Source organism: Nuphar pumila, chromosome 8, assembly GCF_984573655.1.
Source record: "Nuphar pumila chromosome 8, dmNupPumi1.hap1.1, whole genome shotgun sequence".
In the NCBI taxonomy this organism is placed as follows: domain Eukaryota; kingdom Viridiplantae; phylum Streptophyta; class Magnoliopsida; order Nymphaeales; family Nymphaeaceae; genus Nuphar; species Nuphar pumila.
This window is the reverse complement of record NC_143256.1, coordinates 122,083,907-122,155,995: the sequence shown is the minus strand read 5'-3', so window position 1 is coordinate 122,155,995 and position 72,089 is coordinate 122,083,907. Positions and strand designations below refer to the sequence as shown.

The 72,089-nt window shown below is 38.4% G+C and overlaps 4 protein-coding genes, 1 long non-coding RNA gene and 1 pseudogene across 5 annotated transcripts in view; 2 read left to right on the top strand and 4 right to left on the bottom strand.

The window, feature by feature from the left end:
• LOC149830495 (protein CHUP1, chloroplastic-like) overlaps window positions 1-2,761 on the bottom strand; it is a 2,865-nt gene extending 104 nt beyond the window's left edge. Inside the window, exons 1-4 of the mRNA XM_090015467.1 lie at window positions 2,734-2,761; window positions 2,595-2,683; window positions 1,758-2,498; window positions 1-538 (exon numbers count right to left, since the gene is read on the bottom strand). The exon at window positions 1-538 is cut by the window's left edge and continues 104 nt beyond it. Coding sequence (XP_089871593.1) covers window positions 1-538; window positions 1,758-2,498; window positions 2,595-2,683; window positions 2,734-2,761 — 1,396 coding nt within the window. The remainder of the gene's footprint in view (window positions 539-1,757; window positions 2,499-2,594; window positions 2,684-2,733) is intronic.
• Window positions 2,762-9,759: 6,998 nt separating this feature from the next.
• LOC149830494 (dnaJ protein homolog 2 pseudogene) lies at window positions 9,760-10,214 on the bottom strand (annotated as a pseudogene).
• A 9,542-nt stretch (window positions 10,215-19,756) lies between these two features.
• On the top strand, window positions 19,757-25,679 carry LOC149830493 (uncharacterized). The gene is made up of 4 exons (XR_016433669.1): window positions 19,757-19,882; window positions 24,736-24,821; window positions 24,896-25,121; window positions 25,474-25,679. It is a non-coding gene; the product is annotated as an uncharacterized LOC149830493 (long non-coding RNA).
• Window positions 25,680-27,886: 2,207 nt separating this feature from the next.
• EMB175 (Pentatricopeptide repeat (PPR) superfamily protein) lies at window positions 27,887-30,514 on the bottom strand. The gene has a single exon (XM_090015466.1). The coding sequence runs from the start codon at window positions 30,512-30,514 to the stop codon at window positions 27,887-27,889; it is 2,628 nt and encodes an 875-aa protein (XP_089871592.1).
• Window positions 30,515-41,406: 10,892 nt separating this feature from the next.
• Window positions 41,407-47,023, top strand: LOC149830491 (uncharacterized). Its single transcript, XM_090016554.1, has 2 exons — window positions 41,407-41,997; window positions 46,788-47,023. Exons 1-2 carry the CDS (start codon window positions 41,527-41,529, stop codon window positions 46,791-46,793), a joined length of 477 nt encoding a protein of 158 aa, XP_089872680.1. The 5' UTR covers window positions 41,407-41,526; the 3' UTR covers window positions 46,794-47,023.
• An 11,172-nt stretch (window positions 47,024-58,195) lies between these two features.
• LOC149830490 (uncharacterized) lies at window positions 58,196-60,073 on the bottom strand. The gene is made up of 2 exons (XM_090015465.1): window positions 59,791-60,073; window positions 58,196-58,671 (listed from the first exon to the last, which is right to left on the bottom strand). Exons 1-2 carry the CDS (start codon window positions 60,071-60,073, stop codon window positions 58,196-58,198), a joined length of 759 nt encoding a protein of 252 aa, XP_089871591.1.
• Between the last annotated feature and the right edge of the window lie 12,016 nt (window positions 60,074-72,089).

The window sequence follows — 72,089 nt, the reverse complement described above, 5'->3', positions numbered from 1 at the left end:
GTATTACCCTCACCTCATTGGCACTGTCTATCTGACCACATAATAATACCTTCGCATGAGAATGTGAAGTCCTAGCTTTCACTTTCTCATGTGCTGAGGTGCTGCGCCTGTCTTCGTCATGCACCTTCTTGGTTCTCTCATTGCTGTTCACCCACCCCTTGATCTTATGTAACAACATTGGCCTTGATGTTTTAGTCCTCCTCCTTGATCCCACTTCTCCAGAGGACTCAACCATCTCTGCTGCTGTTGTAGATGTGCAATCAGAATCATAACCTGTAGTACACTTCTTATCATCATCCACTCCAAGCTCTACCACTATCATCTGTCCTTTCTCATGTTTCTTGCTTGAACTCTTTTCTCTAGATCTGTGTTTCTTCTGTAATTCATATTTCAAGCACGCGTTAATCCAGCGCAAATATAACAATTCTTCGATATCTGTTCGCCGATGATTTCGATACATTTCGATCTGCTTGGACAGCTCTGCATTAGCAATCCCCAATCTGTTTGCTTCTTCAATTGCCTTCTCCGTTGCTTCCCTCTGCAAAATTTAAGCATGGTGGTCCAATTATCAGAAACCAATTTAAGAAAAGAAATTTTCCATTTAGAGACCCACGTTTGTCTGATATTTTAAAAAATAACATGTTTTCTTAGAAGACATTTTAGGACCTAACTTTTAAAAACTGTACTATCAAATAGCGACCCGATCAGTTTTTCTTTTTTATTTATAACCAGAAGAAACTGCATCCAGCATGATGACCTGGTTGCACAGGATCAGCCTGTCATGCCTACAGTCGCGGCAGCATAAAACTCTGAAGCTAGGACCCCTACCCCCGGGCCTAAGCTACAGAGACCGGATCAGATGGAGCAACTGAGGTTAATCATGAGTTTGTATGATAAAATTACTTAACTGCCTAGGGAAAACCCAGATTTTCAACTCAAAGGTTAAAAATAATCTTTATACGGATCTTAATCATCGAACTAACTGTAGCTATCAATTTGATATTTTTAGTGAAAAGTTGGTTCTTGAAGTGTCTATTTTGGAAACCATAGAACTCTTTTGGAATGTTAGGCAAAAGATGGGCACCTAAATAAAAGTTTGCCTAAAAATGGTATCATCCAAGACTTAAAAGAAAGCACCAAAAAGTGTAGGGCGACCAAAGTTGTAGATCTGGATAAAAAGAAAAGAAAACAGATCAATGTTACTGTCATCATTCATTCACGTGACGAACATCATCTCAAACACCATTTGTTTTTTCTTTGGTTTTCTCTTATCATTTTTTATGCTTTAGATGCCATTCATCTAGAGCATCAATGATTCTAAAAAACTTGTGAGATCCACCTAGAAGGTAAGCAATATAATGATGGAGGGACCTTGATGGATTACTATCAAGGGTACCCCTGACCTGATCCACTGTTGAAAGAAACAAAACTCATAAAGTCGACTCCATGTAAACGGGATCACAGTGACACAATATTTAAGACAACAAATATCCGCTTACAAATTCTCATGAGCAATTGAAAATTTTCATAATTTGGAAATATTAAATGAGAAAATAATTGCAAAAAATCCATTCAAAAAATAAAAATTAGTTTTTACAAAGAAAATTTGTAAATATTTAAAAAATAAAAATATAAAATGATTACTAGGCAATTTCTTGATTTTTTTTGAAAAAAATGCTGGTTGGGATAAAGTTTCAGACGATTAAGTTTAAAAAAATCAATAAAAATAAAAGCAGATAGGGGCTAATGCAACAAACCTCAGTACTCATGCCTTCAATGATACGATCCATTTTCTTCACCAACTCACTCTTATCATTCACCAACTCCGAGTTGATTCTCTTTAGCTCCTCAATTTCACCATGCAAACCTTCTATGATCTTCTTCATCTCAGCCTCTCTGCTCAAAATCTCAACTTCTCTTGCTCTCTGAGCAGTAACCTGCTGAAGAAGCTTGAGCATTGCTTCCTTCTTTTTTCTCCAGCTCTTCCTGATCTTGCTCCGCGTTTCCTTCATCTTCAATTTTGCGAACTCCATCTCTGCCTTGAGCATCGCACGTTCCGCCGCGAGACCTTCGAGCCAGCGATTTTCGCGTTCGAGAGATTCGATCTTCTTCCCTAATATTTCAATCTGTGTGGCCTTTGCTCCTACTACACTTTGAAGCTCCTTCACTATGGATTCCTGCTCTTTTAGGCCATTGAAGAGGAGCAACTGCCTTTCAAGTTCCTGCTTGCTCTCTTGCAGAGCCATGACCTGGCTCTTGAGAGACTCGATTTCTTGCTCCAATGGATCCGGTTCCTCGAGAACTTGTTCGAGGAGCACACTGTTATTGCTCTGGCCTTCATTTGAGCAGATGGGTTCTTTGATCTCTTCCTGTACATTGGTTATCTCCTCCTGTAAATTGTTTGTCAACTCTTGCAAATTGTCTTTCTCATTGGTTATCTCCTCATGCAAATTGGTTTTCTCCTCTTGCAAATTGGTTTTCCCATTGGTTATCTCCTCCTGAAAATTGGTTTTCTCATTCATGAGTTTATAGCCCATACAGAATTCAAAAATTGAGTGAAAATGCATATTTGAGAAGCACAATCTATAACTTACTTCACTCTTTCCTATTGAATAAGTAATGTGGGAAAGATCAAGATGCTTGTGAATGCTGTAAACTTGATTATCACTGATGCAGGCTATGCCTATAGAGAAGCAAAAGTGACAAATACTAATTGTCAGATATGTTAATTACAATCAAAGTGGTACAGTTTCAATAACATGAGGAATAGGAAAGAATACCTGATTTTGCATGTGCAGATAGGTCAGGCCATCTGCTCCTGCTCTTGGCTTTGTGGTAAGACATGAATCCAGCAAAATGATAATATTGGTTGTTTTCAGGACAAACTCTTTGTAATACCTCTGGCTATTTGGTTCATCCTACAACAACACATGGGGTGACATCTTATACCTTGCAAACAACTTCACCTTGCTGATTCACATAGAGTCTCTCCTCCATCTGCATTATAGGATGCCACAAATCTTATTCTCAGAAAAATCTCTTGATATTTTCAACTTTTTGGTTTTTTTCTAAAAAATCTCAGAAATACATCATAACTTAAAAAACTATAAAATAAATATAAAACCATATTAAGCATTATATATAATAAAAAGTTCACAAAAAGTTACAGTGATGCTTTAACTTGACATTAAAATCAATATTGGCAATATTGGTTACTATGAAGTATGAACTATAACAACCAAGATACGCATATATTAACACCTCTTTCAAAAAGATGTATATGTATTAACACAACAGTTCTTTGAATGAAAAAGAAATTACTCACATGAAATATCTGCACTGTAAAAGGCAACCAAACTTCCAAATTGATTCTGAAAACCAAGATGGTTGAGTTTTGTTAATGGTATTGACCAAGTTGGATACACCTAAAGAATGGAAGGAATTGGGGTGTCTGGTCCATTCTGCTATTGGCTCTCCTCCACGTTTATGAAACTATGGAGGGGCCATGAGATACCCATGAAAATTCTGCGAAAGATTCCGGGTGTTTGATTTGGATCAGTGGGCGTCCACTGAATTGAGAGGGTGGGATGGTTGGTTTTGGGCTCTCCCTGTCATGCAGTGTTGGTCAAGAGATATCTCGGTTGCCCCCCTCTAGTCAATCGCCCAATATTTTAGAGGCTCTGGCGCATATCTTTATAAAGTAAAGTTTTTTAATGATATCCTTGAAATGTGTGTACGTTTCCACGTTGAAAATTGAACAAACTGAGTTGGGATCGAGATAGGGACGTCAATGGGTCGGATTTTATCTGATATGTATCCGAAACCATACCTGATTATAATCGGATGTGAATATGGTTTTAGTTTTTTGCCATAGATATGCATATCCGAATCGGATTACATGTAAAAATGGAAGTTCGTCAAGAAATTTTTGGTCATTAACAATATTTTTTATTATTATTATTATATCTTGTGTCTCATCGAAACACCTAACATTGTGGCCATGGTCAAGTTGAGAACAACTTTCATTCAAGCCGTAGTTCTTTTTCTATCACTAGTTTACTCCGTGCACCTTGTACCGTACATCTTTCTTAGTTTAATACCATTGGTATTGTGTAGAGTATATTCATAAATCTCGTTCTTAGCAAAATAGCTGTGAAACGAAAAAATTTCCAGTATTTTTCAAAATTCTAGTTTTTCTTGGAAAAAAGTTGATAATTAAAAACAAAAACTTATATAGAATTCATATAAAATATAAAATATATAAAAGCTTATCTGCAAAATAAATGTTTTTAGCATGTTAATATCATGGTAAAAATGTGACTTTTTCAAAATAAGAAATACTTGAAAATTATTCTATTTTTTTTATAGAACTTGAAAAATATTCTATTGGTTTTGGGTATATAATATTAGCCTTTTCCCAGTGATATTTGCATGTATGGCATAAAGTACCATCCCATATTTCACGTAATATTGTAGGCACAAGCTTTCACCAACTTTTCTGTTATATTGACTAAAAAAGGAAAACCCTCCACCGACCAACTTTAGCAGCACACCAACCAAACTTACCAGCCCGTGGAAGTTCACCATCTCGTATGATGCCAAACATATAGGGCTGGTTATAAACGAACAGAGCAGCTCGTGACTCAGCTCGATTCGATCGATTCGGCTCATCACGACCTTGTTCGTGATCGGTTCTTATAGTTGGTGAGCCGAGCCACGAGCACCTTGTTTAGTTTAAATGAGTCAAGCCCAAACACAAGGTGTTCAGCTCAGCTCGGCTTGATAATGCTCGTATAGATATATAAATTATATATATTTTTATAAATAATACATATTTTTGTATAATATATAAAAAAAAGAATGCATAAAATATATATATAAATGAAGGATGAAGGAAAAATATATACATAAAATATAGACTATTAAGTGTCATTTATAAAAAGTTATATATATTTTTAAATATAATATATAAAAATATATATACCATGTATAAATAACATAAAATATTTTTACATGAGTCAGCTCATGTTCAGCCCATCTCATTCAGCGATGAGCCAAGCTCGAGATTGGTTCAGCTAAACATGAACACGAGCCGAGCCACGAGCTCAATCCACTATTAAACGAGCTGGGCCTGAACATGCCTGGTTCGGCTAGTTTAATCCACCCACTCTTTCATGCTTAATTAATGTAGTACTTTTGATGGTCATATCTTCCCAAACAAACCTACAAACACCAAGCCGCGATTTTTTTTTTGGTCCTACAATAAAACACATGCAAAGCAACAATATCTCCAATTATTTCATTAGTAAACGGTCCTTTTCCGACGGTGACACTATCTTTACTAGGGGTGGCAATCGGGTCGGGTTGGCGGGTTGGCGTGTCAGCATACCTCAACCCGAACCCGACCCGTTTATTAAACGGGTCGGCTGTGGCAAACACGAACCCGACCCGTTTAATAAACGGGTAACCCGACACGACCCGCCAACCCATTTAATAAATGGGTTGGGTCGGGTATACGGGTTTTCAGGTTCACGGGTCAGGTTGGCGAGTTGGGTTGGCGGGTTGACGGATCGGGTTGGCAGGTAGGCAGGTTGGCGGGTCGGGTTGATGGGTTGACGGGTCGGGTTGGCGGGTTGACGGGTCGGGCAGGCGGGTTGGCGGATCGGGTTGGCGGGTTGACCCACCCGCCTAACCCGTTTATTAAACGGGTCAGCCGGGTTGGCGGGTTGACATACCCCCAACCCGAACCCGACCTGTTTAATAAACGGGTTACGCGGGTCGACCCGTTTATTAAACGGGTTGGCTTAAGCCCAAGTCAGAAATTGCCACCCCTAATTTTTACTGGTTTTTCGGACATTACAGTAGAAATACTGTATATGCAATAAATACATACAGTAGACCCTTGACAGAAGGATCAGTGCGTACCCTCCTTCTGTGGTACACAAAATTAAGCACACTTAAAGCTGGGAAACCTGCCTTGACTGGAGCCACATTGGGTCTTACCCTGAGTAATAGACCTCCAGAAGTATAATTGGCTTCACAATTAGGGCTGGCAAACAAGATGAGCTGCTGCTGAGCTCAGCTCATTTGGCTCACCCGTTAACTCATCTAGATTCATAAGGTGAGCTTGTCTAGCCAATTCACGAGTAGATCAGTGGTTGGCTCAGTCAACTCATGTAGGCTCAACAACGTGGCTCCGTTAGTCTGGTTGGAGCAGCTAGTGCAGGTCACCTTGTGTTGGGACGTTGCAAGTTCAAATCCCAATGGTATACTTGTTTAACTGGTAGGGGTCAGACTAACCCCAGTTTGCCTTTCTAGGCTCATTAAAATTTAAAACACACACACGTACATACACATATAGACACAATCAAATTCTAAGAACAGTTTAAAAACCAATTTTTGGTAGAGAACAAGTCGCATCACCCTCGGCTCATAATGAGCTCAAGTTTGGCTTAGATTGTGACAAGCTTACGAGTAGGGTTGCAAACGGGTCGGATTCAGGAAGGAGATTTTGCAAATTTTGGCTGTTCCGAATCCGAATCCGAATCAATCCAACTCTCCAATGTATTTTGGGATCCGAAATCCGAAATGTTTGCATCCCCGAGCGGCCCATGAAAAAGGGTTTCATCCTTAAACAAGCCGAGCCTTAACAGCTGTTCTTGATTCGTTGGACTCATTTACTAGCCTTCTTCACAATCGCACTCCTGGTAAAGTTTCCAAGCTTTGCCCGTGTCAGTATTGTTAGGCGGTTCAATATAAGGTTGTCAACCGGTCGGGTTTACCCAGAGATGACCCGTACCAAACCCTATAGGATCCGGGTATGGTGATAAATAAGAAGATTCGATTAAGACCCAAGTTTGGACCCGAAAGTAAGTCCGATTAATACATAGAACCAGGTATAGTTTGTGAAATTTTATACCAGACCCCGGCCTGACCTGAGTTCCGATTAAGACCCCCAATTTTTCATTGCAAAAATGATAAAAAATGTTATTTTACTGGGTATGGCACGGGTCTGGTTCATGTAGTTCTTATCAGGTCTGGGTAATCAGGGTCAGATCTGGTTTCACCTGAGTTCGACGACCCGTTGACACCCTTAGTTCGATCATTTACACGAGAAAACTCGTTTAATTAATCAACACGATACCTGTGGATGAACATCCAATTCCTACGTATATATTCTAACAAACTATTTGTTCTCTTTCAAAACACAAGAAACTGTCTTTAAGCAGCCCAATGTGACGTTTGTCCTTACGTCTAAACTCCATGTGCACCTGGTTTTGTCCTCCTTAAGTTTAGCTTAACCATCCGAAATATAAATATTAATAATAAAGACTTACAACATGGTTAATTAATTAATAATCGCCACCGACGTGGTATCCCATGTGTTAAGTAGGGATGGCAGTGGGCCCCGCCCGGCCTCGCCCCGTTTGGACCGGGGATGAAGGGTATGAAACAGGGATGGAGGCGGGGACGAAGGTTAAAATCCATCCCCGTCTGGGGGTGGAGGCGGGGATGGACGTGCACTTTTCCCCGCCCCGATCCCCGTTTGAACCGGGGATGGAGGACATGAAACGGGGATGAAGGCGGGGGTGGAGGATAAAATCCATCCCCGTCAGGGAGGCGGGGGTGGGGGATAAAATCTTGAGGTGGGGCGGGGGGTGGAAACCTTGTCCCCCGCCCCGCCCCACTGTCATCCCTAGTGGTAAGCGGGGTCCTGTGCCAAGCTAAAGGCCCAGGTTCGAATCCTCTGCCACATAGGAGATGTCTGGTAGGGTCTGCCTAACCACAGCTTGTCTTTAAAAAAAGAAAATTAATTAATAATCAAATATTTATTGTGGGCTGCTTTGATATCGATATAGTTTAAGTGCAATGCGGATATCTGTACTTTTTGTATAAAAAAACAAAAATGATACTTAGAGGAACCATCACATGGTATTTCTATATTCATACTAGGGGTGTCAACTGGCCAGGTTTACCCGGATCCAACCCGAATCAAACTCTATAGGGTCCAGGTATGGTGATATATCAGAAGACCCAAGTCCGGACTCAAAGGTCCGATTAATACATAGACCCGACTCGAGTTTTGATTAAAACCCGCAATTTTTCAATATAAAAATGATAAAAAATATGATTTTGCCGGGTTTGGTTCATGTAGTTGTTATTGGGTTCTGGTATGGTTTTTCTTGTAATGAACCAAACCCGATTCATTGACACCCCTAATCTATATACACATGGCCTAGACCAATGTCACAAATATCGTTCTCGGACAAGTATCAGCTAGAGTGAATCATTTAAGAGTATTGAAAAATAAGGTCTTTAGGGAGAAAATCTTTGGGGAAATATCCTTGTAGCAAAATATAAAAATGTCATATAAATAACATGCATTAATATCAAATTTACTGGCCCTATTCACAATCACACTGTTGAGCACTTCTAGGCATTAGCCCTCTTCATGAGGGCTTGAGGAGAAGGTGCTGACTCCTTTGTCCCATCTTCAACTTTCACCAAGTGTGTGGATGCATTTCACTGATGTGGTATGTAAAGGCTTTGGTGTAGGTGACCCCATCTAGAGATTACCCTCTTCGGCGGGATACTTCACTTTTTTTTTTTTCAAGATATCACATTTTCATCATGATATTAATGCAAGCTTTTTTTTTTTTTTTAAATGATGAAGTTTACCGCCAAAGCGGGCAATCTCTGGATGGGGTCACCGACACCAAAGCCTTTATATAGCACATTGCATTAATATCACGATGAAAATGTGATATCTTCAAAAATAAAATAAAATAAAATTTCTTCCCCGGCAATGCATTGGCTTCTAAAAATGTTGTGATAAAGTCATGATGTTTCAAAAAATATATTTTTCTTTTTGGGGTTAGGGCTCACCAACCGTGCATTGGAAGGCCAGTGGTTGGTAAAAATAAAACCCTTGAGGCCCCCCCCTTACCCACCAGAGAGTAACCTAACTTCTACCTTGTGGCAAGGGCATTCCCACTATGAGTTTCGAGCTAGTGACATTCACAAGTCGACGTTACCAGAAGAACAGAGCTCTTAAGGACAAAAATTAAGGGTGTCAACGGGTCAGGTTTGGTTCGGACCCAGGTAAAAACCAGACTTAGATCAGATTTTTGGGTATGGTATTGGGTCTACACCCAGGTCTAATCGGGTCTACCATAAGAGAAACTATACCTGAATCCGATAAGAACAACATGAACCAGACCCGGATTATACTCGACAAAATAATATTTTTATCATTTTTACATTGAAAATTTGTGGGTCTTAATCAGAACTCAGGTCAAGCCTCTATAAAATTTTACAAACTATACCGAGGTCCATGTATTAATCAAACCTTTAGGTCTGGACCTGAGTCTTAATTGGATCTTCTTGACCCTACACTACAAGAAAATGCAGATTAGCGATGGATGCTATCCGTCGTTAAATGTGTTTAGCGACGAATTGATGATGGCTTAGCGACGGACAACGTCTGTCGCATATTTCTGGTCACTAATTAGCGACAGAACTGATCTGTAGAACCTTTCATTGCTAATTTGCGACAGATTAGCGATGAACATGATCTGTCGTGAGTCCATCACTAAATTTGGTTTTGCGACTGATAAATATCCGTCGCTAAATTGGCGAAGGATATTAGTGACGGATAATATCTATCGCTAATCCGTCACATAATTAAAAAAATAAAAAAATTTCCTTGCTCTTTTCTTTCTCTGTTTCAGTAAAATCTTGAATCTGATCGTCTTCGTTTCAGTAAAAAAAATTCTTGCACATTGTCATCAAACCACATAGTGCTTCTGTTAGAGAAAGAGTGTGCTCCACAAAGAGGTCGTCCCCCTTCCTCTTGAACCTCGGATGCTCCTTTTGTTGCAGAATGAACACTATGTCGCCCCTCACTGTGTCTGGTTGTGATCACAGAAGCATCAAATTAGTAAAGTTTCAGACAAAATCAACGAGAACAACCATGAAGATGAAGAAAAAGATGATGAAAATTAACATACTGCTTCATTTGCCTTGCCCAGGAAAGTGATCTTTTGGCCATTCTGCATACCCTTCTCGATGATAACCTCAAGCACCTTCTCTCCCCTGCACTGCGGGCACCGATCCTTGTCGCTGATTATCTCACTGGTCCCTTTACACTCATTGCAGAGCTGCTGCATTTGCTGGATCATGGAAAACCCCAATTGACGGACGACGACCTTCATTCCACTACCTTGGCAACCGCGACATTTCATTGAAGCCCCTGATTTTGATCCTTTTCTGCAGAAAAAAAAAGATGATGACAATGTTAGAAACTCGCTCAAATCCAGAGAAACACACAGAACAGAGGAACCAGCGATGTACTTATATAGGTTTGAGGTGCACGACGCGCTCTGATTGGTAGAATGCTGCCGCACACGGATTGCTAATGTGGCAATCAATATGAATTTTCGACTACAAATTAGCGACGACTTAGCGACGATTTTTCTGTTGTGAATTCGTTGCGGAATTAGCGACGAATTTTAAAACAAAGATTTTTCATCACGAAACCGTCGCTAATTAGCGACGGATTTTGAGACAGAATTTTTCCGTCGCTAATTCTGCAACTAATTCCAATTTTAGGGACGACTAATTTTATCTAGCTAATCCATCACAAATTTCCATCGCTAATTAACATTTTTCTTGTAGTGCTATAGGGTTTGGTCCAGTCAAGTCCGGGTAAACCCTACTCGTTGACACCCCTATCAAAATTTCATCGCTAATCCGTCGCAAAGTTGCGACAGAAGTTTTGTCATAAATTTTCATCGCTAATTAACATTTTTCTTGTAGTGCTATAGGGTTTGGTCTAGTCAAGTCTGGGTAAACCCTACTCGTTGACACCCCTATCAAAATTTCATCGCTAATCCATCGCAAAGTTGCGACAGAAGTTTTTTGTCATAAATTTTCATCGCTAATTAATGTTTTTCTTGTATTAAGAATTAGCGATGGAAAACTGTCGTCGCTAATTCATCGCTAATTAGCGACGGATTTGCAATGAAAAACTTTCCATCGTTAAGTTGTGACGGAGTTTGAGACATAACTTTTTCGTCGCGAATTCATCGCTAAGTAGCGTCAGATTAGCGATGAAAGTTTTTTCGTTGCAAATCTGTCGCTAATTAGCGACGAATTCATGACGGAATTTTTCTCGTCACTAATTCCACAAATCATTCGAATGTTAGCGACGGATAGTTTTTTTTAGCTAATCCATCGCAAATTTGCGAAAAAAAAATCTATCATAAATTTTCGTCGCTAATTAGCATTTTTCTTGTAGTGAAAATGTTACCGATGTTTGTGTGATAAGTTTAAGCCGTTGGTTCAATTGGACCGTGTGCTGGGTACTCTTTTTGGACACCCCCATTGTAAAATGATTCAAGCCGTTGATTGAAGGGTCCAACGCTAGGAATCGTTGCCAACATGTTAGCTCTTATACCCTCGAGAGCATATAAGATCATTTCTCATTCATATTTATGTAATTTTTCATGTTCACTTTGTCAGCTCAATTGAGTTGGAAATTTTGAAATTACTTAATTCAATGCACGTGTCATATGACGCACTGGGTTAATTCTTGGTGCCCAAGAAACCAAACAAATACATGGAGCGGTCTTCTCCTTTAGTCGAAGATCACCATACTTTTTTTAACTAGATAAGAACTTATTTTATTAATGTTGCAAAATTTAATATTACTTCTGGTTTTTGTCTTGCTTCCATATCTAGCAATGAGTTCCTTAATTTTTAATTCTATTTCTGTCAATGATATTTTAATATGACACAATCAATTTGGCATCGTTTTTTTTTTCAATTTTATTGTTCCAGTCAAATTTTTATCAGAAAAAATAAATTAATTAAAAAAAATACAGGAGAAAACCAGAACAAAATATGTAAAAATAAAATAAACTACTTGTTTCCCCATTTATAGCCTATATAAACAGAAAAATTGTGGTATTTCATTTAGATGACAATATTTTGGTATTTGGGCTGTTTAATATGGTTACTAACATATTATTTTTTTTGACATATTTAAAAAAAAAAACAGGACTCTTATGTAACTCTTTTTTGGGCTAAGCCAAGCTGAAAAAGAAAACTCATCATTAATTAGATATTGGCAGCCTTATGTAGGGATGCACAACGAGCCCGTTTAAGCTTGGTTCTAACTTGTTCGAAAAAATAAATGAGCCGAGCTTGAACAAGGGTTCAGGCTCGGTACAGGCAAATGAGCTGAGCTTGAACAGGCAATCCAGCTCGAGTAAGCCCAATTAAGCTTGGCTCGCATAATTATAAAAAAATTAAATTTATATATGTATGTATTTTGCTCATAATGTTATCACAAAGAAGAGTCTTACCTTACCTTAATGGATAAGTCATTGGTCATCTTTAAAAGTGCCATGGGTTCAGATCTCACTGTTTTTCTCTCTTTCAGAAATGCATTTTACATAATTTTTAAAAAGTTTAAAAATATTTTTAAAATAAAAATTTTCAGTACGAGTCGAGCCGAGCTGTGCGTTGGATAGTTTACCTCTCAGCCGTTCATTTCTTGTGCTTTAAATGCCATTCATCTACAAGATAAATCACTGTAAAAATTTTGTGTGACCCATCTGAGAGGTAAACTATTCAGCCGTGGTGTTCCAATGCACCTCTCTAAAGGTGGTAACTCTGACCTGATCCTGTCTCACAAAGAAGTATGTTGTGAAACGTAATTCAAAGCACAATTTTGCAATTTAATGCACTTGATTCCATGCAGACTGGAGCCTGTTATGTCAGGAGAAAAAGTGGTGGTCAAGTTGGCAAACATGGTCGGCACACTCTGCTATTTTCTAGCGTTGAAAAACAGTCTGGTTGTGAAAAACTATGGTCCTAAATCCTTGTTCTACCCATGGTTTTGTGGAAGACAGTGTGAATGACATAGGCTGCAGAGACGTGCAGTTGGTGCAGTTCATGTTGCATATTGTTCATGTTTACCTCATGAATGAGGCTTCTGTACTTTTTTTTTTTTTTACTTTTTATTGCATTTGTTATGTCACGGTATGTGCAGGCTTTGAATTAAAAATTTCAACAGAAAAGTTAGCTGTTAGAAGGATGATGCAATGCCCAAGGGCAACTCAACTGTAATGAGACACTTGTAGATACCGTGAGATTGTATCAATGACTCAAAGCATAGAAATTGTGAGTGTTGGATAAGGACTGACGTCGATGCCAGAGCAGCTCAAGTCATATTATATATAACCGATTATCTCACTTGAGAACCGTGAGGATAGGGGCGGCTTAAGAGAAGTTGAGGCTCTAAGCATATATATATATATATATATATATTGGAGTGCGGGTCTATGCATGTGCAAGGGGTGGACTGGGGCTTACACAACCCCAGTCCCTTCCTCGAGCCTCCTAGTCGAGATGGTCAAACCATATTAGACCTGGCCAGTCTGACCCAGCCCAACCTGGGTCTGTTCTGCTTAGACCTGAGCATAGCAAGCTGCAGCAGGGCGCGCAACACCCTACTGGGTGCTGCTGCTCATGGCAGTACACCACACGGGGCAGGCAGGGGTCCGCTCAGACCTGCTACGACGAACAGCTTGTCTACCACAGCCAAATAAAAAAAATTGTAATGCTAGCGGACTGGCAGACCACCAGCCGGTTGTCTCTCTCGTGGTGAACAGCAAGGTGTTGCACCCTGTTGAGCACAATAGATGCAGCGTGCTGTGTTGAGCAGGCTGGGATCAGGATGCAGCGTAGTTCATAAACAGGTAATGTATATATACATATATGGAAAGATATGTATATATATGTTTTGAAATATATATATATATATATATATATATATATATATATATATATATATGTGTGTGTGTGTGTATGTGAATACATATATATGTCCATATAAAACTAATGTTTGCATGCATATGTGCATTATTCAATGCATTAAGTTGTACACTATTATGATATTTTTTGGAACGTGGTGAAAAATAAGATTCTTTATGGTCTTTTCCATCATTTATGTGATTTAGTGTGCATGAATGTAATATGACATAAGTTGTAATTTTTATCAATTGTGCAAGAAAATATTTATGTATTTTCTCTGAACTTTGCAAAAATGTAATTATGTTTTGCATGAATTTATGTTTGTTTCACATATGAATATCATGACCATAGTCTCAATTATGAATGCATGTTATTAAATGTGTGTGTTTGATAAATTGTATGATTGTGAACATATGTATGGTTAATGGATATGCAAAAGCTCAAAAATGAGAACCTCTATTGTATCATAAGAGCACTTGGGATTGTGTTTGTGTGTCATGCCAATATTGTGTTGTGATGTTGTCCAAAGTGCATCTCTTTGTTTCGCCCACGAGCTGGGTATATGGTCGAATTGGACCAACGAGGTACTCTATCTATGCCCAAGATAATAAAAATGAATAAGTGCATGAACATAAACATAAATTAAGGTCCAATAGGTTTTATATCGAGGCTTGATTTCGGACCTTGTCAGTGTTCTGACACTACAAGTACATTGGATGGGTGATCATAGTGTACCAATAAATAACATTTGACTACCACACTTATGTAGTCAGTGTTTTTTCCATAAAGACAGACATTTTGTATACCCTAATGCAGTATGTGAGCTCTCAAAGCCTTAGTTGCCTAATGAGGCAGGTATAATTAATGTGACGAGTTATAAACTAAAAAGGTCGATGCTCATTTGGTCCTGGTGCTACCTTGGAGAGTGTAGATGGTACAGACTCTGGTGTGCTGGTGGTATATGCTCAAACTTGCTACGAGTGACAATAGCTCGATGGTTCCTCGCCCCAAAGATTTAAGAAACCTGGTCTACCACTTTTGTCCTAGGTGGGTAGGTCCTATAATTTTTGATATATCCTGTAATTTCAGCCTTTAGAGGAGTTCTCTCAAACATTACACTGCCTTCTTTAGGAATCTGTTTCAGATAGTCATTCGGGGTATTAAAACACTTAAGCATAATAAACCCTGAATGGTCTCATTTATCTTGACATAAGAGAACTGCATGTACCCACAAGCGATTAATTGTAGAACATAAATGATGAGTGTACAACTTTATATTATAAATGCAATTGATTTATGTAAATGCACTATGGTTAGCTTTGGAATATACCTTGAGATATGTTGTTATTTTGTCATTAATAAATGTTCAATATTTACTTTTTTATAATACATGCTTTCATTTGTTTTGTAGTAATTCTGTTATTAATGAATGTTTAACATTAATTTTTTTTTAATGCATGCTTTTATATATTGGTGCATTGTTTGTGTGCTTTGGGATAAGTTTCCTATTGAGACTAGTGGAGTCTGACTGGTATTTTGCCAAAAATCTACAAGTTAGGAATTATTATGCAGGAGTCATTGTGCGATGTTGCAGATGTGGTCATGATTTACACAATCTCTAGGGATTCTTCCCACTACTTATTTATTTGAATATTTTACTATTTTATTTGAATAATTTTATTATAATAACCCTTTTAAATCTTTATGTGATGACCCTTTGATTTTATCTATTTTAATCGATGTCATGTTTGGATACTAACACCTGTAACTTGCCCAAGATGTTTGTCATCTCATTTAAATTATTTTCGTTATCCTTACTATTTCAAAAAAAAAAAATATTTTACCAAAACATTTGGTTGAAATTTTGGGGGCGTTACACACAACCTCTTGTACAGTCGAAACAAATGTTGGACTTGGTAAAGTTGTTACAAAATGAATATAACAAGTTGTTTGTTCCATTTTTCTTGTTTATTTTGTCCAATTATGGACAAGCCATCAAACAAGCCCTTATGTCTTGCCAAAGTGGGATGGTGGAACAAGAGAGTCGCATCCCTAGGTATGCAATTCATTTGTGTAAGATACATAACAAAAGTGTATCTTGTTCATTGTGTTGATTGAAAAAACTAAACCATCTTCTTCTTAACTACTCCTCATAGATGTAAAACCTCCATGTATCTTCTCCCTGCTTATCACAGACATTTCTCCTTTGCTTTGGCCTTAAGGCGAGCATTGCATATATATCTCAAATATTAAACTCGTGACGTTTTTCAACTCGAACCAACTTAAATCGACCCACTTTGTATTTCAGAGAAACAATCTATCTTTCAGAGAACGTTTCTTCTCAAACACTCATTAGATCAAGATGATCTTGATGAAAAACTAACATCTTGATTTGCTTTTCTTTTTTGTTGTCTTTTCGAATTTTTGGCACAGACGAAAAAGGCGTAGCCACTCTTGTTCATCTCATGTTTTAGGAACACTGATAGGGATGTATCTTAGTGCCTCTTTGTCATTTTCCAGATAATCAGGTATCGTGGGAAAAAATATTTTTGTCTAGTTTTTTTTGTATTTTTTGTGCTTTTCTGAAATTTTTCATTTTCTGGTTTGAAACATCCTCTGAAAGATAGATTATTCAGTTATTCCAGTCTGCAGAGTATGCTTTTATTTCGATTTTGGAACTCAAAAATAAAAACCATAGAGGGGTTTTCAGTTCTAGCTTAAAACATAAAAGTTATAGGCCTATGTCTCAGTTTTCTAACAACTGTAAAAGCATAAGTTTTTGGAGTTGGATCGAAGAGATACAGATCTGAGAACAATGATTATTATACAAAAAATAGTCACATATTTGGGAGAAATTTCGCATGAGCAAAAAGTAAAAAGGTCTTTTTAAATCTAGATATTTATGATTTTGGACATGAGAAGAATATATAAAATTATAGAATTTTTAGAGAAACACATCAAATTGGCCATACAGTACGGTCATTTTCCATTTAAAAAATCCTAACCTATGCCTAGTGGATAAAATACATAGGACAAGAGAATAGATTGATTCATAACTAATTACTCACTAATAAAATTTATAGTTGACTAATAATCCAAATATCCAACAAAGCTATTAATACAGTCTTGAGCTACCTGCCTCTAGGGCTAGGAAACATGATGAGCAGATTATTGTTTGGCTCAGCTCGTATCGTGAGAAACTTGGCTCAGCTTAGAAATTGAGTTCGATGAGTTGAGCTATGAGCCAAACTATTTATGTAGATGAGTCGAGTACAAACATGGCAAGCTTGGCTCATATAGGCTTCTTTTATATATTTTATATTTATATGTATATGTTCTATACATAATGTATATATCATATATGTTTTATACTTGTATTATACATATATTTTATATATTATAAAACTTTAAAAAATACTTCAAAATGATTTTTTTTAGAAAAATGAGTTAGTTTGTGATTGGCTCATAAAGCTTTGCTCGTAACGTGCTTTGACTCGGCTCAAGCTTATGAGCCAAGCTCGAGCAAGCATACACCCTTAACTAGCTGAACCTGAACAACCTAAGCTAGTCTTGTTCACCAACCCTACCTACCATAGTCCCCTAAATAATGTGATATTTTCAAAAGCCAATAAATGCAAAAAAAACTGATGTTTTCAAAGTGTCAATCATATTTAAAATATCATAATTTGTTAAATGATATTAATGCAAAGCTAACACTTTCTCAAAGCTTTTATATCTTCATATATTTTCTTTATAGTTTATGTATTTTTGTATATTTTTTGAAAAGTTCTACATAGATTTCAATTAATTGTAATTGTAAATCACAATTACCACACTTGTTCAAGTTAGTAAAGCATGAAAAAGTACAAGTTGTGATTGTGATCCTCACTTGAGCATGCTTCTAAACCTAAGAAAGAGAAAGAAGAAAGAAACATCACAACCACTTCTCTTGATCAAGCTATTCAACATGCCTTAGATATTGAAAGGAAAATGAATAAGAAAAATAAAAAGCTTTTAGACATTTTTCTTACCCAAACCAAAGTAGATGAAACCCAGTTTAGACCCAATCCTAACATCTCTCTCTTAAAACCCATTTGAGACCTTTCTCAAGACCCAAATCCAATTCAATAATATTTGGATTCAAACTCATGTCTTGAATCCAAATCTCTTATATTAGATCCTCCTAAACTCGTTGTGGACTCTTATATCCCCATCTCTGAAAACCTTAAAATGGACTTAACCCTGAGCTTGCTAAATCCAATCTCATAACTTTCTATGTCTAATTTCTTACCCAAATCTAAACCCATCCTAAACTCATATTGTCTAACCCAAGTTTGCTTTAAACCTTCAACTTATCTATGTCGAATCAAATTCCTTCAAAGTGCATCCATATTTTGTCTCATCCAACTGCTCTAGATTCGTTTGACTTGTTTCTTTTCGGAGAAATCTCACATAACTTCAGTTAGTTGGGAAAGATTGTTCCTGGTTTTAGTAAGCATGTTGGGGTAGATCTTGCTTGGTTTGTTCAGTTTATAGAGCAGTACCAAGATTTAATTTCATATTGTAGGCTCATAACCTATAAGGTGGAATCAAATTGAAAAAAAAGCGCAAGAGGGATCCAACATTGAGTGCAAGTCTTTTTCAATATGGGGGAAAATGATGCAGGAGCAGACATAGCAGAAGATCAAGGTCCATAGGGATCCATTTATATATTAGATCTTTATTTGTTACTTTGATTTTTTTTAATTTGGATCTCGTATCTTATCCAAAATTTTAGGATAAGTTTTATATCTTTATGAAGTTATTAGTTTGTTTAATTTGAAATTGTGAAAGTTTCATCTATTTATAGAGGATGTATCATTGTAATAGGGAAGTTCATAGAGATATTGAAATCAATTAATTTATAGTTTATCTAGTTTATTTGATGTGCTTTACGATAATTTCATGCAATTTCTTTGAATTTCTAGTTATTTCCTACTTTTCCTAGATAATTCATAATTGGTTAAAATTTTTCTTGTAAACCGCTCATCTGATTTACATCATGAGGGCACTTAGCACTGGCATTTGAGCGGAGTTTCTCAATCCAAACCATATCTGTTTAGGCTGTAATCACACTTTTTAAGATAAAAAAATGCCCACATCCAACCCAAATCCCAAACTGCTTGTGTTGAAGGGTAGGGCTGAAAATGGATTTGGATCGAGCCAGATCATGCTAAATCTGAATCCAAATTTCAAATGCAGGCATGAATCCAAATCTAAATCCAGATCCGAATGATATTCAATGACATGAATCCAAAATTAAATGGTAACACTCGATCCAGTAAAAAAGAACTAAAATCAAGCTTTTTACATGTAAACTTGAAAAAGTGCAAATCATATTTGATCCGAATCTGAAACATAGATCCGATAAAAATCAAAGAGTGATCCAAATCTATTAAGTAGATCCGAATCTAATCCAAACACAGATTCAGATCTTATATTAAAGATCTGTATCCAAAAATATTGTGTAGAATCGATCCGTTTGCACCCCTGGAGTAGGGATGGCAATGGACCGGGGCGGGGCGGGGGACAAGGTTCCACCCCCGCCCCGTCTCAAAATTTGAACCTCCACCCCCTCCTCGGGGATAGATTTTAACCTCCATCCCGGTTTCATGTCCTCTATCCCCGATCCAAACAGGGATGAGACAGGGCGGGGCAAGGCAGGGATCGTGAGCGGGGCGGGGAAAGCGTAAGTCCATCCCCGCACGGGGATGGATTTTAACCTTCATCCCCGGTCCAAACGGGGCGAGGCGGGGCGGAGCTCCGCTTTCCCCCGGTCCACTGCCATCCCTACCCTTGAGGACCGAGCAAGAGACCGCAAAGGGCGAAACAGCCTCTGCTAGAGGAAACCAATCTTTGGATCACTGGTTTTGGAGGGAAACAGAGGGTGCAATACAAAAAGGGTGTGACGGAATTCAGCAGCAAAGGACCATGGCACTCGCCAATAGCGAAGACGAGGTAGAAGAAGAACGAGAAGAAGCTTTTTCTCCCACCCATCACCCCCTACGCCCCTTCCTCTCGGGTTGGTATATGTCATCCACCTTCCTGACGCTTAATTCATGAACTTTTCATCACTTTCTGCCTCTTTCAAATTGTTGGGTCATTGAGTTTCTTGCCTAAATTTGAAGTAACTCTCGTGGGTATGACGAAATCTTGATAGTTCCCCTTTGTAGAATGCATAGTTGCCCTTTATCTACTATGAAGGCCAGAAACATTATTCACTTTCTCTTATTAAGTATTAACAAAATGTGAATTTGTTTGTAAGGTTCGATTTAAGGCAAGTGAGTTACAAAACTTATCACATTCGAGAACTTAGCTGAGTCCTGTAAGTTTGTTGTTTGACCTTTATCCTTTTTCTATTGTTAAGAAAGAATGATACTCTCCAACTAATTGTTTTATGGAATTAATTTGTACATGGTTTCACCCTGTAAGTCTTGAATAAGTGAGAAGCATGTTGCAGTGAGCAAAGAATTTCCTCCGAGCATCTCCCTGTCATTGACAAGCAATAACCTACTTTTCCATTATATTTTGTAATTAACCATTCGCATGCTTGCACCTATAGTCTTGATTATATCAAGAGCAGATTAACATGTTGTACCAACTTGATTGTGAAAAAAAGTGTAAACACATCATGGACTGCTGTCTAATGAAGCTTATACAGTTTTTTCTTATGTCTTGTAAAGAAATAATATTTTGATTGCCAATCAAAAGGAAATAATGATTTAATTATCGCTTATTGCTGAAGCTGTGTTAGCACTCCATCTTAAGACTAGTGATGGCTTAGGAAGCTTTAGTAGCCTAGGGACATAGTCCAGAGCATGAGATGATTTCCTTTTTTTCAGACGATATATATATATATATATATATATATATATATATATATATATATATATATATCAGCCATTTATTTCCGTCATGACATGTATTCAATTTTCTGATTTCAGGCTAAATCTGTTCTACTGTCTATAAGGACAGATCTGTCACACTTGGTGTGTGAACACATCTGGACAGATTTGTCTCTGCAGATTTTTTTTTGGTATGCAGATCTGGTCTAGATTTGTCGATTTTTTTTCGTATGCACGCAAGCAAACCAGGTTTGCCGCAGGCCCAGCATATATATATATATATATATATATATATATATATATATATATGCGTGGGACATACTGCATACTCGGCTACCCCATCAAGGTCTGGTTTTGGACCAGATCTAATCCAAAACCAGACTTGTTGCAAAGTCCCAACTGTCGATTGATGCTTGTTCATAAAACTGGATTTTTAAAACAACCACTAGAATCCGCATGGTTTTTAATTTCTGTGCATGTGAATAAGATCCATATGTTTTTCTGATAACTTGGTTGTATCAGCTAAATGTTCTATTATGTTGGAGTCTTTTATATCCTTATAATGGTTTTGATGGTTTGATTGCGCATGATTATACTCCCATTTCTTCTTCGAGGTTTATTAATTCTGTTTATGGCAATTCTTTGTGTTACAGAATTGGGAGTATAGCTTTAACTGATTATTCATTTCTTATGTTCATTGTGATCTTAAACTAATATTGGGTATTTTATCAGCAAGATAGGTTACTAACTTCTGTTGTAAATCTGTGATGTTATTTTCAGTAACTTTTCTTTTGAAACTTGTGATCCATCAAGATGCTTTTGATGTACATATTTGTTTGTTAGCGTGTCTGACCAAATCCTAGTTCAAAGATTCAAGCCTTACCAAAAGCTGGTTTTGGATTGATGGGCCATGAGTTGCAACTTGTTCTTGATTCAGGATGTTCAGTTGAATATATAAACCACTGGTCTAGGTATGTGTAGCCTAGCATATTGAACTGGAAGCTGGGTTAAGTCCATCATGGATCTACCTAGTTAGTTAGTCAAGAATAATTGTCCAAGTTAATGGCTGACCTCAGTTGAGCCTTAATGGCATCAGCTATAAAGAGTTTGTGTATAACAAAATCATTTTTTTAGAATTAATTCTTTAGTCATTTGAAGAATTAGTCTTTTCTTGTTGCTTATCTTGATTTAGTTGTTATTTCTCCATGAAATAAATGTGTTGGAAGTTCACCAAGCTTAGAAAATTCGTGTACTCTATGTATAGCAGTTTTGCTTAGATTCTTTTTCTTCTTTTTCATTTTAGCAACATGCTGAAATCGTATTTTCCTTTATGTTGTCATGGTTTGGCTGAATTTATATTGTTTCTTAATGTTGTGAGAGGTGTCCAATTTATGATTTTGGTGAGTTGTTATAGGGCAGAACAAGGTTGCAGATTTATGTATTGCATGTTTATACATGAGAAACATGTTGTCAATAGCATGCTAGTGTTGTCCTGTGTATGGGGGCAGTGTAGCTTGGGCTCGGTAGTTATATTTTGTATCTCGAGCATGCCCGAATTGGCAAAGATGTTTATTGGTTATGTAAGCTCATAACATTGAATATCATGTTGGCATAGATGTGCATATCATAAACACGTGAATTCTGAAGTTAGTTGAATGTTGCATCAACATGATCATGTGCATGGTTGCATGTTATGCATGAGATGAATCATGAGCTAGGATGCATGTTGCAAGCATGTGTTCATATGCATATGTAAATCATTTTACATGTACATTCATATTGTGTGTGAATGAAAGTGCATTTGTGGGCATGTTGAATGATTGCATAGTTACATGTTCACTGTGGTTTTTGCATGAGATACATCAGTGGTCCAAATGTGAACCATTGTTGGCCATGTGGGTCATGAGCAGGTGTTGCTCTAAGTCTTGTTTTATGCATTGTAAAAATTCATTTGAAATTTATTGAATTTTTGAATTAATTACACTGTTCAGGCTAAGGTCCCGTGTAGTGCTTTGTATGTTGATTTGCAAAACAATTCTTTTGTAAGGAATTTGACTCTTATTAATAAGATAAAAGAGATAAAACAATATAATTAATGTTGTTCTTCCTGGATGTTCCTTCCATAGTGTAGGAATCCTGGATGGCGGTTTTGGAAAAACCGTGAGAATACTAAAACTCTGTGTGCGATTGTGCCCCTGAACCCGATACGGTGGTTCACCTCCCGGCCACGGTTTTAGAGAGTTTTCCGTCATTTTGTCTGGGTGTGGTATGTAGATATAACTGTTGTTATTGGTATACCAAGAAAGTGACATCAGTAAATGTTGATTTTCCTAGTGTCTTGGTATTCGATGTTGATTTCTAATATTTCGATAGATGGTGTTGATTCCTGATATTGGTAGAGGGTCAAGTGTGAAACATAGTAATAAAATACAAATTGTGTGTTAAGCTACAACTGAGAACATATCTTTAACTTTGAGAATTGTTGTACCCATTTTTAGTATTCGCAGGTTTTAATGAAAAGTGAAACTAAATTTGTGTGCATTTAATAGGAGCATGCATACAAAAGAAAACTCTAATACGAATTTAATAAGTTATTCATACATGTGCATTGATATCATGCATATTTACTGTTTTGCAATTAGTTCATGCATCTTTACTTGTTTTCTTTTCATGTGAGATATAGTTGTTGCATGATAATTGTTATTAAATGCATGAATGATTATTTGGATTATGAGATAGTTGTAGTGTATGTTTCTCTAAAAATATTGCATAAATTTGATTTATACTTTTCTTACCTACTTGGATCTTTAGAGGAATTCGTACGCAAGATCTTTAATTCTGACCCTGTGCCCTTTATGTTTTTCAAAAGACCTGAAGCCCAGTGACGAGGACGTCTGTTATATGAGACTTACGAGGCTTCATGACTACTTTTTGATATTTTGTTTGGGACAGTGTGACTCCATAATTTTGGACAATTATGTGATTATATTCTTAAACTTTAATTATTGATAAATAAAGTTAATTAGTTGATTGTTGGGTTAATGTAAGATCTCTTGTGGTTTGGATTGTATTGTGTTTGTAAGGCCCCGGATCTCTAGGTATGGTTTTCGTAATTGTTTTAAAAATAAATAAATAAATAAATATTTTCACTTTTCAACGGGGATGAGTTGGGGTTGTTACAAGTATTGTCATTGCCCAAATATAGCTATTGGGACGCTCCCAACAACCATATTGGCTCTCCCTTGTGTATATATATGGGTGCTTCTCTTTAGATGGGTATTTCTTTCTCAATCACTCATTCTCTCGATAAGATCCATTATTTTTACGTGTTTGCAACCCATAAGTGGCTTATGTGAATATTCTTTTGTATCGACCCATAAGTGGTCATTGTGTTCTTGTACTCTTGTAAGCCCATAAGAGGCATCTACTTGTATTTTTCTTCTTTTATTACAGCATCTACCTCTCTCCCTCCTATCAAGTTGGTGCTAGAAAGTTTGAAGAAGCAGCATAAGCCAAGGTGGAAGGAATTAGCCATGTTAAATGTCAACTAAAAGTAACATCACTGACATGCATATGCTTCCTGTTTTCCTTATGTTAATGGGTGATCGCTCACCACATGGTCAATGTTATCACTATGTTTTTATTTCTTTTTAATTTATCATTTTGCCTTCTTTCAGAAAAAAAGATGACAAATTGTCATTACCATGCTTTTCAAAAGTAATATTATTGTGTTTTACTGTTATTAGAACAAGTCAATGCGGTAGCAGTAATAGTAGTTGTAGCAGTTGTAGTAAAGTATGGAAAACATCACCAACATTTTTTAACCTTCTTCTACGGTGATGTCCGGCAAGTTTGACACAATAGGATGAACATTGATTTCATTGTTTGTATTAGTAGTGGTGGTAGATAAGTATACTGTTCAGCATAAGAGAAGTTTGCATCCATGTGACAAATGGATGATCAACTTTATGTAATGAAAGCTCAAAGGTTGAATTTAGTTTCTTACCTCTTGAACATTTCCATGATGCAGATTGGTAGTTCTTGTGTCACAAGCTATTGTCTTAATTGCTAATCTCATATCAGATGAACCAAATCTTGCTGAAGAAATTTCAAAAGGTAATGTGACTTTTGTTGTCTGGAATGTTTCTTAATGGAATATAATGAAGAAATGTGACATGGTACCCATGCAGACTGATGGACATTTTGACATTTTTTCCGGATGATTCTGAGGATTCCAATGCTTTCTGGAGTCTATTTGCAAGACTGTTGATCAGAGTTCCAGAACTTGTGAGTCCATCAAGTTTAGGACAGTATGCCTCTCTTTTGGGGGAGAAATCTGTTCATATTGCAGAAGCACTTGAGAATCATCTAGAAGATGCAGACAGCTGTAAGAGTTCAAATGCAAAAACAGCATCTGTATCCTTTCAATCAGGCAGGATTTCTTATATATTGGCTGATATTTCCGTGAATTTTGTAGAACCATCTTTTCCCCCCACATTATTAACACATCCTTTATTGAAACACAAGCACATTATTCAAATTCTCCCTATTAATGGATGTCTCCTTGTAATGAAAAATGAAATATGAGGTATGGTTGATTTTTACATTAAAGCAATGGGACAGTGGATCAGATCAAGACATCAATTTTATCTACAGTGAAACATTCTTGACTCTGGAGAAAAATAAGATGCTTCTGGTACTTTCATTTCTTGATTTCTTTGTGTTGCTTGTCAAACTTCCTGCCTGCTCTTCCTTCACTCTTTCTCAGCTTCTCGGGATCATCGTCATATTAGAAAAATACATGGATGAATGCTTTCAAGATCAGCAAGTTTCAGGTGATCTCATCAAAGCTCACAAGTTGCTTAAAGACTGTTACCAAAGGAACAAATCATGTGGCTGACTCCTCCCTACCACACTTTTTAAATGTACTCTTATGTTGGTATTGATAGTCATTTATTTTCTCTTATATTTTGTCTAACCAGATTTGCTTGAGTAATTTAACAGTTCATCGTGTGTATTTTGTTCATTTAGCTCAAGTTTCAAGTTTCTTTCCATTTTTTTGTTTTTCCATGCATGTGCCTGCAAACATGCATTCTGGGTCATATTATGGTGTGATATTATGGTTCAGTGAAACCTGAGTTTTTAAATTTACTTGGTCCCTGCCACAAGGGGTCTACACACCTAGCTAGGCAGGTCAACTTAATATGTTCAGGCTGAAGGGCATTAAGGGTTCTATACCTGGGATGTGCATTCCTAGTTGCAAGCCTGAAACAGCAGTCTCCTTGACGGGCAAGGGGTGTGGCCTCGAGGTTTTATGCTGTTGGGTATGGCAACCATAGCTCAGCAAGACTTTTCGCTATGGTTGCTTTCCATGACAGCAGGTCTCCCGACCCAATACCGGTTTCCCCGTTTAATAAAAAGAAACATAATCTACATGGCGGACATAAGCAGTTATCATTTTCTTTATTGCTAGTGTTCTAGACAGACTATAATTGCAGATATCTTCCATCACATGCACAACATTCTTCTAGTTTACCCCTGGACAATGTCTATGACTTGGCGTGGACGTCTTTGGAATACAGGAGGTACACAAGAGTACACAAGAATGTTATTTGGTTCCTCGAGTCTCTTTGTGCTTCCAATGATTGGCTAGCAGTATGAACCAGGATTTGCTTAAACAGAGCCACAGACTGAAAAGGACAAAGCAAAAGCTAAAATTCATGTTAGGAAAAGAAGGCAAGAACTGGAAAAACAAATCTTAACCTCTATCCTTATCGATGAAGGCAGATGGAGACTTGCACTCTATGAAGCTCGGTCTGCTGCTTATACTGGATTGCATAAATCTTGTGGTGACTCACATTTTGGTTTGCAGCAGTAATTGAGCCTGAGCCAAGTATACCCACATCAGTAACCTTCAGTTTGTATTGCACCATTATATTATGAAACAGACCAGGGTCACGGCCCAGGTCCGTTCCTAAAGGATCAGGTCTGACCAAATGTGAATGCTCATCATCTTTTTCCAAAGTTTGCATCTTGACTTGGCTCAGATATGCTTTTGATTAGGATCTAAGTCCAACTCAGGTCTCTGACATTAAAAATGATCCAAGTAAAACCCAAGGTCTACAACATTAGAAGAGATAGGTCGGTCTGGAGGCCTGGATACTTGAATGTTGTTGTTCCAAGACAAGCATAGATTATTCTAATAGATAAGATAATATTTATCCTCCAAATGAATTGATCCATTTGCACATTTTCATGCTCAGCTGCACCTCTTTTGTTCACTGTTGTGCTTTCCTTTTTTGCTTTTTTATTTGTGGCCTGTGTTTTGTTTTTGTTAAGCATGGCACCCCACCAACGGTGTGGTGTTGTCCTCCCCTCCCAAAGACCTTAACCAATGTTGCCAGTATGCAGTAAGCTGGCCCAGCTTCGCCTTCTTCCATGGCTAAGAATTCAACGGTGGCCTACAACTTTTCCGTGTTCCACATGGTGGAACAAGCTAGTTATGGATCCCAAACTAGCTTGTCTTATACACCTGTATGAGACATCTGAGTGTATGTTTAGGTAAAGAATCCAAGCTTCCATAGCAAACAGCCACAGGTAATAATTTGAATCCACAATCAACAGCCACTAGAATACTGTTGTGCATACAGATTTAGGGTCAGGGAACAACACAAATATTGTTGGAATAGTATTCTCACAACAGTTCACATATAGAGACCCTTTCAAATGTGAGATGCGATGGACTGCAGAGAAGAACGAGTAGGTTAGTAATAGCAGGGCTGAAAGCAGAAAACAGTTCGCTCTCCACATTAGCTTCAAATAGAGCAGCAAGAGGCACCCTTAAGAATGTCTCAAGGCACATGATTTCAGAAATGTTCAAAGCAAGGAACATGTAGAAAATGAAATGCAACCAAATAGAATGGAGTCCATAAAAAGGATGAAGATATTACCCTTTACAACATCAATTTATTCTGTGCAACTATGACTTTTGGTCATTAAAAATGGAATATACAACACAGCTATCTTTGTGTGTCTGAAACAAAAGTACAGCCAGACTGCAGCTGGTGCAATCAAAACATGTTAGCAACCTAGTAGAAACTTCAACCACTCTAGGTTCCGGTGTTGCTGAACTTTGGCCTAATGTCAATTTCTCAGATTGGTTTATATACAAGAAAAGGACATCACCAACAATCTCTGCATGAGCAATTGCCACCATTGAAATAATGATAACCTGTGGAATCCCTCATATAGATGTCCCTTTGTGTTACTTTGGATGCATACTTCATGAATTCGTGGCAGTCACCACAAAGATGAACATTCTTCACAACTTTAACTGGCTTTCCTGGCTTTGTCATAAGAAGACCATATGTCAAAGCCAGCTTAGAGCTATGATAATACAGAAAGTTCTCTTTCTGATATTCTTCTACTTCATGTAGAACAAAACTTGTATCAGGAACATAGCCAGCCTTTCTACATTCCAGGATCAGTATCTCCAATCCACTATAAATATCCTTGACCTGAAAATGTGATCTATCTCTAGCATAAAAAGAGTGTAATTGGTTCTGGATAATTGTCCAGCTTCGAGCGGGATGCTTTTGCATCCCTTTCTTTCTCATCTCCTCTTTAACCTTTTCAGAGCAATCCCATCTACCAGAAGCAGAATAAAGGTTAGATATCAGTATATATGTAGCAGGGTCTTGCGGTTGCATCGCAAGGAGATGCTGTGCAGCTACCCTTCCTAACCGTGCGTTGTGGTGAAGCCTACAGGCATCTAGCAAAGCTCGCCAACCTGGCACACCTGGCCCATCCGGTATCTGTTTGATGAACTCCTCTGCTTCCCGGAAATGACCCGCATGACCCAAAACATCAATGACGCAACCATAATGCTCATCAGTGGGCTTAATTCCATATTGGTCACTCATTGAATCAAACAAACGTTGGCATCTATCGGCAGAGTTAGAGTAAGTATATCTGAAAGCTGAAAGGGTAGCAATGAATGTTATACCATCTGGCTTCACTCCTGAAATTTCCATTTCTTTGAAAACGTCCAAAGCCAGATGGCCTGACCGGTAAAGATTGTAGCCCATGATCAGAGCATTCCATGATACAATATCATGCTCAGGCATGAGATCAAACATCCTCTTCCCCATATCCATTGAACCACATTTAGAATACATGCTAAGAACAGAATTACCAACCGAAACATCAGCAACTAAACCCATCTTGACGGCATAAGAATGCAGTTGGCTCCCCATCTCTTGAAATCCTAAAGACCCACATACACCTAGAATTGCAGAAATCACATACTCGTCAACATATATATCTCCCTCTTCCACTGTCTTCAGGAATTGGAAAAGGGCTTCGTCAGGCAAACCATTTCGAGCATAACCCGAAATTATCAACGTCCACTCAATTGAAGTTGGATTAGGAGAACCATCAAACAGTTTCCTTGCATCTTCCATTCGCCCGCATTTTGCATACATATCAACGAATGCACCCTCGATATAAGAATCCATCCAAAAACCAGTCTTGGTAGCAAACCCATGGATCTGCTGGCCCTCCACAGCTCCTGATACCAGCGAGCAGGCATTCACAGCACTTGTTAGAGTGAAAGTCGACAGACCTATACCATTCTTCAGCATATCTTCAAACAACTGAAGTGCTTCCAATCCTTCCCCATTCTGCACATAACCAGCCAACAGAGCACTATAAGAAACGGCATTTTTCTCAGGCATCTCATCAAATACACGAACAGCTAATTTGATCAATCCATGCTGGGCATAGCCGGTAAACATTCCAGTCCAAGATACCACATCACGAATGCGCATCATCCCAAACAGATTTTCCAAATCTTTAATCCCGCCACATTTAGTGTAGAAACTGATCAAGGCATTGTTCACCGCAACATTTGACTCTAATCCCGCTCTAAGCGCATGGGCATGAAGCTGCTTGCCTTCATCAACGGAGGACTCACAGGCAGCAGCCGAAACAACACTAGAGAGCGTGTACTGGTCAACCCGGTAACCTCTATCCCGCATCTCCCCCAACATCTCAAACGCTCCCTCGCAACGCGAACCGCTTTCCGAACTCGAAATCACAGTATTATAAGACACGGCATCTCTGTGAGGCATTTCGTCGAACACTTGGTGCGCGCACTCCAAACATCCACATTTGGCATAAACCGCCATCAACGCATTGGGTACATAGACGCATGACATAAACCCCAGCTTCAAGACCAACCCATGAACCTGCATTGCCAATCCTACAGCCAGCAACCGCCCACAAGCGATGAGGACGCCGACGAAGCCGAACTCGTTCGGCTCGAATCCGGCGCCTCTCATCCGAAAGAAAACCTTCACAGCCCTCACCGGCATCCCAAAATTGGCATACCCGCAGATCATGGCCGTCCAAGAGACTAGATTCGGGGAGTCCATCGACTTGAAGACGGAGACCGCATACGGGAGGGAGCCGAGTTTGGTGTACATGGTGATGAGGTTGTTGGCGAGGAGTTGGTGGTCTTGGGGGAGGGTTTTGAGGACGATGGCATGAACGGACTTGCCTCTTCGGATGTCTCCGGCGGCGATGGACCGCTGCAGCAGAGTGCAGTAATGGGCGGCGAGCAACTCGTCGAAATCTGCATGGTGGTGGTGGCTCCGAGTGATGGGTTGGGTCAGGGGAAGGGGTCGGAGGGTGAGGGGCCTCCTTCTGGTTCTGGTGGTGGTGGCGGTCTTGGTCCTTGGAGAAGATGGGGAGGAGGGGAGGGGGAAGAGGGGCAGAGGGGGAGGGAAGGTATTGAGAAGGGCGCGCATGGCTGTCTCCCCTCTTTGGATTAGCCCACATGAGGCTCTTCCATTTGGTTGCTGTTGCTGCCTTCGCTCTGGGTCAGGTTCTTTTGTGGTGTGTCCTATTCCTACGGCTGCAGATGGATCGGATCATGTTAACATTATTTTCGGATATAGATCTTCAGATTTAGACCATAGCCACAATTTTCGTTTTTGAAAACATATTGGCAAAAAAAAAATCTCGTCATATTTCTACAAAACTAGTTTTTCTTTCAAAAAATATTGAGAAAATATTGGTAGATATAAAATCATACAATATATAAACTTAAATGAAAACATAAACAATATAAGTAAACGTTTCAAAAGTATAGAATTTTTTTTTTCACCAACGGGGAATTTGGTTGTCTGGTAGGAACAGCTAGTGCACGTCACCTTGTGTTGGGACATTGCAGGTTCAAAAACCAATGACATAGCTGTATAATTTGCAGGAGTCTGCCCAACCCCACTTAGGGATGGCAGTGGGGCGGGGCGGGGCGGGGGACAAGGTTTCCACCCCCGCCCCGCCTCTGCGGCGGGGATGGATTTTATCCTCCACCCCCGCCTTCATCCCCGTTTCATGTCCTCCGTCCCCGCCCCGTCCCCGTCCCCGGCCCCGCCCCGTCCCTGTCCCCGTCCCCGTCCCCGTCCCCGTCCCCGTTTGTCAAATTGCATCCCTACTTAGAAATCATTCGCGTTAATATTTCAGTTAATGATAAATGAATTCATCCACATGAAAAACAAGATCTCCCCGCCTTCATAGCCCAGACAAAAATTATATTTTACTTGTGCCTAGTAAACTAATACATAACATTCATGGATCATGCTCTAGAAGATATTGAATGGACTCAGTTCCTCATCCTCCAATTTTTTCTGAACTGGAGAATATTATTTAATAATTAGAAAAATGAATATGCAAATAAGTTGATCTGAAATGTTAAAAAAAATTAAGCCAAATCAAACAACCATTATAAATGAAAAAATTAACCTATTGAAACCTGCTTTATAATCACAGAAAAATGTGTCCACTATATGAGAAGATTTGACAGCACAAGCAAAACCACAGAGTGCAACACAAATTTAAAACATGAAGGTCCAGAAAGAAAGCAGGATGGAAATATTGCCCTTATGCTTCTTCAGAATGTCAAGCAAAACCCTAGTCCAGTAGCCACGATAACTTAGATTACCAAGATCGGAGAGTGGTCTCTCAGGTGTCCCAACCTTACCTTCTTTTTTTGATAGTTCATACGCTGACAAACAAACAATGCATCAGCCATGTCAAAAGTTGTTTTTAAGATCTCAGAAGATGTCAAACAATGCATCAGCCATGGAAGGAGGGAGAGATCGTGTCGGCCAACGGTGGTCGGTGTCGGCAAACGGTGGTCGGCGTCGGCCAACGGTGGTCAGCGACGGCCAACGGTGGTCGGCGATGGCCCAGCTCCAATGATAATGCGGATGGGGAAGGGGAAGAGGCGACGGCCCGGCTCGGCGGCTCCAGGGTTAGGAAATTAGGGAAGGGAGTTAGGGTTAGTAAACATGTAGAAAAATATAAAGGGTTGGGGGCGGGGATGGGGCGGGGCGGGGCCGGGCCGGGGATGGGCCGGGGGTGGGGCGGGGATGGGCCGGGGCGGGGCGGGGGAACGTGCCAGTCCATCCCCGCCTCCACCCCCGGACGGGGATGGATTTTAACCTTCGTCCCCGCCTCCATCCCCGTTTCATACCCTCCATCCCCGGTCCAAACGGGGCGAGGCGGGGCGGGGCCCCGCTTTCCCCCGATCCACTGCCATCCCTAACCCCACTTGCCTTTAAAAAAAACACTCATTTAATTTTTTTAAATAAATGATATTTTAAAAAATATCATCTTCTTTAGAGTATAATATCAGGGATTTAGAGTATAATATTAGGGATTAAAAATGTAACAATAAGATCATGATATTTCAAAATAGCGGCAACATTAGTAAACATGATTTAGGCTTATAGGGTGGGACTCTTTTTGGGTTCAAATTCAAGTCAATGACAAAGGTTCCATCCCAAGTTGGACTAGTTCATGGTGTGCGGGTGTCTCACTGGTAAGCTCCAAAGGCTTGGGTGTGGGTGACACCCATTTTGGCAAAAATCAGACACTTGATGAATAGTTCATCGGTGATGATCATGTGGCAGTTCTCGTGCATGATTATCATTAAGGACAATGTCAACTTAGACAGGAAAGCATGTTTCGGATTATCAAGTTTTTCACCTTTTGTTACTTAATGTAAATATCTATTTGCTTTCTTTTAAGTACTTGTAATGGCCATTGGCCTAAGAACCTCGTGAATTCAGGGTTTCTTTGTAACTTTGTTAATAAAAGTTCTTGCATTCTTGACTTCTTCTATTTTCTTGCTTCATCATTCTTTTAGTCCTTTCTCCGAGATAATTTCATAAAGCACATACCAAAAAAACAAAATAATGAAGATATTGCATGGCATTCCTTCCCGAGTTGATAAATACTTAACACAAGCAAAAGTGGAAAGAAAGAAAAACATGTGGCATATCATTAAAGAAATCGACGAATGCATGTAGGGAACAAATACGACCAATAAGTCAATTCACAGGTATGAGGCAAGAAAATAAAAAAACTCATGAAGGGAGACCACAATGTTTAACATGGTATTGCTACAAATAAGGATGGCATTGATGCAGAAGATAAAGATGTCAATATGGATCCAACCATATCAACTAAAGATAGGAGCAGCACAAAATCATGATACAGTTGCAGAAAATCAAGGAAAATCTCATGATAATGGAAAACTGCAAAAATTCAGGAAACAATCCTCTCCATTTGGAAAATACTCTCTAAATGCTCATGTATAAATTAATCTTCAGTGATTCAATAAAATACGAGAGTGAGTTTGTTGGAGACGTGGATGTAGGTCACTGACAAACCGAACCACAACCACCTATATTTGTGTCATCTGTTCCCTTCCTGTTCATTGCATTTTCTTGCAATTTGTTCCTTTCTTGTTCATTGCATTATCTTGCATGGTATCAAAATCATAAGCAAGGTTCTTCTTGAAATCTATCTCTAGCATTACTTCTTGTCATTATGGCTCAACCAATGTTGGATCCATTAATACAACCATGGGTGTCTCTTCTTCTCTTCTGCAAGGTCCAAGCAATTTGCAACACTTCCTGACAGTCAAGTTAATAGCAGAAAATTATCTTATATGAGAATCACAATTTACTCACATTCTCATCTCCTATGATTTGATGGGCTTCATTGATAGGAGTAAACCTATCCCACCAAAATTTAAGGAAGGAACAAGTAAAGTTAGCTAAGATTATATCGACTAGTTGAGAAAAGACCAGTTATTACTGAGTTGGATTAAATCATCTCTCTCAAAATCGATTCACACACAAATTATTGGTCTTAAAGTCCTCTATTGATGTATGGAATACTCTCAAACAAGCCTATGTTGTCAACTTCAAGATCTGTAAAGGGATCAAAATCTATGGATGAGTATATTAATCAAGCAAAGACTATAGCCCACCAATTATCCATAGCTTCAAAATCGGTGGATGAAGATCTTATACTTCAAATTCTCAAAGGATTACCTATTGAATATCTGGCCTTCAGAACCAGTATTGAGACCCGCAAAGAACCTATCTCTTTAACAGATCTTCATGGTCTTCTCTTCATGCAGGAAGCAAACTTCAAAGAAGTTGAACATTTAGTTGAACAAATTGCTCCTGCCACCCATGCTGTGACCAAGTTCAATGACAACAAATACTCTAATTATCGAGGAAGAGGAGGAAGGAATTTCAACTCAAATAGAGGAAGATGAGGAAGAAGAAATGATTTCTTTAACAATAGAGAACGATATGTCTGTCAAATTTGTGATAATCTAGGCCATGTAGCCAAGAGCTGCTACACCTATGTGAATCTCCTCAAAGATAAAGATTCAAATCCTCATGTTGCCTCTGGAAACACCAAGAACTCAAATGTTGGAGATGATAATTGGTACCAAAATTCAGGTGCCATGCATCATATCATGAACAACATCAACAATCTTTCAATTCATGCACCATATCAGGGAGGTGACAATCTTAAAATTGGAGATGGATCAGGTTTGAGAATCTCTAACATTGGATCTTCTAAAATTGCTTCAAATTTACAGTTAAATAGTATTTTGCATGTTTCAAAAATTACCAAAAATCTTTTATCTATGCAACGGTTTTCAAGAGATAATAATGTGTATTTTGAATTTCATCCTGATGAATGTTTTATTAAGGATCATGCGACAGGAAGAATTCTATGCAAAGGAGTCAGCAATGAAGGTCTATACAAAGTAAAGCTTGGAGGTGACAATAAAGTTGCATATCACAACAATAAGGTTGACTCCATTAGAGATTAGCACAAACGTCTTGGTCACTCTGCTTTTGGCATAGTTAGGCATGTTTTAAATAATTTACAGCTTTCTTATGATGATGTTTTCTTGAATCAGGTTTGTAAGTCCTGTCAAAAAAGCAAGAGTCATAAGCTACCTTTTCAATCAGCTGTTAGTAAGGTTCAGAAACTTCTTAAAATAATATATTCAGATTTATGGGGGCCATGCTCCTATAGCTAGTACCAATGACTATAAATATTATATAGTGTTCATTGATGCTTTTTCAAAATACATATGACTATACTTGCTTAAAAATAAATCTGATGCACTTCAAGTATTCAAAACTTTCAAAGAACTTGCTGAAAATCTCACTAGACTTAAGATAAAGTGCTTCCACTCAGATTGGGGAGGTGAGTTTCAAAGTCTTAAACAATTTTTAATTGAGAAAATGATAGAGCACAGAGTATCATGTCCTCACACTCTCGAGCAAAATGGAGCAGCTAAAAGACGTCATCGCCACATAGTTGAAACTGGTCTTGCTCTTATGGCTGAAGCAAAGGTTCCAACCAAGTTTTAGACATATGCTTTTTGCACCGTTGTATATCTCATCAATCAGATCCCAACAAAAGTTCTGAAATTCAAGACTCCAATGGAAAAATTGTTTAAAAGGCTGTCAGATTATGGTTTTCTAAAGATCTTCAGATGTGAGTGTTACCCTTGTCTTCGAGCACATCAAAAGCATAAACTAGACTTTCGGTCAGAAAAATGTGTTTTCTTAGGATATGCTCCACAACACAAGGGTTACTATTGCATGATTCTTCAAAGTGGAAAAATTTTTATTTCTCGACACGTGGTGTTCAATGAAAAACATTTTTCCTTTATGAAAAAATATGCCTCTGAAAATCAACATACCACTAATAGAAACATTTCAACCTCTGAAAAACATAATCATGATACATATGTTCCCATTCCTTTTATTGATAACACTCCCACCAATCAGCCAAATGAGCCATTAAATACAAATGACTTTACTTCTGAACCTATTGAACCTAGTCAAGAGTCAATCCCACCTACAAGAGTAGGTCATATGACTACATGTTCTCAAGTAAGAAGCCTAAAAGCCCAATAGCCTCTACCAAGATTTTCAAACTTTTATGACCACCAAACATCCAATTCTATCAACGTTCCTCACCTCTATTACTCAAGAAACTGAATTCACCTGTTTTGAAGAGGCATATAATAATATTAATTAAAGGGATGTTATGAGAAATAAATATGATGCTTTGATGAAAAATAGTACATGGCAGTTAGTTCCCATAGACCCAACAAAACACATTGTTGGGTGTAAATGGGTCTTCAAAATCAAGAGGAAGGGTTATTGGACTTTGGAAATGTATAAAGCAAGGTTAGTAGCAAAACGATATAGTCAAGTTAAGGTATCGACTACACAGAGACATTCAGTCCAATGGTGCAGCCTACTACAATTTGAATGATCCTCACTATTGCTATCAGTAACAAATGGATATTGCATCAATTGGATGTACGAAATGTCTTTCTACATGGATACATCTCTGAGGAGGTATATATGTCTCAAACCTCAGGTTTTGAAAATTTCAAATTCTCAAATTATGTTTGCAAACTTCAGAAGGTTTTATATGAACTTAAACAAGCTTCAAGAGCTTGGTTTGCCAGGTTGAGCTCTTTTCTTCTAAACTTGGGGTTTATTGAAGCAAGAACTGATACATCTTTATTCATTCGCAAGGATGACATTACTCTATATGTATTAATGTATGTTGATGATATAATTGTTACATATTCAAGCTCTTATTCACACATTTAGACAGGAATTTGCCATAAAAGATCTAGGAGCTTTGCACTACTTCTTAGGAATTGAGGCAAAATGTGTTGGTGGTAATTTAGTTCTCTCTCAACAAAAATATATTATGGACATTCTAAAATGAATTATAATGGATGGAGCCAAACCCATTGCCATGCCTATGGCAAACACATCTCTTTTCATTAACTCTGGTTTGAAATTTCATGATCCATCTCTCTATCGGAGTGTTGTTGGCTCACTTTAATATGCAACCATAACACAATCAGACATATCATATGTTGTAAACAAGGTGTGTCAATTTATGCATGAACCTTCACTGGAGTGTTGTTAAAAGAATCTTGCGTTATTTAAAGCATACTTTGAATCTCGGGTTAGTTATCAAACCAACTTCAAAATTTTACATTTCAGCTTACAATGATGCTGATTGAGCCAGGTGCCCAGATGATAGAAGGTCTACTAGTGGATATGCCTTTTATCTCGGTTCAAGTCTTGTCACATGGAGCTCAAGGAAGCAGGTTGTAGTGTCTCGATCCAATACTGAATTAGAGTACAGATCCCTTGCTAATACAATAGCTAAAATTTTATAGATACAATATTTACTAAAGGAATTGGGCATTTCTGAATCAAGAAATCCGACATTATGGTGTGACAATATTGGTGCATCTCATTTTGTTGCTCGTCCTGTTTATCATAGTTGGTACAAACACATTGAAATCGATCTTCATTTTGTTAGAGAAAAGCTTGCCAAAGGAGATCTTCATGTCAAGTATATTTCTTCCAGAGATCAGATTGCTGATATATTGACTAAGCCTTTGACCTAACAACTATTCTATCACATTCTTCCCAAGCTCAATCTTGACCAGGTCACGATGAGCTTGAGGGAGGATATTGGAGAAAATAATCTACTACAAATAAGGATAGCATTGTTGCAGAAGATAAAGATGTCAATATGGATCCAGCCATATCAACTAAAGATAGTAGCAATACCAAATCAGCAACACAAAATCATGATATAGTTGTAGGAAATCAAGGAAAATCTCAAGATAATGGAAAAACTGAAAAACTTCAGGAAACAATCATCTCCATTTGGAAAATACTTTCTAAATGCTCATGTATAAATTAACCTTCTCTGATTCAATAAAATATGAGAGTGTGGGTTTGTTGGAGCCGTAGATGTAGGTCACTGACAGACTCAACCACGTATATCTGTGTCATATGTTACCTTCATGTTCATTGCATTTTCTTGCAATATGTTCCTTTCATGTTCATTGCATTATCAGTTCATTGCATTATCTTGCACATGGTTCAGACTATTCAGAATTACCTATCCATAATGTCTCTATCTCCTTCACACCTTAAAGTGAGATAGAGACTTATTTATTTATAGAAGAAGAGAGACATTGAGTATTACAATTAGTTTGGGAGTCTCTCTCATCGAGAGAGGTTTCTACATTTAACTTGGACTCCTTAATCTGTTTCTCTTCTTTCAAGGACTTCTTGTAGAGATGAATTGTTGTTGCACCTGGAGACCACACGTCCACATTGGAGACATCTTTCTTGGCTTGGCCATCCATCTTAGGAGAATCCTTCTTGGCATGGTCTTTTTTGACCGACTTGTTGGACACTGCATTATGGATCTTCATCTTGCTCTTGATTCAAATGTTGGATCTGAATAAAGTTAAATTTTGCTTGCTCCTGAATCCAAACTGCCATATCAAAAAACCAAATTCAGAACTCACATCTGCCATATCAAACTGAAATAAAACGATAGTCCAATGTATAAGAAAAAGGAAAATACCTTCATCTCAATCACCCAGATGCTGCTCCATCTCCTCTAATCTATTATGTATGAATATCATGATAACATGCATTGCGTGTATATATACATACAAGACCATATAGCAACATGCATATAGGGAGAGAGAGAGAAAGAGAAGGGGGAAATCGAAGAGGCAATGACATTAGAACGTTTGAAGGATTTTTTTATGAATACACTAATAGGGTATATATATATATATAATTCAGAAAATGAAAACCTTCTCAATGAAAAATCCTCACAAACCTCCCCAATGCACGTTTTATTAGATTTTTTATAGTTTTTTCAAAATTTTGACCATATAGATGTGATCTATATGCTTGTTTTTATAGGAATCAGTTCTTTGAGCATTTCATTTTATGCATAGATATGTTTTTATAAGTTTCAAAATCAATGATGTACAATTTTCATAAAATTTTGAGGCTCTAAATGTCATTTTTTTCTATCCAAAATTTATGATCCACGTTTTTCATTTATAGTAAATCAATCATGCTGAACACATATGTATGGTCAGAATTTTTAAAAAAAATATAAAAAAATACCAATTATACACACACACACACGAAAGGGGGTATCATGAAACCCTTTTTCGTCGGACGAAAGTCAGATGTGCGGCGCAATGCCGTGCATCCTTTTTCTCATTTTTTTAGACTTTTAGAGGCGGTTTTGAACCGCCGCTAAAAGTAGCATTTTTGCACAAATTTTTTTTACGCTGCTGCACAAAACAATCCGGTTTAGCTTCGGAATTTTTTTGGTGTATGACGATACACCCTACTATATTTATATATATCAAGCAAAAATTATAGACAAGCTACTCACCAGCAACAACCATCGTTGAGAGAGAGAGAGAGAGCGCTGATCAGGCACCATTGGTTGAGAGAGAGAGAGAGAGAGACTAAGAAAAACAATAAATTAACTTAAACCAAAAGAAAATTATTGGCTGCAAACCGGGCTTCCGTTACCTTAAATTTGAGCGTATTGTTGAATGCCCCATGCATCCGACACGGGGCCTTGCATCACGAGTCATTCTGTTTTCAAAAAAATTGACTTTTAGGGCGCCTCAGTTTCGAACCGCCGCTAAAAAGCGTTAAAAGCGCTAAAACTGTCCAATTTATATCGGACAGTTTATGAGTTTGATATTACGCTCATCTCCCTCTTATACATATATATATATATATATATTGAACAAAAATTGGCTATGTTTGAGACTGTGCTTCATGGTACAAGAGGTACAAGAGATCCCTGTCTAGTAGGTATATGGTGCAAGCGTGTTTTGAATTAATATGAAGATTTTATTAAAAAATAATTATTATTTAATAGCTTGATTTCTTCAACAAATCTATTCCTTCATTTTGGAACGTTAGATCAGATTCATCTATAAATCAACTTCCCTAAACCTCAACAGGTTGACCAGAAAAACTCATAAATTTCCAAAAAAGACCTTACCTTTCTGGGAAATTATCTAATGACTTTTATTGGCGTAAAGTAATATAACTGACCTTTCATTCTTTTCTTGCTTAAAAGAGAGACAGATAAAAAACAGTAACAATTGAGAGAGCAAAAGCGACCGATAGAGTAAGCGAGAGAGTGGTAAAGATTAAATTCAATAAGAAGCTGCCATTCAAGAGAGGGTGGTGTATGTTCCCCCTGGAACACGGGCCGCGTGTTCAGGGGTCCGAATGAGTGCCGCGTGGCACTCATTCGGCTGGTTATGTACGAAGGAAGATCTTCCGTACACAACCAGCCGAATGAGTGCCATGTGGCACTCATTCGGACACCTGAACACGTGGCCCCGTGTTCAGGAGGTAACATACAACCTGCTCGGGCCATTCAAGGGATGACTATAGACCAAGGGAAAACGGGCTCCGTCTCGCCCCCGTTTGGACTGGGGATGGAAGACATGGAACGGGGGTGGAGGTTAAAATCCCCGTTTGGACTGGGGACTTAGTTCTCCAGAAGGGGATGGTCCGTAACTTTTTTCATTAAGCTTTGTTAGGGTCTTCTAAAAATCATTCTTTAAAGTTTTTTCTTTTTCTTTGAACCGTTAGATGGGTTTGCCATTGCTTATTTACTAAGAAATAAGCTTGCTTTCAAATTAATTTGATGTGAACATATAAATATTTCATTATTAAATTTTAATTTAATTGATTTTTTTTTTACTTCTTTTTTTGTCTGAGCATAAAAAATCTTAATCAAATACACGTTCTCTTGAGTAAACAAGGATAAACATATTTAATGGTTCACATCAAGCAAAAAAATACTTAAAAGTATAATTCTTTTTTTTTGTGACAGAGAAAGCTGAGGTTAGGCAGATCCTACCAGTTATACAACAGTATCTTTGTGGTTCGAACTTGCAACGTCCCAACACAAGGTGACGTGCACTAACTGCTACTGCCAGACAAAAGGAATTAACAGTATAATACTTAGAGGATAGTAATCGCACCCAACGGAAAAAAAGAAAAAACAATTCTCAAATGTATCGTGCCAGTTGGGAAGATGAGAGATATTTTAGAGAAAAAAAATTAAATTTCCAAGACCACCAACCAGCCAATTACGTAATTTTCTTGTGCCACTCAAAAAGGTGAAAAGATTAGGTGCAATATGATTGCACAAATCTTTGTGCATTAAGCACCTGATCACCCTCGATCTTGGGGACAAACCTGTCAGGTGTGAAATCCGAAACCTGATGAAGGGTGATAAGGTGCTTAATGCACAAATTTTTGTGCAATCATATTGTACCCGATCGGGACTGCTCAAAAAGTCAATAAATTATACAGAAAAATAAAACCTCTCTCTCTCTCTCTCTCTCTCTCTCTGGAAATTCCGCTGCTTGTATAAAACAATAGGAAACTGGGGATCAGTTTCCTCTCCTTTAGGGTCAATCCTAATCCCTTCCACCTACCAACTACTGCACAGAAATATCCACTCCCTTAAATAGGCATTCCTCCTTGGAGAAGGGTGACTCTGAAGTCGCCTTGTCAGAGAAATGTCAAGTGGGCACCTCCAATTTCTATTGATCTCTGCCTTGTTCCTCTCCCTCTCTGCAATCTCATCCTCATTGACGACTTCCGTACAAGACCTTCTTCCCAAGTATGGCCTCCCCAAGGGGTTGATGCCCGATTCCGTGAAGAGCTACTCTCTCTCGGACGATGGGACCTTCGAGATCGAGTTGCAGAGGCCCTGCTACGTCCAGTTCGAGGATCTCGTCTATTACGAGAGGAAGATCAAGGGGAAGCTCTCGTACGGCGCCATCTCCGACCTCTCCGGCATCCAAGCCAAGAAGCTGTTCATATGGGTGAGTGTCACCGGAATGAAGATGTACCCACCTGATTATATCGGGTTCGAGGTCGGCCCTCTATCCGAAAAGCTCCCCGTCGCGCAGTTCCAGACCGTTCCCACCTGCAAGAACAGGGGATGTGCTCACGAAGAGGAAGGACCGGCCACCACCGTAGCCGAGGTTCTCTCTCTCTCTCTCTCTCTCTCTCTCTCTCTCTCTCTCTCTCTCTCTCTCTCTCTCTCTCTCTCTAGATTATGATGTCATTCAATCAAGGAAAGATCACCAACTTCTATATTTTTTTTGTTCCGGAGGCAAATTTATGCTGAATTGTTCTTCACCCGCCGGACAGATTTCTCCGGCCCTGTTCAATTCTTTGCTCAATCCTTTTTATTTATAGATTGGTCCACTTGTTCTATTTTGTCGCTTTTGTTTGCAAGTTTCTACTTTGGCTACTTTCTGTGATTACAGAACTCGGGGTGTATCAATATGGGGCTTGGCGGTTATGTTGGTAATGCATTAGTCTTCTGATTTTTGTACAACTCTAGTGCTTGGTTAATTGTTTTTTTGAAGAATAAGAAAAGACCATCGATAATTGGAAGAATTGTTCATTGATGATAGGAAGAAAAAATCATCGATAATAGGTCTCTAATATGGTGTGTGGTTAATCGTCTGGATGATTAAGTAGTGGATGACCAATATTTTGTTGTGTTCTCATCAAGGTTCACTCACTGTTGGTGCTTTTGAAGACTATCATTTCAGGTATCCAATTCGTGATAGGAGTGTTTGCCAAGTATTTCTCTTCTTTGTCTCTCACAAAAGGATCGATGCTTTTAGTTTAAGCTGTGCGTGTCTTGATTCTTTCTTAGAAATTTTCTCTTTCCTAAGAGCTATTTGACTAGTTTTTTCTTGGAGTACTGATGTTGCATTCCCCAATCATAAAGATGTAGGCTGCAAAGTGTGAAAGGCTCTATCTTTAAGTTATTGTAACAATTCATGGAATTTTTTTAGTGTTAGCTGTTTATGGTATGTTGAGAGATAGTAGCTGTTAGCTCTGCACATATGGTATGTTGAGAGATAGTAGCTGTTAGCTCTGCACACAATTTGATGACCCCATAAATGTGATTACTTGTCACGCTTATAATAGAACAATCAGCAAAATGCATTTAAGGATATTCAAGAAAGAACCAGAAACCTGGACCAGCGAGTCATTCTTGCTATAGATGGCTTGTTTCTTTCCATTATTCCTAGATGCAAAATATAAAGTTATTTCCAAGATTAGCACTTTGGTTCTTATTCACGTGCACATTTCTGTTCGAGTAATTTTTTGTTATGAACTCTTTGAAAGAAAACATGACATTTGCTTCCCCAAGTCAATGGAACAACAGATCTGCCAACGTGATTTTCATGTTATACTGCCAACTAGTTTATGTGGACTGGATCATAAGTCGTAACAACCAGGTTTTCTGAAATCAGAGAACCCATTTTTTTGTCTTGTGCGTGTGTGTGTTAGAGTCACCTATGACCTATCCACCTGCAACGCATGCCCCGATGGCAGTATATTGGTGGAAGAAATTTTTTATTTGAGTTTCGTTCTGGTCATGGTGGAAACCAATAAAAAAATGGTTTTTTTGTTTAGGGTGTCTGTGTTTTCCCTTATGGATATGGTAATTATAAAAAAACGGATTGTGAACAATTGCTTTTATGATCTTGAAAACTGATGGTAAATTTCTTCCTTCACTTTAACTTCAATATGCATTTTGGATGATCTAGGGTAATGGTGAAAAAAATTTGTAGTGAATTTGGTACATGCAGACCTGAAATCAGTGCATGTTTATCAGTTTACTTGTAGTTTCTTCATGATGAGTGCTGAGAGAAGAGCGACTTTCACTATGTTGTCAATAATCTCGGTGTACAATCCATAGAGGAAGATCTGGTGGTGGGCAATGAATATGATATTATGGTAATTGATTGAGCTTGGTCTCGGTTGGCTCAACTTCTGCTTTGGCCATGTCTGGACTGACCCTTTTTTTTTGCTCTAAAATGGTTAGGATATAATGTAGCCCAACTGAAATATGTAGGCTTTTGGGTCATATTTTAAATTTAGTGGCCAAATAATTTATCAAATATAAATTTAGGACAGCTGGATTCAGATTTGATTCAAACCTGAAACAAATCTAGTGTTATTTGATTGTAGTTTTGTTAATACATGAAACATTTTCTCATGGGATGAATTAAACCTTGGACAGTGGATCATGCCTTCTCTCATGTGGTCCATCGGTTTCCTACTAAATAAACCTTGTAGATCACATCTGCAGGAAAACTGAAAAAATGGCATTTTGATTCTTTATGTCAGCACGTTAACAAATCTGATGTTCGCAAGGCTTGAGGTATGTACATATGTAGGTATGTATCATAGTCACCAATATTATTCTCGGCAAGGTTTTTCTCGGAAGTGTTTTTCAAAAAGTTGTTTTTCTTGAAAAAATATTGGAAGTTTTAAAAAATTAAAAAAAAAAAATATATATATATATATATATATATATATATATATATATATATATATATAAAGAATAATAAAAAAAGATAAAGACATAATAGGTTTTATAGTATTTTTCTTGCGAAATTATAAAGGAACAATTAGAAAAGTTTTTAAAATATAAAAGAAAAAATATATACTTAAAATATATAAAAAAATATGTTTTTGAAAATCTTGGGAATATCTCAAGAAAATATCACGATATCTTATGTATATGTTCTGGTAATATTTTGAAAATCTTGAGAAAATATTTGTTGATCTTGAAATACCAATAATATCGCAATATTTTCAAAATATCGGTGATAGCAGTGACTATGTATGTATGTATGTATGTATGTATGTATGTATGTATGTATGTATGTATGTATGTATGTATGTATGTATGTATGTATGTATGTATGTATGTATGTATGTATGTATGTATGTATGTATGTATGTATGTATGTATGTATGTAGCAGGTAAATGCTTGTCCTGCATGGCCTTAACTATCATAAGAATGTCGGATTTATCTCATTCTCAACCACTACTTTATTGTGATAATAAGATTCTTATATTTCTGACTGTAACATCTATGGTTAGCATGCTAAACATGTATCTCAAAATTATTTGTACAGCATGAATGTTATGGTGCCACCTCTCTAAGGAATGTTGAGATCAGATCAGGTGTGCTCTAAGTTTGTTATGTTGGATCCATTTGATTCAAATTTGGAGCTTTTGGTATACCTTGAACTGCTGTGTCAGAGGGATAATATCTGTGTCCTGTGTTGACACAATATGATGCCAATATTGATCATGCTATTTAATGGACAGTCAAATCTGTCTTGACAGCTGTTAACACTGTTTCTGGGCCTGTTGTGCTCTTTTCATGTTTTTCATTCTTTAGTTAGTCTTTTTTTATTTTAAAGTTTGTCGTTGCTCATTTCATTTCAATCTTCAACTAGGGTTTATTTTTTAGTGTATATTAATGGCTTACAATAGTTCAACACTCCGCACTTTTTAGATTATATTGTGCTTGGTTACTTTAGATGGTCAGTTTCCTCATGTACAAAATTTCTCATATCTGTGTGTAATACTATTACCTACATCTTAGTTTTATAAAATCTGATGTCATACCACTCATGACCATGTGATGTCCAATACCATGTTTGTGTTTGTGTTTGTGTGACATAGCTGAACCAATTACTTGATTAGCATGAGTGTTAGTGAAAGCATTCTTCTAGAGGAAAGAGGCGTATTCTTGGAGCTCAGGTGGTTTGGCTTCTTCATAACTATTTGTCATATTGAACATTCATCTTGTCATGTGCCCTTGCTTTTGCTGCACTTTGGTGGTTACAGTTTGGTAAAGACCTTGTCTTTGTTTAAGTTTCATCAAGAATGCTTCTCATTTAGGAGATCACTATATCATTATCAGCTATGTCACATGGGTGCGGGTACGGGTACGGGGTGCGACACGGGTGCGGAGCAATTTCAAAAATTTTGGACACGGGGACACGGCTATATATATATATATATATATATATATATATATATATATATATATATATATATATATATATATATATATATATATATATATATATATATATATATATATATATCCAACCCCGATACCATCTTGGATCCAGGTCGGATCCGGACCCGACCCGAGTCCAAATTAATTTTAATAAATGAACAAAAATAAACTCGGTCAAAGTTGATCGAGTCCAAAATGTGGACGGACTCAGCCCCAGTGCGTTGACCGAGTCCGACACTTAGTTGACCGTGTCTGCCCCGTGTCCAAAGCCACACCCGTGTCGGGGCGTGTCGATGTGGGTGCGTCGACTTTTTAGCCGAGTCCGTGTGACTTGGATTATCAGACACTCAATCTCATTTTTCTTGGCAAGATACTGAATGGGATAGGATTTCCACAAAATCTGAATCTGAATCATATACCAAGGTAATATATGATGTTCTTTTGGAGAACTTCTCAGTATGCCAAGGTGTGTAATATGTGGATTTCATTCATAGCACCTTGGTTCTGTTGCATAATCACTACTCTTCGATGTGTATGAATGCAATTTGTAAATTCAATTAAGATTTTCATGGTTACAAAGTGAGATGGATTTTTTATGTCTCAATGATCTTCTCCACAAGTTAACAGGTGATGAAAAGAGCTTGTGCATATAGATCTTTATGTATCCTTTCAATTATTTGAATTTGTGGAGTTGCCTTTACTTCTTACCTGTTGGTTATGTCAAGAAACTTCTATTTTGACTGCTGGTGTGCTAGTGGTGTGGCCTACTTTTAATGGTTAATTTTGTCTGAAATTTACTGTTGGTTTTGAACACTGGGCTAATCTTTGAAGTGATGAATGAGACATTGAGTTTTATTGCACAAAAGTTTTTCTTCATTTAGAGAATTGTTTGATGATCTGTACTTTTCCTTCTGTTTCAGGTATAAGGATTAGTGAAACAGTCTGGAGATGGAGCTTTCTTCAGGATCTGTCAATAAATTGTTTTTCTACATATTTATATATGTTACATGTAGATGTTCTTACTGCAGTCGTAGTATATGTTGTATGATTTGTGATATCTTCACTGCTACTGGAATGTCGGTTCATGAACGGAAGCAATCATAGACTGTTAAATGAATCCATTACTATTATATTATATTGGTTGGTTGATAGTCATCAACGTTGCTTTTGAAGTTGTTATATTCTATATTATGAAAATCATTCTATTAGGTATTATTGGGACCTTCCCATGTTATTCCAAACAAGAGAATTGTTTTTTATATTTCTGCATGATTTTCATAGCCATACATGGGAAAATTCTCTCCAGCTAAAGGTGAAATTTTGACAATTTTGTACACCTGTACAGCTTTGCCAGCTGTGTATCTGATGCTTTTCATATAAAAAAAGTCATACCCTTTCTTTGTTTCACTTTTTCACGCTATCTAGACATTACATTAGTGCACCTGAAGGGAATTATTTTGTGTAGCATCTAACATTTTGACTCTTAAAACAATTAGCTGTAATAGACCAGATGGGTGAGAACTCAAGTTCCAGGAAGCTGAAGCCCTGGTACTGGGTTCGGTACCTAGTTAACTGTTGATTCATACAGCTAAGTTTCATCCCTAAATCAGCATATCATTATATCATCGTATTCTTATTGAACAGCATTATCATTATCATTATCATTATCATCTTCTTCCTCTTCATCATCCTCTTTTGTGTAGCACCTAAGATTTAATTCTCTTAAAATAGTTGGCTGTAACAGGCGAGATGGGTAATAATTCGAGCATGGGGAAGCAGAAGCTTTAGGTTTGGATTTGATATCTAGTTAACTGTTGACTAATACAGCTAGTTACATCTCTAAATCATCATCATTATATTGTCATATTCTTATTGAACATCATCTTCTTCTTCATCTACATCATCTTGCATGAACCATCTCTCTCTCTCTCTCTCTCTCTCTCTCTCTCTCTCTCTCTCTCTCTCATCTTCAGGTTTCATGCCGCTTATGAGAGGCAGAACTTTAATTGTAATGTGTCTATTTATCCTTATTTATCGTTCTGATATAAATAAGATTTTCTTATGTTGCCTCACATACGAGGTCAACAGGTGCCAGGAGCATCTCTCCTTCAACGTGATTCCATCTTCTTTTCTGACCATGAATTATTTTGGTATCAGCAAGGTGAGATAAGAATTCTTACTTTGATTCCAAGTCTGACCTGCACCCTTCTGAGCTTATTTATCCTTGATTGCACCCTTCCTCTGTTAGCCTATCATTTTTCCTTTTCTGTTCCTTTTATCATTTCCTATTTATCTTGTTCCTATTCCTTCTTTCTTTCTAATTCTTATCATTTTCTTCATCTTCTTATCCATCATTTAGTTTATTGATTGATTTTCCTTGTTTTAGATCCAGTGTTGATCTGCAATAGACCAACCTTTTGAATCTCATTGTCATCTCTTTGTTAGTTTTTCTTTTTTAAAATTAAACTGTCTTATTTCCTTTTATCTTTTCTTCAAGTTCTGGTTTTAAATCAGAACTCTCTAAGATTCCAGTACGGAGAATTTCTTTTTAGCATTTAATGTTTAACTTCTAATTTAGCATTAAAATCAATCTAATGCTAAATTCAAGTTATCATTTGAATACAAATAAAATTTGATCTCGATGTTATGATTACTATTAGATGTCTTGTATTCAAAAAACAAAATTAAATAAAAAAGAGATAAGGGAGAAAAAAATAGATACAGAGGTATCATGGATAATAATTTTTCAATTGTTTCTTTTTTTTAATAATCCCCAACTCTCCAATCAATCTTCCACCACCACCAGTGGTTCATATTCATGGTCTTTCTACAGTAGTCCTTGTCAACTGCCACCTTCTCGTGTTCAATTTTCTTTTCTTGCAAGGGAGTTGTAAAATGTTATGTGATAGGGCGAGTGCCTCTGCAATTAAAAGACGATTTTGCAAGAATGATATAAATATCAAAACTCCTGGAATGTTGGACAAGGGACCGTGAATGTCATGGAAATACGTATGTTTAGAGGGATGCAGAGTTACGAAAAGTGAAGTTTAGAGATTATATAACATCAAATGCGTAGGATTACTATCAATAGAGCTTTATTTGAGAACTTTGCATTGGGATTCAAATACTGTTTCCATAAGTTGCCAAAATATGGTCTTGCCAAAACTTGATGTTGCCAACATATGGTTAATGTGGTGTTGACGATCATGGAGTTGCCAAAATCATTCTCTTGTACATTGTGTTGCAATATGGTGTTAGGGCTGCCAACGCCATCTTGAATGCAAGTGTTTTGGCAACACTGTCACCAAAAGAGCAGAGGGTGTTGGGGAAACCACATCATGCTGCTTCCAAGCAATAGAGGGTCTTATAAAAACTGCAATGCACCTCCAATTCAAGGCTCTCAATCAGTGTTTAAACAAAAACTCAGTCATTTAAGCTTGGTTTTCTCTCTCGGTAACACGGACTCTTCTAACAGGGCACCGCAACCGCATCACACCTGCACCCATGTGGGTGCGACACTTGGACAGGGCTTCTTTTGTGTCTGGGAAAGTCAACCACATTGAGGTCTATTTCTGTTCAAAAGTATATTCAGTTAACCTAACCAAGTCCAGTTTTATCTATATTATATATATAAATACATAAATGCACACACATACGCATGTAGTGTTAATTTAAAACTGTTATATATATATATACCCTCCTCGCACTTTCGCACCCAAGTTTTTTTAAAGTGAGGCATCAGCACTTGCATCCGCACCCGTATCTATGTGCCATAGATTGTTAGGGTCTGGACCATGCCAACCTGCCAAGAAGAATCCATGATTCATTAATTCCTTTGGAGCTATGTGAGAATGGCTTGAGATTTAACATGCATCCACAAACTACTGCTCCAGGGTTTTGCCCAACTCATTTTTCTCCATCCGAGAGTAGTAATTTGTTGAGTTTCATCTTCATTGCCACCATGTTAAATGGAAGATTGGATCTGAACCGCTCATCCCTATCTTCATGCCCTAATGTCATACCCCTCGTGAGATCTCTTTGTTGCAAGTTTGTTTTTTGCAGCTGTTGATTTCTTAATCGCCAAAAACCTTACATACAAGTCAGTTTCCGGTTATTAAAATACTAATATTCACTAAACAGAGCACCTAAATCACATCTGCAGGGTCAGATTTGATGAAAACAACCTGCAATAATTAAATCTCGCTGTGGATATGACATTAGGGTATGAAATTAGGGATGGGTACTTGAGTAGATCCAGTTCCATTATTAAGAAAAACATCCAACATAAAAGGGACACTGGTCCTGCCTTGTAAGACCCACATCTACTTCGAACAGGACAGGTGTCACATCTTGTATTGGTGTTTTACTTTGATATTGCAACCCACCAATTTACCTTATTCGCTCCTGTTAAGCAATTTGGTTCCACTCATCCCCATCTTCATAACCCTCTGCGATCTTATCTATGCAACTTGTTTTGCTCAAATCTGCCCTCATACACGGGTTCAACATGGTCCATTTAGTAAGAATCTACCCGTGGATCATACTTTTTTTTATGAAAAAGTATAATTTTTTATCTCAAAATTTTGTATTTTTCCACCGTTGATTTTTGAATTAACAAAAAATCCTGCAAACAAGCCCGATTCGGGTGATTCTAATGTTGATCTTCACTAAATGGATGCTGTAGATCACATCTATGAAGTCTTATTTGATTGAAACTTGTATCAATGAAATCCCAAAAAGGGGGATGACTTAGGGGATGAGTGGAACCGGACTCCCTGTTAGGTGAAAAGTTGAGCAAACTTTCCAACTGCCCTAATTCATGTGCAACTATGGTCTGGCCTTCCCAGTGTGCTCAGACTTTCAATAAGACCTGGTCCAGCCCTTCCTAATTTGAGACCCGTTATAGGTTCTCGGATTTGGAACAGGTTACTGCACTAGTAAAAAGATGGACCATCTCTATATTCTTTTACATCACAGTTTTTTTTAGAGAGAGAATAATAAATAATGTTATTACATATAAATCACATATAGTTAAATGAATTTTGTTTGTATAGCTGGATGGATGCATGCTTGGATCCTGATCCACTTTGTTCAATTTCCCCAACCTTATCCTCTCTCTCTCTCTCATCCGGTTGCTCTTAAATCTTTGAACTGGCAGGCCCTAAGCCTAGGAGATTTGACAAGGCTGTCTCAGTGGCTCTAGGTAATTCAGATCTCTTTGGGCTAGGATCACATCCACGCAGAATCAGCCTTTATGCTCCAACGTGGTGTATTTGCACCCTTCTCTTTAGGTTTAGATATACAACAACAACTACGCCTTCATCCCAAAACAATTGGGGTCGGCGATATGAACCAAAAAAGAAAATCATTCTGGGTCTTCCACATGAATCCTTCTCCTCCAATCATTTCTATCCAATGCCATGTCCTCGGTGAGGTTCAAAGCATTCATATCCTTTCCTATGACCTTCATCCATGTCTTCCTAGGCCTACCTTGACCTCTTTTAACTAATATATTTTCTCATTTCTCCATCCTTCTAACCGGAGCATCATTAGGCCTTCGCCGAATATGTTCAAACCACCATAAACGATTCTCTCTCATCTTATTTTCAATGGGTGCAACGCCTACCTTCTTACGTATATCCTCGTTCTGAATCTTATCTTTTATTGTATTTCCACATATCCATCTCAGCATACGCATCTCAACTACACTCATTTTTTGAATATGATGTCTCTTGGCAGCCCAACATTTTGTATCATATAGTAAAGCGGGCCTAATAGTCGTCCTATAAAACTTTCCCTTCAACCGAAATGGCATTTTACGATCGCACAACACTTCAGTTGCACTTTTCCATTTCATTCACCCAACCTTTATCCTATGATTTACATCTCCATCAATTTCTTCATACTTTTGAATGATAGATCCCAAATATTTGAAACAATCATCCACCGGTATTTTTTGCTCACCAAGCTTCACTACACTCTCATCACTACTTCGTTGCTTACTAAACCGACATTCCATATATTCTGTCTTACTCTTACTCAGCTTAAAACCTCTTGCTTCCAATGTCTGTCTCCATAATTCTAACTTAGCATTAACCCTAACTCTAGACTCATCAATCAAAACAATATCATCAGCAAACAACATACACCACGGCACATTTTCTTGAATGAATCTCGTAAACTCATTCATCACTGTAGCAAATAGGAAAGAGCTTAAAGTCCTTAATGTAACCCAACTGTTATAGGAAAATTGGTTGTCACCCCTCCACAAGTGTGGACAAAGACTCTTTGGCAACAAATATTCCACAAGTTCTGAATCTTAATTATCTTTAGGTTTAGATATAACCTATTAAAAACAAAAAATATCAGTAGCAACAAGGACTCTTTGGCAACAAATATTCCTCAAGTTCACGTGATCACAAATGACTAGATTGCTAAATCACTTCACTACATGCCAACTACAAATGCACACAAATGTGATCACTCTTGGAGCTATTGGATACTGAAAATCTTGAGTTCATTCATGAAAATCAACAACATACCGAGTGCGAGCAATGATTTCTTCAACAGACAAAAAGAGGAACCTTTTATTTAGTATCAAATCCTCTATTTTTACCACAAGGTAGCAGAAAAAGAAACTAAAGAAAAACGCAATAACATTTACTTCAGCCATGAACAATGCCACAGGATAGAGCCATAAGGAGCATGGCTGCTTCTTCTTCATCCTTGGGGAACACCTTGTGGAACCCCGAGCGCCCGTCTATGCTTACGGGGAGCTTCAAGTGCATTGAAGAATAGAAGAATCCTTCTCTCGTATCCTGCCTCATACTCTCCGTTGCATAAGCTGAGATGCCTAGCTTAGTGCTCTTCTTTCCGATGAACTTTGTAGGATCACGGCATCGCTTCTTCCTTTTTATCATCATTAGGTTGGGCTCATCAAGTACGCGAAATGATGAACTCCCCGAAAACCCTTTAGCAGCAGCAGCAGCAGCAACCAAAGCACGTTTAGTCCTCCTGTATCTTATTCCGCAGGCATTGCATAGGGACTGGTGGTGATCCAGGTAGCGATTGAATAATTAATGAGCTAGTTGTTCCCATTAATAGCATAATAAATGTGATAATAGATACAAGGTTTTAGAGATAGATAGATAGATGAAATTGAGATAACAGATTGATAGATCATGATACCTTAGGGCCTTGAGGACCGCATCGCCATAAAGGTGTCTTGGTAGTGTTGCAAGCAACACAAACTCTACCAAAATTTCTGTCAGCAGATGGATCACCAACCTTGTTAATGGAAGTGCTAGAGATGGTGTTGTTTAGTACCTTGTTATTTTTAACTCCCTTTTCTGATCTGCAGTTAATGCCCACACTACAGCCCAGCCTCAGGTGTGTATCATCATAACCCAAATGGGTTTCCACCTCCTTGGTTACAGTGAATAACTGTTGTTCTTCCCTTTTCTCATGAAAAGCTTGAGATCTAAATAGTCCTACTGTGGAATCAGCTGCAACTGCTTGAGAATCCCACAAGGGGGATTGCTGGCGCCCCGAGCCAAGTGTCAAAGAGCAGATCATGGTGGTGAAATGTTGGGAATCGTGTGTGACAGAAAAGAGAGAGTAGCCGACAAATAAATAAGGCAGGATCTGGAGATGAAGATAGAAGCATGGAAGGTCCACGATGAGCCAACGGTGCAAGGGTAAGATGCTTCCAATCAAATCTTGAAGGTAGCTCAAAGTTGTACTGCTCTCTCTTTCTCTATATAAATGAAGCCATACAAAGTCCAAAACCTACAACGTTGATTAATGCCATAGGCTTAATAGGATCTTTTGGATATGTTTATTATGTTTCTTCTCTCTATCAACAAACATGCTTTGGTACCAATGGGGGGCTCCGCTTATTTGGTAGGCACTGTTAGTGCACGTCACCATGTGGTGGGACGTTGCAAGTTCAAAACCTGTGTAACTTGTGGAGTCTGCCTAACCCCAGTTTGCCATTCAAAGAAAAACAAACATGCTTTGGATTAAGTTATACAACAACGCCTTCATCCCAAACAATTGGGGTCGACGATATGAACCAAAATCAAAATCATTTTGGGTCCTCAGCATGAATCCTTCTCCTCCACTCATTTCTATCCAATGTCATGTCCTCAGTGAGGTTCAAAGCATTCAAGTTATATATATATATATATATATATATATATATATATATATATATATATATATATATAGAGAGAGAGAGAGAGAGAGAGAGAGAGGTAGCTGACTGACCATTTTTTGAGCTTACCACAAGCCTACTAGGCTTTGAAAGGATTTTTTAATTTTTTTTTTAAATTTGACTATACAAATATTAAATATATGTTTGATTTTATAGGAATCGACTCTTGAATCGTCCAATTACAATACCCAGTTAGGTTTTTATAAGATCCAAAAATCAATGGTCTATAATTTTAAAAAATATTCAATGCTTAAAAATTTATTTTTTGTCAAAAAAACATGTTTCAAGTGTCATTTCTTAACAAATCAACCCTGCAGGGTCAGATTTGCAAACAAATCCTAAAAACCCCTATTCACTGGCAGGAGTCTAGAGGTCAGACTCAAAAGTAGTCAGGCAGCTACCACTATATATATATATATAAAGTGATAGTTGTGCAACCCTTAAGTGTGCAGCTGCGAGTGAGATTCTATTGGTTATTCATCGAGGGCCTTGATGGACAGTCAGCGCCAAAACACATGGTTTTGTACGCGGTGGTTTTTACTGTTGTCAAAGGTCTCATTGGAAACTGAGACCTTTAACGATGGTTAAAAACCTGTCACTAATGTCTTCAGTGTTTGATGAGGCTTTTAGTGACAGATTTCAGATTCCAGTTTTCGCTAAGACCTTTAGAAATGCTGGGACTTTTAGTGACGGTCAGAAACTGCTGCCAAAGCTAAAAAATGAAAAAACATGTGTTTTTTTATGTGGTTGTCCCATGTAGTTGCATAGGTAGCTGCACAGGCTACCATGCACTTTTATATATATGAGTCACTAGAGTATGAGAAATAGAAATATGGGCATTTCCAACACTTTTTTTGCAAATCCACGTCCACATGCTTTGCATGATCAATTTGCTAAGAATAAACCATTGGATGATTTATTTATAATGAAAAAATGCAATTTTTGAATGCTTTATATTTATAAAGATTATGAGTCATTGATTTCAAAGTCTTAAAAAAATCTTATTTATGCATCAAAATTCGATGATTCAAGAGTAGATCACTTCGGTAGGGTTAGATCCAAGAAAAAAGAACACAAAATCCATGGAAATCACTAAAGGTTAAATTATGTGTGGCTGGCACCCACATGAAACTTTAATAGTGAACCACGGAATCACGAGCTGCCATCTCAACATAAATAACGAATCCTCCGTTCTCTTGAGCCCAGAAAGTACAAAACATGAATACAAATTTTACCAAGAGATGGAATCAGATCAGTGTGCTCTAACGGTCTAGACGAACATCCAAAGCCTGTACGAATGCAATGCCCATCACTTGTGCCCCCACTTTTTTTCAATCATATGTCGGATACACCAGCATGGGGATGGTTTAAAATGAACAGATCATGATGAGCGTACTCATTGTCACTACAAGAAAAATAGTTGATTAGTGACGGAAGAATTCCGTCGCTAATTAGCGACGGATTAACGAGAGAAACACATCTGTCGCTATAATTGGTGAAATTTACGAAAATAGTGACGGATTATATTCCCTCGCACAATTTGTCGCTAAGTAGCGACGGATTTTGCAAGAGAATATTTTGTCGTAATAAACGTGGCATTTAGCGATGGAGCTGCGACAGAATATAATCCTTCGCTAATTAGCGATGACCTGGGCGACGTAATCTATTCTGTCACCATTTTCATGTTTTGAATTACGATGGCTTAGCGATGGAATTAAGCTGTCGCTAAATGTCGCATAAGCCCTAATCACAACCCTCTTTTTCCTTTCTTCGTTTGTTGCTCCCGCTCTCGCATGCCGCCCTCTCCTTCCCTCTGGCAGCCCTATCCGTCCCGTCGACCTCTCTCCGGCCCCCACCGTTCGTCGGCCGCCGATCTCCGTCAACCTTCTGTCGCCGCCCGGAGGAAGCGCAGGTATTTTCGACCCCCACTGTTAAATGAATTGGGGGTCGACCCCCTGCGTTTTCCGGCAGGGGGTCGACCCCCTGCATTTTCCGGCAGGAGGTCGACCCCGGCAGCGGGGTCGACCCCCTACGGTTTCAGCAGGGGGTCGACCCCCTGCGGGTTCCGGTAGGTGGTCGACCACCTGCCAGACACGGCAGAGGGTCGACTCCCTGCCGGACACGGCAGGGGGTCGACTCCTTGCCGGAACCCGCAGGGGGTCGACCCCCTGCCAAAACCACAGGGAGTCGATCGCCTGCCGAAACCGCAGGGTGTGGATCCTCTACCGGAAACGCAGAGGGTCGACCCCCTGCGGTTTCGGTAGGTTCTTGGGTGTTGTGCTTCTCAAGGCCTATGCAAGATGTTTTCATTTGCCATGTTTTTTTTTCGGCAGGTGGTGACTTCATTTTAAAACAGTGTTTTTTGCAGATTTCTCGACGAAACTCGCTTGTGCTCAATCACCCGTGTTAAGTGACAAAAAAAATGCAAATCGAGTAAATACCCGTGGTGAGTAAGTGATGCAAGCGCATCACATGTCATTTAATTTATTAGATGTAACATTTTATTGTTCACACACTCACTTAGTTGTTGATATCTAGGACTGCTTTGTTGGAGTTTAGAGATCATGATTTTAATGTATGAGAATAGAAGTGTTCTTATTTTTGGAGTACGGATTTCATGCTAAGCATGGTAGTAGTTAGTGGAATAAGTCCAACATAAGCATACCTGACTAAGACTAGTAAGCTTTTAGCTGCACTTGGACCTGGTTCGGGTTTGATCTGGTTTAATCAGGCCTAAACCAAACCAGATATAACTAAAACCGGTTTGTTCCAACCTGCTTTAGTACTAAAATAAATAAATATATATTTTTCAAAACCATTGTCGTTTTGAGTGTATTTATTTTTTTTCAATCTCCTAAACTAATACCTAGTCTACTCATATTGTATAACATGTATTATCATTATCAAATTATCACTTATAGAAATATTCACAAAAAACCTCAAAAAATCAAGAGCATTACATCCAAGCCCACTTAAAAAAAGTTCTTCCTGAAAATTGCTAGGGTTACATACCAAATAGGCTTAGATATTTCACTTTCATCTCCGCTATCAGCTCCCATATACATTCTTCGAGTCCATGGTGTTGCCATCGTAACTTTCCCAAAGGAATCGTCTTATTTTGCAACACTTGCTCTCGTCGGTCCAAAATCTCTATCAGACGCCCCTTGATCATGAGATCCTTTTGCACTTCTACCTCGTCGTATTGAATAATATGTACCAGGTCCGACACATATTTTCTTAACATCGACACATGAAAAACATCGTGGACGTTCGAGAATTGGAGCGGGAATGCTAATTTGTAGGTTGCGCCTCCAATCTTCTTGAGGATGAGGAAAGGTCCTACATACCTCGAACTTAGCTTACCCTTCTTTCCAAACCGAAACACACTCTTGGTTGGAGATACCTTATCAAATACATGATCCCTAACTTCAAATGAGTCTTCATAACGCTTTGAATCTGCATAACTTTTCTTACAGCTTTGAGCGGTTAAAAGTCTCTTTTGTATCAACTGTACTTTATCAGTGTAGTGTTGCAGGACTATCGGTGACTCGATAGCTCGATCACCAATCTCATTCAAATATACTGGGGACCTACAAGGTCGCCCATATAAAGCCTTGTATGGATCTATACCAATGCTTGAATGATAATTGTTATTATAGGTGAATTCGGCTAGTTTCAAATGTTTACTCCAATCGCCCTTTCATTCCAACCACAAGCGAGCAAGATGTCCTTTAGCATTTGGATTGTCCTCTCCGACTGTCTATCCGTCTGTGGGTGAAAAGTCACGCTAAACTTAAACTTTGTCCTCAAAGCTTTATGAAGTTATCCCCATAACTTGGATGTAAATCTCAGATCTCTATCAAAAATAATTAAGACAAGTACTCCATGTAACATGACGATCTCATCTATATACAAGTCCACTAGACTCTTTAATGTCTGATTCATCCTGATTGGTAAGAAGTGTGACAACTTCATAAGGCGATCTACTATGACCCATATAGTATCATACTGGTGTTGTGTCTTAGGCAGACCTACCACAAAGTCCATGGTAATGTCTTTGCACTTTCACTAAGGTATCTCTATTATTTGTCGTGTTCCGTCAAGTCTCTGATGTTATATCTTGACCGGTTGGCAAACTAAGCATCTCGACACATACTCTGTGATATCTCTTGTTTTGTCATTCCACCAGTAGTTCCTCTGCATATCCATGTACATCTTGGTGCTACTTGGATGTATAGTATACTTAGTTCTATGCCTCTTATCAAGTAGCTCCCTCTGTAGTTGATGCTCTGGTACCCATAGCCTTTGATTGTACCAGATGCTACCATCTTCTTCTAGATGTAGGGTTGTCTCGTCTTGCTTGCATGTTTCAACCATCTTTGTGGAGCATGGGTCATCTTTCTGTTGAGCAATAATCTGATCCACGAGTTTGGTTTGCACAGCTAGACTTGCAATCTGAATGTGACCTAAATCTATGTTAAAATGTCTCCAATCGATCAGGTCCTCGAGTAATCTCCACTCACTGTTGATCATGCTTGCAAGGCTTCCTGGTTTTTTGCTCAATGGATCAGCCACTACATTAGCCTTCCCTGGGTGGTAGGATATGAAAAAATCATAATCCTTCAAGAACTCTAACCACCACCTCTGCCTCATATTAAGATCTTTCTAAGAGAAAATGTACTTAAGACTTTATGATCAGATAAAACCTCGAACTGCTCTCTGTACATGTAGTGTCGCCACACTTTAAGTACAAAAACTATAGTTGTCAATTCTAGATCATATGTGGGATAGTTTCGTTCATGCACTTTCAGTTGGCATGAAGCATACACTATAACATTGTCATGTTAAATTAGTACACATCCAAGTCATGTACCTGATGTGTCGTTATAGACCACAAATCCTCCATGGCCTGAAGGTAGGATAAGCACTGAATCTGAAGTAAGCCTCCTCTTTAACTCCTAAAAGCTTTCTTTGCACTGTTGAGTCCATACAAACTTTATTCCCTTACGAAGTAGCTTGGTCATCGATGTTGCTATCTTAGAGAAGTTCTAAATAAATCTTCTATAATATCCTGTAAGACAAAAAGAACTATGAATATCGGACACGCTCTTTGGTTGTTTCTAGTCTAAGACTGCTTCCACCTAATGCAATTCCAAAACTACAAGATTCGAACAAGTTAAGCTAAAAATTCTAACGAAAATCTTCCTTAGAGTATAAACATCGAGGTAAAATTATCTTAGCAGGGTCCACTGACACCCTATCTTTTGAGATCACATGTCTTAAAAGCATCACCTACTCTAACCAGAATTCTCACTTAAAAAAATTTGAATATAACTGATGTTGTCTAAGTGTCTCAAGAATAATCCTCAAGTGCTCTCTGTGATCTTCCTCACTCTCTGAATAGATCAAAATATCATCAATGAAGATTATCACAAGCAAATCCAGATAAGGTCAAAAAATCTTTTTTATCAGGTCCATGAATGCCATTGGAGCATTGGTTAGCCCAAAGGGCATCACTAAAAACTCATAGTGATCATATTGTGTCCTAAATGTTGTCTTCAACACATCTAACTCCTTGAACCTCAATTGGTGATATCCAGATCAAAGATATATCTTTGAGAAAACTTTGGCATCCCGAAGTTGATCAAACAAATCATCGATTCATAGAAGAAGATATTTATTCTTGATCGTCACCTAGTTCAACATACGATAATCAATGCACAAGCGCATTGATCCATCCTTCTTAACAAATAACACTGGATCACCCCATGGTGAAACGCTCTGTCTAATAAATCTCTTGTGCATCAGCTCTTGAAGTTGCTTCTTTAATTCTTCCAATTCTGCAGGGGTCATCTGATAAGGAGTTCTAGATATTGGGGCCATACCATGCACCAACTCTATAGAAAAATCGATCTCCATTGCAGGTGGTAGGTCTGGCAAGTTATCAGAAAGCACATCTATGAACTCGCAAAACACGTTCATGTCTTTCATCGGGGTCGTGCTGGGTTTTACCAACGAAACACTAGCAAAAAAGGCCTCACAACCTTTCTCCATACAATGTTGGGCCTTCAATGTTGAGATCATTCTCCATTTACTCTCTTTCTTACTAGCCTTGTACTTAATTAGTATAGAGTTTTTTGTCTGCCTTAGAGCACATATGAGCATGATAGAATCATATATAGAGTTTTTTTACTGCCTTAGAATACATATGAGCACATGATAGAATCACATATAGTGTATAATTTATTTCAATATATTTTGTTTATCAATACTGACTATTCTTTTCATGTGTAGGTTGCTGGCGATAATCAACGTAGCGAAGCTGAAGGGACAGATTAAGGCAATGAACAAGAAGATGCACAAAACTTAGGCGGTGATTAGATTAATGTGTTGAATTTGTTCTATTTTTTTATTTGAAAATGTAATTGTTGAATGGTAACTATTTAAACTTGTGAATTTTTAAAGTGGAACGATTAATTGTTTTAGTTTCCTTTTATATGTAATTTTATGTGTACTTTGTTTTTTATTTACAGGAAATATAAATGGTAGCATTCTCGATATTTGATTTTTAAATAATTTTTTTTTCTTGTTTGCGATGGATTAGCGATGGATATATCCGACGCTACACATATAATTTAGCGACGGCTTAGTGACAGTTATTAATATCGACGGATTTGCGATGGAATTCGTCGTTCGTTATGTCATCGCAATTAGCGACAGAACGGGCGACGAATTTATGATGTTGCTAGTTAGCATCAAAAAATTTGCGACGTAAGGTATCTGTCGCTACATAGTTGCTAATCCGTCGCTAAGCCGGTTAGCGACGAAATTAGGTCATCGCTAATCCACTGCTTTGTTGTAGTGTGTTTTGATGGGTGGAGAGTCCATCAACCCCCATGCCTAAAGGAAACCGACCGGCGAAAGAAACACAATACATCTTGGTTGAGGTGGATTTCGATCTGGCATCTTTCATTTTGAGCATCTTCATATCATTGTTACCAAGATTTTTTCAACAAAGGAAAATTTTTAAGATCATAAATCAAAAAAATGTGTTTAAATTAATATTTTAAATTGTAAAAATATAACAATAAAACTATTATATATAAAGAGAGACAAGCGAGGGTTAGATAGACCCCTATACCATTAGGTTTTGAAACTGCAATTTTCCAACACAAGGTGACATGCACTAGTTGCTCCTATTAGACAAGTGAAGCCCCCATTGGTATATAACAATATATCGAAGCAGGTTATATGCCACCCCCCCCCCCCCTAACACAAAGGTGTGTCTTTGGGGGTTCGAATGAGTGTCACGTATGTAAGCATGTCAGGCTCGTATCTCTGTGTGTGTCGGCATCAGTTAGCATCAGAGTTTGGTTTAGTTGCAAAGACTTAAGTACCCTTTCTCGCCATGCATTCTCGTCATGAAACAATGATTCTAGAAAAGGACAAAAATGTCCTCCATCCAGAAAAGAGATGATGATCTTAACTCTTTAAAGTCCAAACGTTTTATTTTTGTCCTAAGCAATAAACTCCTCTGCTGTAACAGGAGTTCCTCGTAATATTTTACCCTAAACATTATGGACCACCCTTTGACAACGCACCATCTGTTGTAACAGGAGCTCCCTTTGATGATGCACCCTTTGTCATCGTCTGATGTTGTCAGAGCACCTTTTGTCGTCGTCTGCTATCGTCGGAGCACCCTTTGACGTCGTCTATTATTGTCGAAGCACCTTTTATCGTTATCTGCTCGTGAAAATTAATTGAACTATCAGAAGAATCGACATTTTGTCTATTGTTTATCATGATACCAGGGTGCAAGCATCGAACTAAGTAGACAGAGAATAGCGATTTACAACATAAATAATGGTGGTTGTGTTGAACTGAGTAGCCAGAGAGCAGCGATTTACAACAGAGATCAGATTAGAGAGTAGCGATTTACAATAGAAATCAGATCAGAGAGTAATGATTTACAACAGAGATTCGATCAGATAGTAGCGATTTAAAAAAAAAAAAAACAGATCAGCGAGTAGCGATTTACAGTAGAAATCAGATCAAAGAGTAGCGATTTACAATAAAAATCAAATCAGAGAGTAGCGATTTATAGTAGATATCATATCAGAGAGTAACAATTTACAGTAGAAATCAGATCAGAGAGTAGCGATTTAAAGTAGAAATCAGATCTGATCTCTGTTGTAAATTGTTACTTTCTGATCTGATTTTTACTGTAAATCGTCACTCTCTGATCTAGGATCTACTGTAAATCGATGCTCTATGATCTTATTTCTATTGTAAATCATTACTCTCTGATCTGATATATGTTGTAAATTGCTACTCTCTATTCTGATTTTTACTGTAAATCGCTACTCTTTGATCTGATTTCTACTATATATCGCTACTCTCTGATCTGAATTTTGTTATAAATTGTTGCTTTTTAATTTGATTTCTACTGTAAATCGCTACTCTTGGATCTGATCTCTATTGTAAATTGCTACTCTCTAATCTTATTTTTGCTATAAATCGTTACTCTCTGATCTGATTTTTACTGTAAATCACTACTCTCTGATTTGATCTTTATTGTAAATCACTGCTCTCTGTCTATTAAATTTGACGCTGCCACCATTATCTCTGTTATAAATTGTTATTCTTTGTCCACTCGGTTCGACGCTTGCACCCTGGTATCATGATGAACAATAGACATAATGTTGATTCCTCTGGTAGTTCAACTATTTCTCACGAGCAAACGATGATAAAGGGTGCTTCGACGATAATAGACGACCATAAATGATGCTCTGGTGGCAGTAGACGACAACAAAGGGTGCTTTGGTGGCAGCAGACAACAACAATGGGTGTGTTGTCAAAGGGTGTTCTTGTTACAGTAGATGGTGCGTTGTCAAAGGGTGATCCAGAATGTTTAGGGCAAAATATTGCGAGGAGCACTTGTTACAACAGAGAAGTTTACTACTTAATACGAAAACAGAATGTTTGAACTTTAAAGAGTTAAGATCATCTTTCCTTTTCTGGATGGAAGACATTTTTGTCTTTTTCTCGAACCATCGTTTCATGGCGAGAATGACGAGAAAGAGTACTTAAGTTTTTGCAATCGCATCGGACTCTGATGCTAAGCGATGCCGACACACACGGGGATACGAGCCCCACGTGCTTATATATGTGGCGCTCATTCAGACCCCCGAACATGCACTATAGCAAACCCTGCGTCTTCGGGAGAGAATACATAACACCCTCTCATAATATATATATATATATATATATATATATATATATATATATATATATATATATATATATATCATGTTAATAATGTGGTGTTTTCAAAATAGGCAATACTTTGAAAATATCCCATTGTGCAGGATTATATCGGCTTTTGAGAATCTCACTATAAAATCGTGAGATTTTTAAAAGATTAGCTGATATTTGTGACTATAGTAATGATCTCCCCTACACTTACCGTTTACTATGTCAATCTAACTTGGATGTTTTGTTTTCCAACTGTGCAATACAATATGCGAGACTAATCTTGAAACCGTAGTTAGCAAAACTCCCATTAAAATAAAGTTTTTCAATAGAACTTTGAAATATTAAAAAAAAAAACTATCTGTTTCAAAATATCGATACAAAAACTCATTCTTTTGAGATAAATATTTTGAAACATGAATAATTATATTTTTAAATAATATTTTTTGAAACTCTCGTATATGGATCGAATTCCAACTTTCCTATATCTAGGGGTGGGCTGCCAATGGGCTGGGCAGCCTGGTGGACCAAGCCAACCCAACTCATCATGGATCGGGTTTGGGTCAAGGTTTTAGGTTTTGACTCATTAGCTACAGGGCCGAAACCCAACCCGTTATATACATGAGTAGCTAGTTTTATAGTAACTTGGTAACTATTACTATTCACCTAATTAGTTGCATTGATTATTAGGGGACAAGGTCTCCACCCCTGCCCTGTCTCAAAATTCTACCCTTCATCCCGCACGGGTTTTGATTTTAACCTCCATCTCTGTTTCATGTCCTCCATCCCCCGTCCAAACGGGGCGAGACAGGGCGGGGTCCCGTTTCTCCCCAGTCCACTAGCATACCTAAAGATATTTGAGTTATTTTGTTAACGGGGATCGAGGACGAGCAGGGTAAAGCGTAAGTCCATCCCTGCCTTCATCCCCACACAGGTTTTGATTTTGACCTCCATCCCCATTTCATGTCCTCCATCCCCAGTCCAAACAAGGCGAAGCGGGGCAGGGCTCCATTTTCTACAAGTCCATTCATCCCCCTTGATTATATGAGAAATAAAAATATAATTAGCTAGGTTATTTTTGGTATTATAAGAATTAATTTATGAACTTTATTACAAAATGGGCCAGGCTGGCTGATGCCCACCCCTACCTATATCCTATCTTCATCATCAAAGAAAATTCTCATATAGCTGTCCCTTTTTTTTTTACCTTTTTTAATAAATTAAAACCAAACATTGTCATTTTTATAACTCATTCTTTTATGCCTTTTTTTTCTTTATTCATCTTTTAGAATGAAAAGCCTTTTTAATCATCTATTCTTTATTTAACATTTTTTTTCATTACATATATTGCTAACTATGGTTGAAACAACCATGATAATGAGAACATTTCCATTTGGATATAAATGGGCGCTGGCTGTAGCCCAGTCCTGCCTCCCGGTCTAGTTAATTTTTTTTTTTAAAAGCCCAGTCCTAGCCCAACCCAGATTCCATATGAAATAGATTTTTATCCATTTTTGTAGCCCAGCCCTAGCTGCAGCAAATAGTTTGATTTGTTCATATAAAATAGATTTTTATTAATAATTGTAGCCATTTTTTATTTTATCTCAAAAAAAAATTTGGTCCCACCCCGTCCCCAATCCTTCTTTATAGATGGCAATAGGGGTGGCAAAACCTGACACGACCCGCCAACCCGCCTCTTAGGCGGGTTCGGGTTGGGCTTAAGCCAACCCGTTTGGTCAACCCGCCTAACCCGTTTATTAAACGGGTCGCGTTTGGGTTAGGGGTATGCCAACCCGTCAACCCGGCTGACCCGTTTAATAAATGGGTTAGGCGGGTGGGTCAACCCACCAACCCGATAACCCGACCCGTCAACCCGACCCGCCAACCCGCCCACCAACCCGACCCGCCAACCCGTTTTCCCAACCCAACCCAACCCATTTATTAAACGGGTTGGCGGGTCATGTCAGGTTACCCGTTTATTAAATGGGTTGGGTTAGTGTTTGCCACAGCCGACCCGTTTAATAAACGGTTCGGGTTCGGGTTGAGGTATGTTGACACGCCAACCCACCAACCCGACCCGCCAACCCGACCCGATTGCCACCCCTAAATGGCAATGGACCGAGGGAAAATGGGTCCCACCCCAACTTGCTCAGTTTGGACCGAAGATTGTGGTCATGAAACGGGGATGGAGGTTAGAACACAAGGAATGACAATACTTTTAAAGTTGGTGTGAGAATGGGAATACATGTGAGGTTTTAAGAGGCACATTTGTTTGCACCTTATATGATTCAAAATCTCCAAATTCCTTGCCGACGATTTTGTAATTTGACACCAACGGGGGCTATGCTTGTTTGGCAGGAGCAGTTAACGCATGTCTCCATGTGTTGGGACGTTTCAAGTTCGAACCCCAAATGGTGGTTTGCCTAACCTCATTTTTCTCTGTACCAAAAAAAGAATGAATTTGTAATTTGTCTTGTATAATATATTCCATATTTTCTTTTTACTTGAAACTAAGAAAAAACGGCTGCAAAATTTAGTTTCAGAATATTAAGACAAACTTTATATAATTTAAAAATTGGTCCTATGTTGAAAAATAGGAGGAAGTGCGCAGGGCAATGTTGTCAGTATCGGTATCGTTCCTGTATCCTTTGGCCAACGATTCAGGTGAATTGGCCGATACTCAAGTAATATGCCAAAAATAATTAAAAAATATTATGTGTCAATCAGAACATGACACTGTTAAATCCATTTAAATGATATTAAAATTTTATTTTAAGTATTTTTATATTTATTAAAAATTAGCCAATTCAGAAGTGAAGTGTATTTAATACGCACCGATACTGACAACATTGGTGCAGAGCTAATCAAATACATTTGCATTTGCCTGTACCCATGGGCCATGACTTTTAATATTTAATAAAAATATTAAATAAATATTGAAACCCCTCTTAAAAGTATTAAAATTTAAAAAAAAAAAAAACTTTAAATCGAATCAGTACTTTAGAAAATTGATTTTGAGCCGACTCGGTACATGCCATTCAGGCCGATTCGCAACGGTTCTTAGAACAATGGTTTTACATTATCACTGTAAGCCACTGTTTTACCTGTCAGGTGATCTTCTTATTGTTCATTTTGCACATCGTCAGAAGCTTAGAAAGAACAAAAGTGGTGGTGTTAGGCTGTTGACTACGGTATATTATAGGTTGGCCTTTACCTCCAAACAAAAGACTAGATGTAAGGTAACTTGTCCATTGAGTCCCAAAATTGCATGACGACAAGTTCGATTAGACATTCAGTTATGCTGAGAAACAGAGAACAAGACTTTGGATCAAGTCTCAGACTAGGACCATCTTAAGCTCAACCCAAATTTGTGCGTCAACATGGACTGGAGTGTCTTGTCTAGGTCTGGATTTGTTTCCAAACAGGCTGTTTTCGTTCGCCAGATAAGCCAAGGGTGTTCTGATAGAGCTTTCGCTTCGCGAGCAGTGATCCTTATAGAACTACCCATAGTTACCATAAGGACCCCAATAGTTACCCCTTTGCTTCCCACCCGTCTCCTTTTTTGGCTTCTCACGTTCTTCCAAAATCGCATCCAAAATGAATCATGCTTCCCACTTAACACTACTACTTCACTTTTCTCTTTTTTGGCTTCATGCTTCCAAAATGAATCTTGCTTCTCACTTGGAACTACTTTTTAACACTCATCACTTTTGCTTCACTTTTGGTATTCATTTTGCTTCTTCATGAAATTTATTTTGTCCTTAAGGGTATCTTTGAATCACCCTCCCCTGCCCAAAATGGGACGAAATGAATGTGGGGGACGATGATTTCAACAAACATTGATGCAGTGGATGCTTGTAACAGTGTCCACCACATCCTTAAAAAAGTGTTATTTTCGTAATACTCCATCCCAAGCCCGGATAAAGGAGGAGGGTTGTGGTAAGCCTGTGACAGCCAGCATAAAAATTTAGTTATACCTTATGAATATGAACCAATTTGAGAATTTCGTTGGGGCGTTCCCTACTGAGCGACGCGTTGTACTCTATAGGCCCGGAGGCAGTGATAAATGGGCATGGGTTGTTAGGTCGTCATCCGGAAGCGACGCGTCACACCGGCGCCCGGGTGTGGTGTCAAATAGATAAGAGTTCTCTCACTTTGTTGGATGAGTAGGGGTAAAAAAGTTAGTCCAATATCATAAAATTAGGTTAGCCACTTGGAACATAGAGTTTTTAACTGGTAATTTGGTAGAGTTAGTAGATGTTATGTGTAGGAGAAAGATTGATATTTTATGTCTACAAGAGACCAAATGAGTAGGTGAGAAAGTAAAAATGATAGAACCTTGGGGATATAAGATTTGGTATGCAGGAATAAATAGGAATAGGAACGGAGTAGGGATTATTATGAGTCGTGAGTTTATAGATAATGTAGTTGAGGTTCGTAGGAAGGGTGATAGGATTTTACTTATTAAATTAGTATTAGGTACATATATTATTAATATTATTAGTGTTTATGCACCTCAAGTAGGTTTAGATGATTTTATTAAGCATCAATTTTGGGAAGATTTAGATGGAGTAGTACAAGAAATATCTTATGGAGAAAGGCTTTTCATCGGCGGTGACCTTAATGGGTACGTAGGCATTAGTAGGGATGGATTTGAGAGTATCCATGGAGGCTATGGTATAGGAGAAAGAAACGAAAGTAGAGAAAGGATTTTAGATTTTGGTTTGTCCTATGATATGATCTTAGCAAACACTTGGTTTAGGAAGAGGGAGTCTCACCTAGTAACATTTAAAAGTGGGGTTAATGCGAGTCAGATAGATTTTTTCCTACTTAGAAAGAGAGATAGAGGTTGTTGCAACGATTGTAAGGTTATACTGGGAGAAAGTATAGCTACACAACATAGAGTCTTAATTTTAGATATTAAAATTAGAAAATGCCGCAAAAGAGATAGACATAGGATAGATCCTAGAATTAAGTGATGGGCACTGAAAGGAGCTAAACAAGGAATGTTTGTAGAGCAGGTAGTTAAAGAAGCTGATTGGTGTCTCGAGAAGGATTCAGAATCAATATGGAATAAAATAGCGGGTGGCATGAGAAAGGTGGCTAAGGAGGTATTGGGTGAGTCTAAAGGCAGTGCACCGCTAGGTAAGGATACATCGTGGTGGAACGATGATGTCAAATTAGCTATTAAGGTTGAAAGAGAGCGTTAAAGAAATATAAGAGTCATGATAATGAGAATTTGGAGAAGTATATGATATCAAAGAAGGAAGCTAGAAAAGTAGTTCAGAATGCGAGGGATAAGGTATATAAGGAGGTTTATGACAAGTTGGATACGAAAGAGGGCGAGAAGGATATTTATAGGCTTGCAAAGATGAGAGATAGGAAATCGAGGGATCTGCGTATGGTTAGATGTATCAAAGATGAAACACAAAGGGTTTTAGTCAAATATGAGGAGATTAAGGAGATATAAAAAGATCATTTTGATAAGCTATTTAATGAAAGTCATGCTCAGGATCTTGGAGACTTCTTCATTCCTTTTCATAAGATGAATCGTGACTTCATGCACAAGATTCAAAAGAAAGAAATTGCAGAGGCTTTGAAGAAAATGAAATCAAGAAGGGCAGTTGGCCCAGATGGTATACCTATCGAGGCTTGGAAATGCTTGGGAGAGAAAGGTTCAGAATGGTTGACAAATCTTTTTAACAAGATTTGGCGGACAAATAAGATGCCTAATGAATAAAGGAAGAGTACTTTGGTGTCTCTATATAAGAATAAGGGTGATATACAAGATTGCACAAACTATCATGGTATAAAACTCATGAGTCATATTATGAAACTTTGGGAGAGGGTGATTGAGTCTAAGTTGAGGAAGGTTGTCATGATATCGGAGAATCAATTTGGTTTTATGCCTGGACGATCAACTATGGAAGCTATGCATCTTCTTAGACAACTTATTAAGAGAAATAGAGAGAGGAACAAAGATTTGCATATGGTTTTTATTGATTTGAAGAAGGCATACGATAGAGTACCTAGGGACGTTCTCTGGTGGACAATGATGAAGAAAGGTGTTTCTCTCAAGTACATTAGTATAGTTAAAGATATGTATGGAATAGTAACCAATGTTCGCACTTGTAGAGAGGTGACAATCAATTTTCCTATAACGGTTGGGTTACATCAAGGATCTGCTTTAAGCTCTTTCCTATTTGTTATAGTGATGGATGAGCTTACGAGATCAATTCAAGAAAATGTGTCGTGGTGTATGTTGTTTGCTGATGATATTGTTTTGATTGATGAGTCTAGAGCTGGAGTTAATGCTAAGTTAGAATTATGGAAACAGACATTGGAAGCAAGAGGTTTTAAGTTGAGTAAGAGTAAGACAGAATACATGGAATGTCGGTTTAGTAAGCAACGAAGTAGTGATGGGAGTGTAGTGAAGCTTGGTGAGCAAGAAATATCGGTGTATGATTGTTTCAAATATTTGAGATCTATCATTCAAAAGTATGGAGAAATTGGTGGAGATGTAAATTATAGGATAAAGATTGGGTGGATGAAATGGAAAAGTGCAACTGGAGTGTTGTGCGATCGTAGAATGTCATTGCGGTTGAAGAAAAAGCTTTATAGGATGACTATTAGGCCCGCTTTACTATATGGTACTGAATGTTGGCCTGCCAAGATACAGCATATTCAAAAAATGAGTGTAGCTGAGATGTGTATGCTGAGATGGATGTGTGAAAATACAATAAAAGATAAGATTCGGAACGAGGAGATACGTAAGAAGATAGGCGTTGCACCCATTGAAAATAATATGAGAGAGAATCGTTTACGGTGGTTTGGACATATTCAGCGAAGGCCTAATGATGCTCCAGTTAGAAGGATGAGAAATGAGAAAATATATTAGTTAAAAGAGGTCGGGGTAGGCCTAGGAAAACATGGATGGAGGTGATAGGAAAGGATATGAATGCTTTGAACCTCACCGAGGACATGGCATTGGATAGAAATGATTGGAGGAGAAGAATTCATGTGGAAGACCCAAAATGATTTTCTTTTTTTGTTCATATCGCCGACCCCGATTGTTTTGGGATGAAGGCGTAGTTATTGTTGTTGTTTTGTTGTTCCGTCCCCTGTTACAAAAAGAACACGACATAGGGAAAGCATGAACAAAAATGAACAGAACCAATTTTGTGTTCCGTTCTGTTTGTTCATTTCATTCAATCCTAAACAAGCCATCAAACATATCCTAAGGGGTCGTTGGATTCTGTGGACACTGACTACCCGAAAACCCGTATTCTATAAATTTTGGGATGCAAAAGTCGGGCCACCCCCATCCAACTTTCGTGTACAATAATCGGGTACAGGATGTGTTTTGCCCCAGCCCCACCGTGTTTGCAAGGCAAGGAGAGTGGGATCCAAGCATCCTTGGTGAACCAGTAATCAAAACACCGCAAGTGCAGTTGACCGATCAGATACAAGTTGATGGTCCTATGGTTTTCCAACTGAACTTTTACACACAGATACCAAATATATGTGATTATTTATATTGTTGTATATCTCATGTATTTTATTCTATACATGCACCGATGTTTTCCTACAACCTTCTCAACAAACATTTTTCAAAATATCCTACAAGTGATTCTCCAAATTAACAACCGGGGACCAACTTGGGCCGAGTTGGTTGAGCACCGGGCCGACTTGGCGAGGTTTCGAACCGGGCTCGGGGCTCAGAAGAGTCCATAGGTGGCCCACTCGAGGTCGTTCCGGAAGGAAGCGGTGGGCTCCGGAGTGCGAGAGGCATCGTAAGACACCGGAGACTCTCGGAACGAAGAAAACAGGCGAGGAGAAACGCGGGCAAAGCGAGGCGAGTCGCCGTCTCCGACGGCGGACAGAGACCGCCCGACGAGCAGCGGCGAGTCTCCGGCGCCAGAGAGCGGGGATAGAGGAGGCGACCACACCCGCACCGGGCTTCCGATCTCGGAGACGGTGTCGAAGGGGCGACCCCTGATTGAGATACTACTACGAGTCGTGTTATCTTTGTTGCTGCGGCTGCGGGGCCTCCGCCTCAGGCTGTGGAAGGGGAGGCAGCCGAGAAGGATTGGGATCCGCTGTGGGCGTCGGCGAAACGAAGGCGATGATGATGATGAGGAGGAGGAGGAGGAAGACGATGGACAAGGCGAGGAGCGGGTGCGGCACGAACGGGGAGTGAGTGCACCGGAGAAGCTTGAAAAGATAGTGGAGGATCCGGCGGGAGGCGGGCGGAGGTGAGCAGGGGTTGATGAGGAGGATGAAGATGAAGACGTCGTTCTTGGGATTCCTGGTTGGATTTCCCACTTGAAGGGAACAGCTCCCGCTTGCTTGAAGTCGTTGGATGGCAGAGGAGGAGGAAGGTCTGCTTCCATTTTCTTGGTGCGTGTTTGGTTGGTGTTGGGAGACTTGGGACTTCCTTCCTTTGCTGCTCTGCTTTTAAAATGAAGGTAAAGTAGGTCTCATTCAAAGTGTGAATCGATGAGCCACACGAGATTTGTGGCGCTTCCAACGGGGCTGTTAATTGGAAGTGGGTACCACCGTTTTGAATGGCAACAACCGCATTCACTTAGCTCCCAAGGGGGTTTGGTGTAGTGAGATGGGGCTTAGGCCGCTAGGCTACGCGGGTGGTCTAGGTTCAAATCTCATGACTGTCACACTCTGTGTAAACCAAAGCGTGGCGACTTTCTCGGGGAGAGGGTGTAAGCCTTCAAAGTTTTACGCTTCTATCACAGCG

Excerpts from the sequence above, each read along its gene's own strand:
- LOC149830490 (XM_090015465.1), bottom strand. The coding sequence starts at position 60,073 with ATGAAAGACATGAACGTGTTTTGCGAGTTCATAGATGTGCTTTCTGAT. Across the intron at positions 58,672-59,790 it reads GCGCTTGTGCATTGATTATC|GGAAGGCTAATGTAGTGGCT; the intron begins GTATGTTGAACT and ends CCTACCACCCAG.
- LOC149830491 (XM_090016554.1), top strand. The coding sequence starts at position 41,527 with ATGTCAAGTGGGCACCTCCAATTTCTATTGATCTCTGCCTTGTTCCTC.
- EMB175 (XM_090015466.1), bottom strand. The coding sequence starts at position 30,514 with ATGCGCGCCCTTCTCAATACCTTCCCTCCCCCTCTGCCCCTCTTCCCC.